The sequence below is a fragment of the Pelecanus crispus genome, chromosome 15 (genome assembly GCF_030463565.1).
Source record: "Pelecanus crispus isolate bPelCri1 chromosome 15, bPelCri1.pri, whole genome shotgun sequence".
NCBI classification, from domain to species: domain Eukaryota; kingdom Metazoa; phylum Chordata; class Aves; order Pelecaniformes; family Pelecanidae; genus Pelecanus; species Pelecanus crispus.
The window spans coordinates 3,388,532-3,456,587 of NC_134657.1; the positions used below are offsets into that span (position 1 = coordinate 3,388,532).

Sequence of the window (68,056 nt, forward strand, 5' to 3'; positions counted from 1 at the left end):
TGGGACCTTCCCGGGCTGGTGTAGGGGTCTGGGATGTGCAGCCCTCGCCTCCGCAACCCGGGGCGAAGGGATGGCTGGAGGCGCGGAGCAGTCGGTGGGAGCGGGACATTTCGGGGAGGAGGGCAGGGAGGGAACTGCCTGGCCCCAGCTGGGGGGAATTGGGAAGGGGGCTCAGTTTGAGTTCATTAGGGCAGTGCTGGGGGCTGAAAGGGCAGGGCCGGGCCCAGGGCGAGCCAGGCAGGAGCCGGAGAGGATCTGGGCTCCGCTTGGGGCCCACAGCTGCCTGAGATGCCGACAGCGCCGGAGCCGGAGCAGTGCATCCATTGCGGGGGTGCCGGACGGCTTGGCGGGGAGCCACGGCCGCCCAGTGCCTGCGCTGCTGGGGTAAGCGAGGCTCCGTTTCTAGGTGCTGCTCGGCGGCAGAATCCTCTTGGAGATCTGCCCTGCTACGACCTCCTGCGATGGAAGGAGGAGAAAACTGGGAAGAAAAGATGGGAATTGTGGGGTTTATTTAAAAGGAAAAAAAGCAGGGTATATGGAAACTGATTTATGAAGAGGACACGGTGGAAATGCAGCAAAGAGGAACAGAGGAATGCCGAAACAAAATGGATCCTAGGTACCGGCGCTCTCCACCCTCTTCTTGTCCCGAGAGCCAGTGCTCGGCCAGCCCAGGAGCGATCCCGGGGTCCTGCAGCCCTGCCCGTCACAGGTGAGAGGGGGATTTGATGGGCAGCTCATCCCCATCCCGTCCCGCTGTGGCACCGAGCTCTGCCCCGGGGCAGGCGGGATCGTGGTGCGGCCGCAGCCGCGGTGGGATGCCGGGAGCAGCCCAGGGTCGGGGCTGGTGCCGCTTTCCCGGGGGACTCGCACGGGGCGGCCACGGGTCCCTACCGGCGGGTCCCACCTTGGGTGCCCGTCCCCGGCGTGACGGGGTGCGGGTTCCCGGCCATTGCCCACGGCATCGGCGTTGGCTCCGGTGCCGGCGGTGCCCCCAGTGCCTGGGAAAGCCTGGGGTGTGTGTGGGGTGCATGGCTGTGGGGTGCGTGGCTGTAGGATGCGTGTATGATTTTCTGGGGGGCTTTTGGTTTGGCTTCTCTTGTTATTTTAGCTTGTTGTGTTTATGGTTTGGAGCTGCAGCCGTTCCTTTTGGTTTTTTTTCCCTTTGTTTTTGGCTTTCCCGGGGCAGCGGGCGCTGCAGCAGGGTGGCAGGGTCCCCGTGCCCGTGCGTGGCCGGGGGCGAGCGCCCGGGGAGGTGCGGCCGGTTCTGCCGGAGGGATTTGGGGCCACCCCGAACCCCCCGGGGCCAGGGGGTGCCAGCCCTGTGCCGGAGCCGGCCATGGGCTGGGCACCGTGAACCCGTAGCTGGGGCTCCGGGGTGGAAGGTGGGGGGCCGGGAAAAGCCGGGATGTGGCTGTGATGGCCTGGCCGTGCCCGGGGGTTGGAGAGAGCTCAGTGCCACAGTGGTCCCTGTCCCCATCCCCTGTCCCCATCCCCGGTCCCCCTTCCCCGTCCCCCCTGGGTGTGGGGTGCTGGTGCTCTGTGTCCTGTCCGGAGCCCCTGCCTGTATCGGTGATCCCTGGAGCTAGTGTCCCCTCCCCTGGCCCTGTTGTCCCTTGAGAAAGGTGCACTGCACTCTTCTCCCTTGTTTTTTCCCCAGTTTTCTCACCCTGGGAGCAGTGGGATTAGAGTGTCCCATGGGTGCCCCATCTCGAGTGGGGGTGCAGGGGGCTGGCGGGTGTTTTTTGGGCAGCGATGGCTCACACTCTTGTCCCTCGCGTTCTTTCCACGGCATGGAGCGGTCCGTCCCCGGGGTCTCCGTGGCGGAGGCGAGCCCAGGTGTCCATCGGCGGAGCAGGGATGCAGCAGCACAGGCACGGGGGTGGTGGGGGTCAGGGAGGGATGAGGGATGCTTTTTTTGGGGTTACCCCTGGGCCCTGCCGCTCACCCTGCTTCTCCACATCTTGCGGCGCAGGCTGTGCCCGAGGAGAGCCCTGGATGTGGCCTGACACCATCAGCCGTGGACGTGGCTGTGCTGGACCATGCCCTCCGTCCCATCGGCATCGGGGTGCTGCCTGGCGTCAGGTGGGTGGTGCGGGGGCTTGTCCCTGCTTCCCGGGGTCTCCCCGAGCTCTCGCTCCCCAGGGAGGGTCCCCAGGCCCCGGGGTGGGGGTCCCCAGTCCCTCGTCTGCTCTCGTCGCCTGCCAGCGCCCGCCGTGCCCGGGACAGCCTGGGCCCGGTGCGTGTGGGGGTGCGAGTGGGGCGTGCCTGAGCTTTGGGGTCTTTTTTCCTTTTTTTAGTGCTTTTTGGTTTAGTTTGTTGTGTTTATGGTTTGGTGCTGCAGCCGTTTAGTTTTGGTTTTTTGTGCTGCGGCTGAGTGGGGCTCTCCCGGGCCCGGTGGGCGCTGGCGGGGGGCTGCTCCCTGGTTGGGGGGGGGGGGGGGTCCCCATGGCCAGGGTGCAGCGGCCGTGGCAGGGCTGGTTATTTAAAAACAAACCAACCAAAAAAACCCTAACCCCAACCCAAACCCAGCCCACAAACCACAGAGGTTTCCCCGACAGCGCGTGCATGCTTCAGCACTGCCCGTAGGGCACAATCTCACCCTTCCGCATCACAATCTCATCGCCGCTCAGCGGACGGGCGAGAGTCCCAGACTTGCACCCAACGGTGTCGACGCCTACGCCCTGCGGATGGTCTCCGCCTTCCGGGCATTGCTTGTTCCAGCAAGGCCTCAGAAGGTCAACCGAGAGCCCATTAAGCTCTATCTATCTTGCCAGCTACGCCTGCACACCTGTACCTTCGCACCACCATCGCAATTAACTGCTTCCTTCAGCACGCATCTACAGTCTTGGGACAGCTCACAGCAAGTTGCAACCTATCAATGCCTGAACGCCTCCAGCCGCCCCGCCGGCCCCTCGAGAGGAGGCTCTTCCCAACCAAAAGACCTTCTCGCTGGCATCACGCAAGCCAAGGAAGCTACATGAGACTCCACGTTCTCTAGCCTTCGCCTTGCCACCCTACGCTCTACTCCGGGAAGGTTTTAGGGCTGTGACAGCTCCCCAAGGTACGTGCTGAAGCCGCAGGGTTGAACCTACGGACCCGAGACACACACGACCCCTTACGCGTCCTGCTGGCCCCCCCCTTCAGCATGCCTCTATCATTTGCACGGACACCCTCGCGCCTTGAGCCTGTACTTTCTACAATGCGGTGACCTTCTGTCGGGAGACTTCACCTTCTGCTTACGGCACCGGTTTCACCTTCCCTGTTGGCACCCGCCTCCGGCCCCTCGCACCCCTCTCGGGGGGTTGCCGCGGACAGGCAGGGCACGGAGCTACTCCGCGTCTAATAACACCAGCTTTCAGATACTTCATGACAACATTCCACAGGTACCCTGCCTTGAACAGAAAGCACCCTACAGATCTCTAGCTACCGTAGGTTACCGGTTTCTTTACAAGTCTCCCTACAGACTGCTCAGCCTGCGCCGCCCCCGGCACTCACCTGCGCTCGGTACCCACCTGCCAGCTCCCGGCGGCCGGCCGACTCCTCGCAGAAGGGACAAGAAAAGACACCGAGACCACGTTGCCGGCCGGGCCGGGCTGCTTTATTCAACACCACTGCCCATCCTGCAACGGCTCCCACCCGAGACCCCCGCACACGTCGCCGCTCGTGCCCGCACTGCTGCTGCGACCCCCTGCATCCCTCCCTTGTGCCTGTGTACCAGGAGCCTCCCAACACCCCCAGCATCGCCCACAGTCGGTACAGGCATCCCCGCCGTTACAGGTTTTTCCAATGCATTACAGGCACACGGGCAGAAACAGCAGCAACACCGCGGCGCTTTGCATGCCCCCCGCAGCGTGCCCCCGCCACGCCCCGCTCACCCCCTCATGTTTTCCGGGTGCTCGCACAGCTGTCGCAGGGATTCGCACACCCCAAAGCAGTCTACAGCATATTTTGGCCCCCCCGCCCCCCCCCCCCAGCGCCATGGGGGTCTCGCTGCAAACTGCTGCGGGGCAGGCACAGGGTCACAGGGGCTGTCTCACATGGGGACCGCGGCCCACCGACACCCCCTTGCTGTGAGTACATCTTTTTTTTTTTTGGGGCGACGCACATCCCATGGGGCGGCAGTGCCAGCCCTGGTCCCGCTCCATCCCAACCATCGCCGGCTATGCGGGACATGGCCCGCTGCGTACCACCGCCCAGCGCCGAGGCTCGCCGCATGTCCAGGCAATGCTTGAGGCGATGGCCGGGGCTCCCGCTCCCACCAACCCACCCTTGAGGAGGGGATGCAGCGTACGGGTGGATCTACACACGTACAACGTGCCAGCACGGGGCGATACACCAGGCTGCGACACCGGCCCCTTCCTCCTGGCCCCTTGGCCATCCCCACAGTACCTGCTGAAAGACCCCCCACAGAAGACGGGTTTCACCCCACGTTGCTCCGGTTCCCGCACACAGGCTGTTCCTTCCCATCCCTGGCAGCGCGGTCCCCACCGCCCCGCCGGCGGCCGTCCCACATGAGCACCCCGACCACCCGGCCCCGGTCCCGCTTCGCACGCAGGCGCCGCACCCCGAGCATCCCTCTCCACGCAGCCTCCAGGCAGGCATTTATTAACCCCCCAGCTCACGCGTGTGCTCCCCTTCCCATAGACCTTGGCACAACATGGCCAGGCCCTCCAAAAAACGTCCACCTGCGTCGCACGTCTCCCACGCTGGGCACTGTCCATCGTGTCCCCCGCCAAGCTCAAGGTGCTGCTCTCCATCCTCACCGCTGTCTGTCCTCACCGCCCTCCATTGTCACCGCTGTCTGTCCTCACCGCCGTCCATCGTCACTGCTGTCTGTCATCACCGCCGTCCATTGTCACCGCTGTCCATCCTCACCGCCATCCGTCATCACCGCTGTCCATCCTCACCGCCGTCCATTGTCACCGCTGTCCATCCTCACCGCCATCCGTCATCACCGCTGTCCATCCTCACCGCCGTCCATTGTCACCGCTGTCCATCCTCACCGCCATCCGTCATCACCGCTGTCCATCCTCACCGCCGTCCATTGTCACCGCTGTCCATCCTCACCGCCATCCGTCATCACCGCTGTCCATCCTCACCGCCGTCCATTGTCACCGCTGTCCATCCTCACCGCCATCCGTCATCACCACTGTCCATCCTCACCACCGTCCATTGTCACCGCTGTCTGTCCTCACCACCGTCCGTCATCACCGCTGTCTATCCTCACTGCCGTCCATCCTCACCACCGTCCATCGTCGTTCCTCATTGTCGCTCCTCATCGCCATCCCGCTGCAAGGCTCCACGCTGGGCTCCGGCAGGCACAATGAGACGACGGCGGCAGTGCAGCATGGCCATTACCTCCTCGAGGCTCCGGCACGTTGGCGGCTCTGCTCGGGAGCTCGCGGCGCAGCACCCATCCCCGCCTCCCGGGCAGCCTCGTCACACCCGCTCCCATGGACGCAGCCCCCTCTTTCCCCAGCAAACCCCACGGGAGCCCCACCTCCTCCCGGGGACCCCAGAGCCAGGACACGCGCACCGCCCCGCCGGCCCCGCGCCCCATTTCTCCAGCCGCCGCAGAAGGAGACCCACGCTATGATGCTCGGCTTCTGGGCCATGTCGCAGGGCCTGGAGCCGGCAATGCCGTGCTGCTCCGAGGGGCCCCGGCTCCTCCCGGGCTCACTTGAGGCGTCCTGTGTCCCTCCCCAAAGCCCCCCCAGGACCAACCCAGTACCCTCACACCCCCATTATGAAGCAGCGATCCTCAGGTAGCCCGGGGCCAGCAAGGTCTCCTGAGACTTCCCAGGGCCAGCAAATCCCCTACAGCATCCTGGTCTCTACCAATTCCCCAAGAGCCCCCCCCCCAAAGACCAACTGGGATCCTTCCGGCCCCCCCCCGGGCCACCCAGCCAGACCCCAGCTGAGCCCCGAGCCCCTCAGCACCATGGGCAGGGGGCTCCCACTCCCCACCCCCCCCCCCCAACAACCCAGGCCAGCTTGCGGGATGGCTGCCCCCCCCCCCCCCGCCTCCCCCGGGACCCCGGCCAGCCCAGCTGCATGGCTCGGGGGACCCTCACGAGCACATGGGCCAAACCCCAGCATGGTCCCGGGTGCCCACCCCCCGGCTCCACCACGCACCCCCCCAGAAATAACCAGCAGGACAGGCGAGGCCAGCACAGCACTTTTGCCTTTATCACGCTCCAGACCTGTTGCACCGCGCGCCGCGTCCTCAGTTCGTGCTCATTTTCTGCCAACGACAAGAAATGGGGGGGCTCGCGGTGAGACCCTCGGCTGGTCGGCCCCTCCGTGGAGGGGGGCAGCGCGGCACCCACCTCGTTGATCCAGTCGATGTAGGCAGAGACCCGCGTGAAGACCGTCGGCTTCTTGGCCATGTTGCAGCTCAGCCCGGAGCCGAAGCTGACGATGCCGTCCACCTCCCAGAGCCCGGAGCGCTGGCAGTTCAGGGGGCCGCCCGAATCCCCCTGCCCGGGCAGACGGACGCTCCGTAGCCACTCCTGGGCACCCCAATTCCGCGCCCCTGGCTGCCCACCGCTGTGGCTCCATCCCCTCACCTCCTGGGCACCCCCGCCAACCCGAGCCACCCGCTCCCCGCCTCCGGCCGGGGGGGCACCCACCGCCCCACGGCGCCAGCACTCACGTTGCAGCCGGAGACGACGCCGTCGCCGCCGGCGCACACCATGGTGGTGCGCACGGTGCTGCCCCACCAGTCCCTCTGGGAGCAGATCTCGTAGTCCACCACAGGCAGCAGTGCCTGCTGCAGGACGTCGGCCAGCGGCCCGTTCGCTGCAACGACAGCCGCACCTCGCACCCGTGCCCCGCACCCCAGATTCCTCCCCGGGGACCCCCCCGCTTACTCCTGATGCGTCCCCAGCCGGTGACGTAGCAGGGGTAGTTGTTCGCCAGAATCTGGCCGGCGGGCGGCAAGCAGGCGGGCTGGATGGTCTCGCTCTCCTGCACCTCCTGCGCCAGCTTGATCAGGGCGATGTCGTTGCTGCGGGGAGAGCAGAGCCGTGGGGATGGGGGAACCCCGAGCCGTGATGCCCCACCCCCCCGCGCCCCGTCCCCTACACAATCAAGACGGAGTTCCACTTCTCGTGCACAATAATCTTCTCCACGCCCACGGCCACCGAGCCCGGCTCGTCCTCCTCCAACAGCACCTGCTTGCCCAGCACCACGCGGTACGTCATGCTAGAGCTGCGGGGCGAGACGCGGGGGCGGGGGGGGGGGTCAGTCTCCGTAACCATCTCGGCACGCACCCCCCCCCCCCCCCCCCCGGCACCCCGGCACCCACCTGATGCAGTGGGCGGCCGTCAGCACCCAGTTGGGGGCAATGAGGGTCCCGCCGCACGTGTGGCGCCAAGCCCCGGAGCGGCTGTACTGCAGCGAGATCTGCGACGGCGGGGGCACGGCGTCAGCGCGGGGATGTCCCCGTCCCCCGCCCCGTCCCCGCGTCCCCCCCCTTTCTTACCTGCCACGGCCAGCTGTGGGGCCGGGCGTCTTCGCCGCCCACCACCCGGGCGCCCAGCAGCGGCGGCACGGCCGGCTGACCGCATCCGTAGGCTGCGCGACACCCGGCAAAGGGACCTCAGCCGGCGCCCCTGTGCCCGGGGACGCGGCGGGCGCTGGGGTCCCGTCCCCCCCTCCCGCCGCCTGCCGCCCGCACCCACCGTAGCCCAGCAGCACGGCGAGACACACAGCTCCCAGCATGGTCGCGCAGTCCCAAGGTGCCACGGCGGGGACGCTCGCCCCTCTTATAGCACCCGGCGGAGGCGGCCTTGGCCTTGCCGCTGACATGTGGCAACTGTCCCACGCCGGGCCGGGGCCATCGCCCCGGCTTATCGCCCTCGCCACATCTTATCGCCCTCGCCCGTCCCGCCTGGGAATGGCCACAGCTGCCCATTGCGCCATGGCACGGCAGGGACCCCTGCACCCAACCTGGGGGCAGGCAGAGTCCCCCTCGGGGGTCGGCTGGCAGGCAGCCCCCCAGCCCTGCTGCTCTCCATGGGGTGCCGGGCGGCCCCCGCTGCACCCCAACCCCGAGCACCAGCCGCCCCGGGACGTGGCCCCCCAGTAGCCCACCGCCGGACCAGGGTCCCCGTATTTCACACTCATTGACGTGCTCGATGCGACTAAGGCCACAGCCCCACGGGGCCACGGAGCGCGGCGGGGGGGGTGACCCCTGGGCGCACGAGCAGATGCCAGCAGGGACGGCGAAGACCTTCGGGAACGCCGCACCTGGATCAGGCCCCCACTGCTTCCCACGCTGCTGTCCCGGCACCGCCGCAGCTCATCCCCGTTTGCCACAACCCGGGGCGTTCGGCTCCAGCGGCGGGGAGCGGGTGCCCGCGGCCGGACCCCGCTCCCCAGCAGGCTCCTTCCCCCAACCCGAGCCCCCGCTGCAGACGTGACCGCGCCACGGCTCCACCTCGGCCCCCTGCACAGGCACCCGGCGCACTTACAAAAGATAATATTTATTTGGGATTCAAATAAAAAAACAAAACACACCCCACCGGTACCGCCGCTCAGGGAACACCACGGGACAGACGCGCCTCCTTACAGCCACCCGCAACCGCGGGAGCCTCGACCGACCGACGGGAACCGCTCGTGGCTACAACGCTCGCCACCCTCCCGGGCTGAACGCAACACACGAAAAGCGACAATAAAGCTTCGCGGGCCAGCAGCTGCCTTTCTGTATGTTTTTTCCCAAAATAAAAAGAGACGCAGGCAAGCAGGCGCGGCGCCGCACGGCCCCTCCGCCGGCACCTGGCTCTCGCCACGCTTGCCCGCAGCACGCCTGGCTTTCGGCCCGGGCGTCCCGGCGTGCAGCGCCGAGGCGGCCACGCGTGGCAACACCGCCAGCCGCCCGAGCTGGCGCGGCCACCACGACGCCCGCCCAGGCCAGCCCCCGTCCTGCAAGCCTCGCAGTGCACGCAGTGCACGCACCACACGCGACAGCCTGGGCACGGCTGCCCGGGGACTCGGCAGCGACAACCCCCGGCACGGCTGTGGGCAGGGGACCGGGCGCTGCCGGCTTCCTCGGGGAAGGAGCAGCTCGGCAGGGCAGGAGGGGACGACGACGACGATGATGGATGCTGGGGACACGGGCAGAGGGAGCACGAACACCTACAGACACCACAGCAAGGCGGGGAGCGGGGAGCCGGGGCCGAGCGGGTGCTGCGGCTCGGCGGGGCCGGGAGCCCGCCCGCAGCCCGGCCTTCGGGGAGTCGCGGGCGGCACGCGGCTCGGCCATCGCTCCCGGCACGGTCGGCACGTGGCACGCACAGCATTCCCGGCCCGGGCGCCGCACGCCAGTCCTGCCCGGCTCCGCGCCGGCGCCCCGTCACTGCTTGAAGGTGGACTGCAGCTCCTTGAACGCCGCCTTCCTCTGCTTCAGCTCCTCCGCCTGCTTCTTCTTCTCCTCCTGCTCCGCCTTGATCTCCTCCTCGAAGCGGCTGGCATCGTGGATGGCTTGCACCTGCGGATGGTGGCACGGCTGGCCGCGTCCCCCGAGACCCCCTGCAAGGGGCAGGGGCCGCCCACCCCAGCACCTCCACCTCCGGCCCACCCGTCATCCCCGGCGAGCCCGCACCAAAGCGCCCTCGGGCACCCCCGTCCCATGTCGGGACCTCTCGCGCCCCGGCGCTCGCCTCACCTTGGCCTCGAAGAAGCTCTTGGCGCCTTTCACCCCCTCCGTGGAGACGTCGATCTCGGAGAGCCGGGCCAGGGCGTGCAGCCCGCTGTCCTCCTGCAGCTCGCCCGCCGCCGCTTTGCGGAAAATCAGCAGGAACTGCGAGGGGAGATGCTGGCGTCGGCTCCCCCGAGTCCTCGAGGCCACCACAACTCCCTCCCCGCCTTCTGACCACCGCCCCAGCCCAGCAGCCGCCGGGGACGCCTCCGTGCCAGCGTGCGGGCCCCCCGGCCCCTCACCTCCCGAAAGCTGAGCTTGCTGTCCAAGTCTTCATCCACTTCCTTGATCATGTTCTTCAGGCCCAGGTGCGTCTGCGGCGCCCCCAGCTTCTCCATCATCAGCTTCAGCTCCATCAGGTCAATGAAGCCGTCTTTCCCCGCGTCGTACCTGCGGGACGGAGGCACGGTCCCGTCAAATCGCCACGGGGCGCACAGTGTGTGCAGCCCCCCCACCGCGTGCGCCCAACAGCCGGTGCCCACGCTGGCCGGGGAGCGAGGCGGGAGCGGCAAGGACCAGGGCACCGACCCAAGGACCAGCGCGGCTCGGGCGGCTCGCCAGACCACGGGAAGCTGCCGGGGAACCGCTAACGGCCCCCCGGGGCCTCATCCGGGATCGCTTCCGCACGGCACTTGGCAGAACCAGCCCCGGGGATGCTGCCAAGCCCGCTGCCGGCTCCCTGGGCCAGGAGCCCGAGCGCACGCTACCCCGGGCCGCTACGAAGGCGAATGGGCCACGGCACCGAGCCCGCCGGGCACTGCTCCCCCCGTCGCCCCTGCGTCTGCCTCTCGGCCACGGCAGCAGCTCGCCCGGCTCCCGGGGCTTTGGCACTGTGCTCCCGGCAGCCCCTGCCTGTTTGACCGCGGCGAACACGAGCGCAGCCGGTGCAGCCTCCTCCTCCTCCTCCTCCTCCTCCTCCTCCCTGTGCCGCCTGCCCAGAGCCCCTCAGCGCCCGCGCTCCAGCCCTGGCCGGACGCCTGGGCTTGGCCGAGAGATCCGGGCGCGTCTCCCTTCACCCAGCCTGCTTACGGACCCCGGCAGAGACATCGCTCCTCGCACCCCTGCCTGCGACCGACGCCGCCATCCCACCCAGCCTCCTGCCAACAGCCCCACCAGCACGCAGCCTGCAGCTCGCCCTCGCACCGTAGGCCGTGCCGATGGCACGCTGCCCGCTGCCCCGCAGCCTTCCGGCATGGCACGGCACAGCGGGCTCTCGCTTCCTACAGCTCCGCGGCACGGGCAGCCGCTCTCCCTGCGGCGGCCCTGCGAGGCTCGCTGCTGTCACCTCGCCTGCGGGCGCAAGAGGAAGGCCCTGCAGCACGTCCCGGGGCAATGCAGAAGCAGCCGAGCAGCTACCCGGCTGCAACCGTCACGTCCGGGCTCATTTTATTTTTTTTTTCTGCGTGGCTTCTCTTTTCTGTGCTTGCAGGCGCTGCAGCAGCCACGCAGAGCATCGCCGCGCCGCAGCTCCATGACTCATTTGCACCTTCTCGGCTGCGGTCTGCGCCGTCCGTGTGGCAAGCGGCGCGTCTTCCTGCTCTCCCACGCTGCCGGGGGCCCCGAAACAGAGCCGGCTCCGCACCAGCCCCACGCTGCTCCCCTCTGCCTGCTGCTGCCGTCACCCCCGGAGCCAGGCTGGGGGAGCAGAGCCCGCTCAGAGCATCACCGCGAGAGTTCCTCGGCAAGGGGCACGTTCACTAGCGCGGCCTCGCCGCCTCGTCGCGTGCAAGCCCTCCCGCGACCGCAGGCTGCTTCCTCGCTCTCCTCCTCTCCGAGCTTCAGGGATGCAGGCATCCCTCTGCTTCCCCAAAGCTCCCAAAGGGCAACATCTCCCCTGCGGCGAGCAAAAAACCCTCACACGCCTGGCTTTACCCCGCGCAGCCGCGTCGTCGCAGCATGAGGACGGCAGCGGGGCAGGCTTTGCCTCCACGGCATCCTTTTCCTGGGAGACCCCCGGCTCCCACGCCCCGCCGCCTCCCACGCAGCCCCGGCGCTGCTCCTTTCGCTGCAGCGAGACGCTGCAGGTGTCAGAGCAAACCCGTCTGCTTCACGCGCCTGCCTCCCTCGGCTGCGCAGCGCCCGCCAGACTCCCACCGCACGCCGCTTCCACCGGCTGCGCCGCAGCCGGAGCGCCCACGGCCCCCCAGCCCCGGCTGGCACCAGGAGCAGCCGCGCCGGCTGCGGTTCTTCCCCCGGGGACCCCGAGCACGGGACCCCCGACCCTGCGGGCTCCCTTCTGCTGCAGCCCACGAGACCGCGAGCGGCAACTGGCACGGCGACAGCCCTCCGGGAAGAAGCGGGGAACGGGGGGCTCGGGGAGCTCCTTGCGCTGCCAGGGACGCCGGGAGGGCACGCCTGTGCCCCAAACACCCCCCAGCCTCGCTGCCTCCATCCCCCCCGCTTTCTCCGGCACTCGGCCGTCCCCAAGCGAGACCATGCAGCACCCCACGCCCACCGGGGCGAGGGGTGGCCGCGGCCCACCGCAGCCGTGCCTTCGCCTGCGCCGTCTCCGCGCTGCCCGCACAAAGCGCCCGACCCGCTGCGGGCTCTGCGGGGATGCTCCAGGGCCGTCCCACTCGCCCCCGGCTACTCACGCGCATCCCGGCGTGACCGTGCTCGCAGCCACCCCGATTTCTGTCTCCCCCCCACCACCTCCCTGGAAATTTCCAGGGCTCGACGCCGGCTGCCAGCTCCCCCGCCCGCGGCCCATCTCGAGGAGTCACGCTCCGCCGCGCACGGTGGCACGCAGCGTGGCCGGCGATGCCGGGGACACGCCGCCCACCCACGCTGCCCTTGCTGCCGCAGCCCCGGGGGCCGCGCCGCTGGCGGCAGAGGAGCGGGGGCCCCGTGGCAATGCGGCACGGGGTACGCGGGGGGCCCTGGCCGTATCCTCCAGCCCCCCCCCAGCCTCAGCGCAAGGTGCCAGGGTCCCTCCCTCCCAGGAGAGGGGGGAGGGGGTTCCCTTCTGTGAGGATTTGGGGGCGTGCGGGGGTCTCTCCTGCGAGGAGCTGGGGGAAGGCGCCCCTGGCATCCCTCCCGCGAGGGGCTGGATGGGGGGGAAGTCCCGGGGATCCCTCCCACGAGGGGTGGAGGGCATTGCAGCCGTCCCTCCCGCAAAGAGCTGGGAGGGGGGGAGCCTCCTGCAAGGAGCCAGGGGGTCCCTCCTGCAAGGAATCGGGGGGGTCCCTCCTGCAAGCAGCTGGAGGTCCTGGGGGTCCCTACTCCCTACTGCAAGGAGTGGGGGGTCCTGGGGGGTCCCCTCCTGCAATCAGCTGGGGGTCCTGGGGGTCCCTTCTGCAAGGAATGGAAGGGGTGTCCCTCCTGCAAGGAGCTGGAGGTCCGGGGGGTCCCTCCTGCAAGGAATGGGGGGGGTCCCGGGGGTCCCTACTACAAGGAATGGAGGGGACCCTCCTGGAAGGAATAGAGGGGGGTCTCTCCTGCAAGCAGCTGGAGGTCCCGAGGGTCTCCCCTGCAAGGAATGGGGGGGGGGGGGGCCTGTCCCAGGGTCGCCTCCTACAAGGAATGTGGGGGTCCCTCCTGCAAGGAGCTGGAGGTCCGGGGGGGACCCTCCTGCAAGGAATGGGGGAGGGGGGGGGGGCCTCCTGCAAGCAGATGGGGGGGTCCCGAGGGTCACTCCTGCAAGGAACGGGGGGAGTCCCGGGGGTCCCTTCTGCAAGGAATGGGGGGGGTCTCTCCTGCAAGGAATGGGGTGGGGTAGTCCCGGGGGTCCCTCCTGCAAGGAATGGGGGGGTCCCGGGGGTCCCTCCCGCAAGGAATGGGGGGGTCCCGGGGGTCCCTCCCGCAAGGAAGGGGGGGGGGGGTCCCGGGGATCCCTCCTGCAAGGAATGGGGGGGGTCCCGGGGGTCCCTCCTGCAAGGAATGGGGTGGGGTAGTCCCGGGGGTCCCTCCTGCAAGGAAGGGGGGGGGGGGTCCCGGGGATCCCTCCTGCAAGGAATGGGGGGGGTCCCGGGGGTCCCTCCCGCAAGGAATGGGGGGGGGTCCCGGGGGTCCCTCCTGCAGGCCGGGGCGGGGGCGCGGGGCCATCTCTCCGGCCAGCAGCCGGGATGGCGGGGGGGCCCCGGCCGGAGCCCGCTGAAGCCCCCCGGGGGGTCCCGCTCCCCGTCCCCCCCGGCACTCACTGTCGGAAGAGCCGCTCCATGTCGCGGAGCTGTCGCCGGGAGAACTCGCGGAACTCCCCGGCGGGGCTGAAGACCCGGCGGCCCCCCCCGGGCGACCCCTCGCCCCCCACCCGCCCCGCCGGGCTGCCCGGCCCCGGCCCCGGCTCCGGCCCCCGGCCCCGCCGCCCCGCCAGCTCCTCCGCCGCCGCCGCCGCCGCCATGGTGCCCGGATGCCCGCCCCGCCCCGCCCCGCTCCGCCCCGCCGGCGGGGGCGGCCCCGGGGGGCCCGGCTGCACCCCCGGCCCTGCTGCACCCCCCGGCCCCGCTGCGCGCCCCCCGCCCCGGCTGCAACCCCGGCCCCGCTGCACGCCCCCCGGCCCCGCTGCACCCCCCGGCCCCGGCTGCACGCCCCGGCTGCACGCCCCCCGCCCCGGCTGCACGCCCCCCGCCCAGCACCGGCTGCAGCCCCCTGGCCCCGGCTGCAGCCCCCGCCCAGCATCAGCTGCCACCCCCGGCCCCGGCTGCAACCCCCCCACCCCCCGGCTGCACCCCCTGGTTCCGGCTGCACCCCCACCGCCCTGCCCCGGCTGCAGCCCCCCCGCCCCCGGCCCTGGCTGCAACCTCCCCACCCCGCTGCAACGTCCAGCACCGCCTGCACCCCCCGCTGGCCCCGGCTGCAGCCCCCCCCAGCATCAGCTGCACCCCCAGCCCTGCTGCACGCCCCCTGCCCCGGCTGCAGCCCCCGCTCAGGACTGGCTGCAGCACCCTGGCCCTGGCTGCAGCCCCCCCCAGCATCAGCTGCACCCCCGGCCCTGCTGCACCCCCCAGCCCCAGCTGCAACCCCCTCAGGCCCCGCTGCACCCCCCGGCCCCGCTGCACGCCCCCCGGCCCCGGCTGCACCCCCCCCGGCCCCGCTGCACGCCCCCCGCCCTGGCTGCACGCCCCCGGCCAGCACCGGCTGCAGCCCCCTGGCCCCGGCTGCAGCCCCCCCCCCAGCATCAGCTGCACCCCCGGCCCTGCTGCACCCCCCAGCCCCAGCTGCAACCCCCTCAGGCCCCGCTGCAACCCCCGGCTCCGGCTGCAACCCCCCCCGGCCCCAGCTGCAACCCCCCGGCCCCGGCTGCCGCCCCCCACCCCGCTGCAACGCCCAGCACCGGCTGCAGCCGCCCCCCACCCCGCTGCAACGCCCAGCACCAGCTGCACCCCCCCTGGGCGCGGCTGCAGCCCCCCTGGCAGCCCCTCACCGTCTCCCCGGCCTCCCCCTGCAGCACGTCCGGCTCTCCACGGGGGTCCCCTCCACCCGCGGGTGGGATCTCGCAGGGACGCAGCTTGGATCGCTCAGGAGCAAGGGAGGGGCAGCGGCTGCTGCAGCCCCAGGGCACCTGCAGGCACCTGCGCTGCTTCCATTACCCACGGGTGGGATCGAGCGCACAGAGACAGAGTCGTACAACCATGGAACCGCTGAGGTTGGAAAAGCCCTTTAAGATCACCCAGTCCAACCATTAACCTACACTACCAGGTCCACCACTAAGCCAGTTCAGGGGAGAGTAATAATTAATTTCATGTTTCCTGGCTTGGTGGCTGGATTATTTTTAATGAAAGTAAAAACTAGGAATCACTAAGGTTGGGAAGGATCGCTAAGATCATCAGCCCAACCATCACCCCAACACCCCCATGCCCACTAAACCATGTCCCCAAGTGCCACCTCTGCCCCTTTTTTGCACCCCTCCAGGGATGGGGACTCCCCCACCATCACGTACCCCAGCCCGAAACCACCGCATCGACCCGCAGGAGATGCCCACGGCGCAGGCGGACGGGCTCACGGCTGCCCTGCCACTCATGCAGGCGTACGAGCTCACGCCTCGGCCCCACAACAAGCCCGGGCTAGCACGCCGACGGAAGCCCACCGCGCACGGAGGGGGAAAAGCAGGCCACGCCGCGAACCAGAGCCCTGCGGCACGGCCGCTCACTGCGCAGCCCGCACCAGAAGCTATGCCTCGGCCATTGCACGCCCCGCGGCCCCGGGCAGGCTGTGCCTGACAGCACGCCCACGCACGATGCGGCGTCAGCAAGCCGTGGCCCCTCCGTGCTGCTTTTAGACCTTTACCTCCCATTAACCACCCCCCCCAAAACCTCCCGAGGCTTTGCTCGCACCCAAATTACCCTCGGCTGAACAGATCTGCAGGGGACGCGGCACAGACTGCTCCGAGCGACGCAAAGGCCGAGCGGCTGCAGGGGCGACGGGCGCGGGAGCCGCCCCGTTCGCCCCAGAGACCCCCCTCCCCAAAACGCCGCTGCTCCCCAGCAAGCAGGCTCTGCTCTCACCCTTGCTAACAGAAACAGCGCAGCAGGACTGCATTTGATGGCAGCAGCGGGCGAGCCCAGGCCATTGCCCCGTCCCAACCGACCAGGACTTCGCTCTCGTCTCCCCGGGCTCGTTCTCACGCCGCCGCCGTAACGCACCAGCGCGGCCGACGCCGCTCCTCTTCGTCCCTTCCCGTTCCGACGGGGCGGCTCCGGCCGCCGCTGCGCCCCGCCGTTCCCGGGGATGCCGTGTTTCCATACCGCATCGTGCCTCGTGCTCCAACTCCCCCGTGGCACCACGGGGACCGGAGGGCGCGGGACTTGCGAGGGACAATTCCAGCCATGCAGGCTTCGCGTGCTCGAGGCTGCTTCCGCAGGGACAGGACAGGCCCCACGCAATTAACTTCACACGTAAACTGCATACGCTGGCCTGTATCCACACGTATATATTTATGCACACACACGTATACGCTGGGCTGTGCGCACACCACCTTTTCTATTGCCATCAACCCCACCACGCGCTATGGGACACGTACTGCAGAAAAATAAGCTCCTACATGCCGTACGGTCACACCAGCGCGCCCACGAGCGACGGGGTCCCGGCGGCGGCTCCTCCAAACGCACCTCGTACCACCTCCGCCGTCGCAGAGCCCGCGGCGCGACGGCCCGTTCCTATTGCGGACCTTCGCCTACCGAAGGCCTGCGCGGTGCCTTCTACGCGCTTCCCGTCTTGACGGCTTCAGCCGTGTGCTCTTTGGCCTTCAGCTTTCCCGGGCAGGGAGGGGTCTTGGCTCCAGGCTGCGGAACAGAGAGACATCGAGCAGCGCGTTCGCCCGTGAGAGCTTGGCGTGCTCTTCACCCCGCCCGTGGGACGCGCGTCGCCTCCCCTTCTCCCTCGCCCAGCGTGGCCCAAACGCAGTGATACAGCCGCCTACGCACGCATCGCCCTCCAACTTCGGCAGCAGGGATGCCGCCGGGCAGCCGAGCCCGGCTGAGCAGCGGGCCCCCAGGATGTCCAGCCTCTTGGGGCGGTCAGACCGACCGCAAAATCCCAGGTCCCGGACAGATGGAGCTGACTGTCGCATAAAGTGCGCGAGTCGAGCATCGCACAGAGCTCCTGGCTGATCGTCTGGTGTCTGCCCCTCTGCCGCCGCAGAAGGACACAGCCCCCCGTGGTACCGGATGACCCGAAAACCACGCCAGACCCACCATGTGTTCCCAGCCGATCGCAAAAACTACGTAAGCGCGTTACGCGGTGCTCTCGGCTTCTGCCGAGACGCCACGCCGGGCTCCTTTGCCGCTCTGGCTGCAGCAAGCGCACCACAGAGGTGCCCCGTGCGAGAGAGGCATCCCCTGAGCCAACAACGCCCTTGCGGGTGTCAGCCCGCTGATGCCCCGGGGCTCCCTCGCCGCAAGCCCTGCTCCTCATTTACCAAACGCCTCCCGAGCGGGCACCTTGGCGAGAGCAAAAATGATGCGTCTGCACCTGCGAGGGGAGGCATTTCCTGCGGCAGCGGACAGCTCGCTCACTTGCCCTGCCTCGCCTCCACTACGCGCAACCAAGCGACCCGAGGGCTTCATGCCTTCCCAACTCTGCCTCCCGGAGAGCGGGCACAGCCTGGCAGCGGCACTTTCGCCTTGTCCTCCGCGAGGCTCCGGCTAACACCACAATTCACCTTCCCTCTACTTGCACAACTCGCTTCGGGCATCTTACCAACAGCTGAGCGTGCCGGCTGTGCCGCGCATCCCTCGTGCAGACACAGCTTGCAGCGCCTCGCTGACCTCGGAGGTGCCTGCTGACCACCCTCACCTGCCTTTGAACGCTCGGGCACGGGGACGTTTGGCTCCTGGGGCTCCCGGTGTCCTCGTGGGCCTTGCTCACCAGCTCCCACGTTCTCACCTGCTCCCACGTTCTCACCTTGAGCAGCTTGGCCGCTCGCCGCAGCCTCTTCTCCTGGCTCAGCTGGAGCTGCGTCCTCTCCAGAGCCTCTTTCAGCAGAGCCTTCTCTTCTGCCTCCCTGTAGGCTTCATCTTCTAGTTCGGACACCTCCACCTGGCACTTTCGCAGGGATGCTTGGGTCAGCCTGGGCGAAACAGGAGGGAAGGGGGGGTCCGTCTGTCTGTCAGCCGCATCGACCCCTCGACCCCCAGCTGGGCTCTGCCTGGGAGAGACGGCTTTCGAGCAACACCCCATCACGCTTGCATCCCTCCTAGGGCCCCCCACACCACGGGGTGATGCTAAGGGACGTCAGAGCTGCTACCACCTTGCAAGGACCCGGCCACGTCTTAGCAAACGCCTTCCTGGCTCCAGTTCCTTACGCCGTGGGAAAACCCTGTGCTCCTGTCTTTGCTGAGACCGAGATGCCGCCTCTTCGAGGCTTCCCCCACCTCACACCCACCCCATGCGTGGCGATGGCTGCGATCCCTTCTGTTCAGCGTCCGAGCCCGGGGAGGGACTCTGGGCGGCTGCGTCGGCACCGCTGGCTCGGAGATTGCCATCGCACCTCTTGCTCGCTTTGCCTGCAGCGGCATACTTACGCCAGCCCAAAATTATCTTTCTACACCGCTTTTTCCGGTGCTGCGGGCAAAAGGACTTCTGCATTTGCACAGCGAGCAGCAGCGGGCCTTGCACAAGCGCGACCGCGGGTTCCTCCCCGCTCCCTAACGCTTCGCCTTGCGCAGCAGCATCGCCTTCGGTCTGGGCAGCCCTTCCCATCGGCGCCTGCCTCCGTCCTGCCGACGCCGTCCCTCCACCCCAGCCCATGCCACTGCCGGTCGGGCTCCGGCCGCCCCAGGCTAGGGATCCTGCCAAGGTTTCCCCGACTCTGACACCGCCTAACTGCGTAGGGCCCTGCGAGGCACCGTTGCAGAGAACCGGGAGGACGTTTCGCCGGTTCTCCTAACGCTTCATTTTTCTGCTGCGGCCACACCGCGCCCAGCCCCAGGCAGAGGCACAGCCCGGCAAGGGGCTGCACCGCTCCTTTCCCCGAGATCCCCATCGCTTCGCATCCCAGGACTCGGTCTCACTCGGACCCGGGGCCAGCGACAGCCGCCTCGCCTTTCGGTACCTGAGCTGCTCCACGCTGGCCTCGTAATCTTGCCGCAATTCTTCCTTTCTTTCCAGGCGACTCTTGAGGTTCCTGATCTTCTCGTAGAGCAGCTCCAGGTCCCGCTGTCTCCGCAGTCCCGCTTTCTCCCTCTCCTCCGGAGGAAGGTGCTTCAGCGACTGCATTCCTGACAGCTCCTTCACCTTCATCAGGCTTCCCAGAGCACCAAGCACGTCAAGGTACTGCAGGAAGCACAAGGAACGCCTTATTTACTAGGCCTGCCGGTTCCTCTGCCACGTCACATCACGCCCCTCAGCCGCCTGCTTTCAGCTCTGCTCTACCGAGGGGATGGAAACATCCAAGGACGCTGCCGCGCGCCTTCCCCTTTGCTTCGTTTCCACGCCTGCTTTCCCTGGGCGAGTTTTTCCGAGTGCTCAGGAAAAGACGGCCGGCTGCGGTTCACACATGCCTGCGGGTGCACGCTTGGAGGCACTCGGAGAGGCGACGCACCGCACCGGAGCACATCCCGGCTCCAGGCCAGCCCCTTTTGCACCCGGCGTTCCATTCCCAGCCCCACGACTCTTCGGGCCGCTCGGATTTTGCCCTACTCAAGACAACCCATTTTCCCCCGCCGAGCGTTTTTCTGCCCTTCTCGGAGGGAAGCGACCCACTTTCACAACCCGCCCGCCACGCTACCCACGGACACCTCCCTCCGGCAGCCGCCTCCATCGCTGCGCGGCCTCTTGCGCATCGCTTAGCAGGCAGCGACGCTGGAGGAGGTGTCTGTCCTCGCCAGCCCCACCTCTCCTTGAGGATCAGCCCTGGCTGCCCAAGGGAATGCCCCCAAAGACCTTAGGCGGGAAGGGGAGAAGGATGCGCCGTTGCATGTTCTAGGGTCCCCAGACGTCCCGGCAGACGCCCGGCGCGCCCCGTGTCCCGCAATATGCAGTTCATCCTCGACCGCGTTCCTGCGGAGCCCCGACGCCCGCTGCTTACTTCCGTGGTGCGCCTGAAAAACGATCTACCCTCTACGAGCGCTGGGTACCCTTGGACCAGGTCTATCGCTCACGTACCATCCTCTCGCCGAGGTCCATCGCATCAGCCACCTCCGAGCTCGCTGCCTCGTCGGTAGCCCCGGGCGAGCCCCCATTGGGAACACGGCCAGGAACCTGCGCAGACAGGGAAAGAGCGACGGAGCCCACGGATCGCCTGGCTTTGGCTCGAGCTGCCTCCAGCCTCCCTTCCGCTGCGCGGGAAAGCTGCCCCGGCACCACCGCGTCCCAAAGCCTCCCGCATCCCCGAGCAGCGCTGCGCCGAGGGTGCTGGGCAACACGCAGGTCCTGGCAGGGGCTGCGATGCCCTCAGCGAGCAATGCCTTCCGCTGGGCTGCGTCTTACGTGCTGCCAGGTTTGGCACCTCTCTCTCCCCCCTGGCATTTCAGGTGGTGTATGCGAAAGCCTAATTCTCCCTGTTGCAGGGAATACTTTCCCAACGAAGCCACGAGCACCGGGAGCCACAAACTGCCCTCTTACCGTGCCAGCCTCCGCTCTGGCTCCCGACACGGGCGCAGGTTCCTTCTCGAGACCTCTTTTCTGGACTATTTGCTCCGGTAGGTCTTTTGTCAGGACCACCAGCGGCTCCAAACCCACGTTCACGACAGCTGGAGGCACACAAACACGCAGCGAGTCATTCCACTCTCCGTAGGACGTGCTGTGGCTTCATACCACAAACACGTTGAGGCTCACCGCGTTTCCCCTTACGGAGACCACGCACGGAGAGATGCGCAGGCTATGGAGTACAGCCTGCACCGGCCTTCCCTGCAGACATCGCTATCCCAAAGTTTGGGCATTGCTTTCTCTACCTCAGTAGGATGCAAACGTCCTTTTCCGATGGCCGTTCAGCGATTGCACCCCAAACTACTACTCTACTTGTAGCTTCTAACAGAGATGGTGCTGCTTTTCTATCCTGCCCTCGATACAGGGATAGAAACGTGGTGGAAAGGGACCAAAAAAGAATGAGTTAGGGCGAGCCACAGATTCTCCCAGCGTACAGTACTCGCAAAGCTTTGCAAGACCGCAACACCCGCGGCTCGGTTCCTCGAGGTGACAGCTGCTCTCTCCTGCCTCGAGCACGCCTGCTTGCTTCTGCACGGCAGCGACCGCCGCAAAGCCCTTCGCCAGCTGCCTCTCTTCGCTGGCTCCTGCAAATGCCACTTCCTCACACGCCTATGCTTACCACCGCTTGACGCCTGCCGATGACACCAAGGGCCTTTCAACAGCCTTCTTCAGAGGTGTTTTCCCAGCAGCCGCACGGGTTAACGCGCGCGAGCTGATTTGGCAAGGGAAAAGCCTGAGCCCGTCGTGAATGAAGAGCCCGAGCCCCCGGCACAGCCCATCACGCCTTCCCCAGCGTTACGTGCTCCACCGGCACAGACCCCGGGGCCAGCCAAAGGCAAACGGACGCATCTCCCCTTTCTTGCGACGGCCACGCTTACCTGAGGGCTGCCTCTTCTCCAGCATCTTTAGCCTCTCCCGGAGCTCGGCCAAGCCTTCTTTTTGGCGCTGGATCGTTTCCTCGTGCCTGAGGCCTCGGCATTTCGCCCCGAGCTCAGCCAAGTCCAGCGCCGGCTCCTGGAAGAAGGAGCCCGGCTGGTTCTCGCCCAGACTGCACCCGGCTCAACCCGAGCTCAGCTTAAACCTGGCTTACATGCAGCCTTGCTGAAAGACGCCGGTCACTTGGCACGTGCCAAGAGCACAGCCCATGGAGCATCTCCCCCTACACCCTCTCCTCTGCTCTTCTGGGGTAGAAGAGCACCGCCGGAGACCCCTTTCACACCCCGCTGCGCCAGCCACGCTCCGGTGAGGACATAAGCCCTGCAAATGCTCCGGAGAGCTGGGAGAGGGACGGTGCATGGCTCTGAACGGCCACGACAGCGTTTTGCTCTTGCACTTTGCGCTTACCGTTTCCTACGCACAAATATCGATACGCTTTGTGGCCTGCGTTTACACACGATCTCACGCGAGACCTCACACGATCTCTTTTAAACTACACCCGTGCCCACAGGCACGTGCCTTTCCCTATGCCCGCCCCATCCAGCGTGCTGCATTACGATGAACAGCCAAGAATCTGGCACGGGGCAGGCCCATCGTCGCACCCTGCACGCGGCTAACGTTGGCTGCATGCTGCCCGCTCGGGTCTGGCCGCCCTCGCCCCGCGGCACTGCTCGGCGAGAGGCGGTTTGCTCCCGAACCGCGGCTTTGGCCGGGCTGCGCCTCCGGCGCTCTGCGCTTCCCCTCCCCGTCGCTACATGCAGAACAGGACACGGGCGATACACCTCCCGCTCGTCATCCGGCTCTGCGTCACCGCTCGGCCGCCCCCCATCCAGCCTTCCCCGCTGGCACGCTGTCTGCCGCTGTTGCGGTACGGGCTGTACGATTTCTACAGTCCCTCCATCTGCTGCTGCTGCTGCAGCCACCTGTGAGTTCTTCCCATTTCTAGCACCGGGGAAATCACTGAGGAATTCAGCACCGGAGGACAAGGAGCTTTTAGTCCTGTGCAACGAGCTACGCCTACCTCCTGCACATTCAACCCTACAATGGCTTCTGTGTCACCGACATAGCCAGCACCTATGGCTGAGCAAGGCTGGGAAAAGGAGGGAAGGCTTGCAGATCTTTCGGTGCGCTGCTGTCCCCTCTAATTGGCAATTATCGCAGCCGTTAGCACACACGACGCTTCACGGTTCCAACGCGCTGCACAAACGTCAGCTCATTAGCCAGCAGCAACGCCTGCGCGGGAGCACTGCCAGCGCGGCTACCCCGCCTCGCCGGCGGCACAGGCAGCCCTTGGCGAGGGAAAGGGCGGCCGGCGCTCCGGCCTGCAGCCAGCTTTGAGCAGAGCCGAGGCTTGGCCGGCCATTGCCCCGTCTTGCCACCATGCCGAGAAACACGGCGCGCACGCTCGATACTCTTGGCAAACCCAGACCTCGGCAGCATCCGTGCGGATTTACCCTCTCGGAGGCTTCACCCGCCTGCGCTGGCGTCCCAGGAGCATCCTCCGGCTTTTCCGCCTCTTCTGGGGAAGCACCCTTCAGCGCCTGGCAGCGGGCTTGGGCTTGCCTGTGCCGAGAGACAAGACCGTCGTGGGACACCGTGGCGGACGAAGGTCGCCCGAACAGCTTGCGGAGAGCAGCATGCCGGGCACCCGCCGATGACTACCACGGCGTGGGTGGGCGCGTTCACTTAGCTACAAGTGACTTAGTTATGCGTCCAGCGGCATGAGCTCCACCAAGCCCCCGTTTCAGTTCATGTGGTGCTTCCGCTGAGACAACATCGCGAAGCTCGATTCTGACACTCTCAAACTTGCCTTATGCTCCCGGGGAGATACCCAAATGCCATCAGCTGCCGGGAATCTACCGACCAGCTTTTGCAAAGCCTCCGGACACAGCGGCGTGTACCTTAACTCTTCAGCTGCTGCTTTCAGGGCTCGATCCTTCTTCTCCACGAGGCTGGACGCCTGGGATAGCTTCTCTCTGAGCAGGTTCAGCTCCCGCTCTTGGCATTTCAGCCGGCTCAGGTTCTGCTCCACTTCCACCTTCTGCTCCTCGCTCAGCTCCCCTAGGCACACGACAGCTTCCTGGGTTTCTGGCTGTCTCATCACCCGGCCTGGGGTGATCCGCAGTTCTCAGTAAAACGACATTCACGGATGCATCCCGTTTTCCCAGCGCAGCCGCGCGGGAGCCGTCAGCAACAACGGAGCTTGTCCCCGCACACCCTTGCCCTGCCCTCGACAGCAGCCCTCGGATCCTGGGATGCACCAACAGACCTTGCTTTACTAAATCTCAGTGCAAGGCCAGTCTCTCTATGCAGGCATATGCCAGAGTGGCCACCTGCTACGGCAACTTCAGCAACAAGACTGGAGCCAACTTCACTTTGGAGCAGAACAGGGCTGCCAGCACGTCCTCACCCGGGGACCTCTACCTTCTTACCTCCCTCAGAGGCACTGTCCCTACTTTTGCGTTGCACCGTCAGAGGTAGCGAGAGCAAGCCATGCGCATCCCTTCATTTCCAGCCTCAGGCTCGTTTCTGCCCGCTCTGCTGGCTGCTCCCACAAAGCCTCCCCAAAGCACGGCCCTGCCCACCGAGGAATCCCAGGCAAGGCTCTCCCAGGCTACCTTAGGCTCAAAGAATCCCACCAGTGGGATCTTGAGAAAGACAGCCTCACCCTTGCCCACCCGAGCTCCATCTGGTTACCCTTGCTCACTATCGCGGCTATCGCTCAGCCAAGGACAGGGAGGAATTCACCTTCCCAAAGGGAACGGACCACCCGCTTTGCCCCGAGGAGCAGGGCAACAGCATTGCTTCAGGACGGTGATATCTATTTCCCATTATCTGCGTGTGCCCACCAGTACCTCCCCTTGTTACTGCTCGGAGGAGGGTTGGGAAGATGGAAACCACGCAGGACGCTTCACCCACCTCTCATGTCCGACATCCTGGCTCTGGTTTCCGCGAGCTCTTTCGTTAGTCCAGCGATGATGGCCTCCTTGGACAGGAGCATGCTCTGCGCCACTGCCAGCTCCTCCCTGAATTGCCTGAGACAGATAATTGCAAATCTCATAGTGCATCCGAAAGACTCATTTCATGGAGCCTGCGCACGCCTTCCTGAGCTGCATCCCACGATTAATACATACACCTTACTTTCTCAACTGCCTTTCAGTCCCCTAGGTTCATGCCTGCGGCACCGGGACTTGCCAGCTCGCTGCTCTTACCTGGAGCCGTCCAAACGGGACGGCAGATCGCTCACGTGCTCCTTGGCATCGCTTTGATGCTGTATGCACCTAAGACCATCTCAGCCGAGCAAAAGGACTCCTTTCACCATCACAGGCAAAAAAACATCTCGGGACAAGTCACAGCCAGCCCCCTGGTCTTCCTGAAGCTCTCCTAGCGATAGCTGCTCTTCTCCAAGCCCCTCTGAACAAGACCACCATCAGCAAGCGGCGCTTACCTCAGACAACCGTGCGACTCTGCGGCAGGAGAAGCCTCCAGCCAAGCTCCCGATGTCAACTTGTTGCCGTCGCCCCAAAACCCTACAGGACACATTAACAAAGGCCATTTACTTCTTTGTAACGCGTTCAGCCTGCTCGCTTCCGCTACATATATCCTTTCCTTCACGACAGCTTTGAAGACTGAGGACCCCCTTCTTTGGAAACCCGTGTCTTTTAGTGCCCAGTTCCAACAGCACCTAGACAATTCCTTACATCCTTCCTTGCTCGGGATCACTTATGCCTGGCTGCAGCCCACAGCGCTCCAGTCTTGTCGCTTTAGAGGGCAAAGAGCCCTCCTCTGGTGGGAAAGCCCCATCCGTGACCGGGGCGCACTGCCAACCATCCCCAAAGGCACTGAACGATCTACGGCAACTCCCTGTGAAAGGGCTTCTTCAGGGACTCACGGAGCTCGTCCCGCATGCAGGCAAACCTCAAACCGGCATCTCGCACAATGCTTGCCGTGGCAGTAAATGCCCTACTCCCGCTCTATAGACGTTTCCCGTTCACTGAGAAGGTTCCCAGTGGGCACTCATCCCACCCAACCCTTAGCTACCTTCCATTTTTCCCACGAGCGCTGCATTTTCCTCCTCCAGTGTCTTCTGCTGCTGCTTGGCCTCCAGCAAGCTGTCCTCTAAAGCCACAATTGTCAGAGAATGCTGCTTGCTTTGCTCTTTGTATTCCACTATTTCCTCCTGCAGCTTCTGCCTCTGTAACTCATTCTCCTCCTGAACGGCCTTGAGCTGCTCGTCTCGCGCGAGTACCCGCTGCCGTAACGCCGCCTAGGAAACAAGATGCGCGCTCCCGGTTGCAAGCGTTGCACGTGTTTTCCTTTGGGATCCCCATCAGCACTGTCTCTCCTGGCTAGCGGTCCGAAGGACAGAGGGAAGGGAAGGATTTCAGGGAGTGGGGAGGCTGCAGTGCCCTGCGCCCTCATCAGCAGGAACCGGGGAAGCCTTCTTCACCAAAACCGCACCTACGCCACCGTCCTCTGCCTGCACGCAAGGGCTGTGGGAATTACCTCTCGCGCTGCGGCTTCCTCCAGCTTGTGCTCAGCTTCTCTCACTTTGCTGTCTGTAGCTTCCTGCTCCTGTGACTTCCTTGCTATTGCCTACACGAGGAAATTAGCAGTAATTAGGTTAACAAGCTTGCAAGAATCCACCTTGCTCTCCACAGATATGCATCTACGTGTGTCCACAGTCCGCTGACGGCCCCTGACCAACAGATGACCCCGCGACACGGCACCTTCAGAATTTTTTTTTTTTATTCCAAGCGTGAGCAGGTCTGCTTTGCCTCCTGTGCGTGCCACTGACCTCAGTCATGCTTCTCAGGTGGCTCTCCAGGTCTCGGATCTTCTTCTTTTCTTCCTCGATGGATTGCTCATGCTTGTCTTTCTCCTCGGCAAGAGCACTCTCCAGAATCTGAAAATCGACAGCCCACAGTTTTAGTACAGATAAAAAATCGTACCGTTAGGCAAAAGACCTCGACTCCAACGAGGAAAGCAACCAGGAGGGTCCCCGCTCTGGAGCAGGGGCACATTATGGGAGACCACCTTGACAGGGTATGAGGCGACTTGACAAGAGAGGGGACGAGAGCGCCTGGGGAAAGGTACAGCAGAGAGACCAAGGAGGAGCCGCTTAGCTGCTCCTCACCTGCCTCCTCAGGAAACTCGGTGCCGGGAAACAACCGCTCCCAAAAGCGACAGATGCCAAAGCCTGCTAGAAACTGTCTTATGAGACCACCACGATGCACTGTCCCCATCACAACGTGCAGACACAGCAAAACACCGATTCACACCTTTACTAACTCTATGTCCTGCACCAGCGCCATTGGCTCGATGACCTGGGCTTCCCCGGGACGGAGGGTGACCCAGCGAGAACTTGCCAGGCAGCACCCCCCCGCTCCACAAGGAATGTACTTTTCCAGCCAAAACAGACCTAAAAGGAGTTCCGCACCTAAAAGGGGAAGGGAGGGAGCGAAAGGCTTGCAAGGCAGCCTACCCGCGCTTGCGGTCCATTTACTACAGGCAACGCAACATCTTCCTAAGCTCACACATGGAGGTGATGCTCCTCGCTTTCTGCATTCTCCCAGGGATGCACAGGCAGCAGCGCATCCTGCCATTACCCAGATGCTTGCCAGTTCCACCGTGGATGCTTTGGGGAGTTACAATCACCCTCGTCAACATAGGAGGATATCTGATGTCCAGGCTCGTGGGACTGCACCTAGACGGTTCGGGGCTCGAGACTTCTTCTCCTCACGCGGCAACGCTATCACAGACGCCTATTTTTCCTGCATAACAGTCTTTTTCCCAAAAAACAACCATGCCGCCGTACCTCTTTGTTCTCCTTGTCCTTTTCCAATATTATTTGCTTGATCTTGATCTGTAGGTCTTGCTCATGTTTTGCTTCCAGCTCCTTCCCGTGCTCCTGCAGCAAAGCTGCCTGCGACTCCTGGACCCTCCCTAACTCGGCCTACGGGGAAACAGCAGATACAGAGGCGTTAAAGGAAGCGTGTCGACAGCAGAGCGAGACATAAGCATCCTGCGTACATTCGCTAACAAACATTTCAAAAAAGAGATATACCCTCCATCCTTGCCACGGGAGGGATACAGACACCCACACGCTGACAGCGGGCTCCGTCCTCTCCGCTCCCCTGCGTTTACGGCAGACCCAGGGAACTCTGCTACCGGACATTCCCAATTCGGGTCCCACACCTGCTCCCTTAGGACTACCATCGTGTTTACCGATAGAGAAAGATCCCCAACTGACTCGGTTTACGTACGCATGCATTTCTGTACCTGTAACACCCGATTCCTCTGCGCAGTTTCCTGACTGTTTTCCAACAGTCTCCCGAGAGCATCCAACAGCCCTGCAAAAGCCAACGGAGTCTCGCTGTACGGGTTGCTCACGCAGCCCACGTACACCGCCCGGAGCATCCTCGGAGGCCCGGGGACACCACTCGCCTCCTGGCAAAACTCGCTTCGGCCACCGCTGCCCTTCAGCCCTGGCCCTCGCCCCCCTCGCCCGATGGTGGGGGTCCACATTCCTCCATAGGCAGCAGGGAGAAGGGACCGCACCACCTTGCCACACAGTCCCCCAGCCCTGCGCTCGTTGGGATACCCAGCAAACACACTCAACACGGGCTTCCCTCCCAGGCTGGGGCAGCGGACGCGCTGGTTTCGGCTATCGGGGAAGGAGGGACCCGTGGGCAACAGCTCTGCCTTGCATCCGGAGACCCTCACTAGCCTGGAGACCCTCACTAGCCTCTGGCTTCGGGATTCAGGCTCAGAGATCTTCTTGGAAAGGCTCCTAGGGGCCAGCTGAAGGTTGCCCCTCCACGCTTTCTGGAACCACGGCACATTCCCACCCCTCAGAGTTAGCTGCTATTGCAGAGACGTTGCTGGAAGGGAGCTTGACTGCGCACACAGCCCAGCTGCCTGTTCCCACCAGGAGACTACGCTTTCCTTGTCACACACCGTCACCCGCTTCGCTGCGTCACCCGTCTTCTTGCAGCCTGACACTTCTGCAAGAGCCAAGGACGCCTCGTTGCTGCACGGTGCTCCTGGTGCCATCGTTAACACTCTCCTAACCACAGCGGCCTCGCAGCTCCTCCTGCACCCTCGCTGATGCTGCTCTGCCGCCCAGCACATGGCACATCCTGCACCCCCCTGCAGCCACGAGAGCGACGCTCCCCCTCCCACACTGCTGTCAGAGCCGCGACTCCTCTGCAGCGACGCTCCGCAGCATCTGATGCTTTGACACGGACCTACGCTTCTACAGCTGCTGAGGTTCTCCACCTGCTCGCCGCCTACACTTGGCGTCGGCAAACTCCGCGCAGCAATTGTTGTGCCGGTCCGCAACAGAGGTGGCACAGGAAAGGGAAGACAAAGTAATTTACAACCTTGAGACAACGGGTTGAGATATTAGCCTGCACCACGGCCACAATCGCGGCCAGGGAGCCTTTCCTATATGCCGCCAAGGAGCCTTTCCTACACGCCGCCAAGGAGCCTTTCCTATATGCCGCCAAGGAGCCTTTCCTATATGCCGCCAAGGAGCCTTTCCTATACGCTGCCAAGGAGCCTTTCCTATATGCCGCCAAGGAGCCTTTCCTATACGCTGCCAAGGAGCCTTTCCTATATGCCGCCAAGGAGCCTTTCCTATACGCTGCCAAGGCAAAACCCACTTTGACTGAATAACCACCATGTCAGCAGCTTGGGCCCTCCACATGCAGACGTCGTGTCCCCCAGCAAACCCCGCCGAGTCCTACGGCTGCAGGCTACTGTAGTCCACTGGCTACACGGGGCGGCCGGTGCTGCAGAGGCAGGGAATAAGAGCATGCACGCTCTTAGTTTCTTAGTTGCCCAAACTGCCCGAGATTTGCACCAACGTCGGGGCCTGGCATCGCCAAGCGGTGGCTCACGCCGGGCTTTCCCCTCTACGGCTGGCTAGCTAGGACATCCCCCCCGGAGCAGGTTTGTTCCCAGGGATACCCAGCGGGACACGGACCTTTGCCGGAGGCGCGTACGTCCATCCCTGCGCTGGCCAGGAGCCGCTCCAGGCCCTCCAGCCAGGACAGAGGGACGCGTGCCGTTTCCACCACCGCCGCGCCGATGGCCGAGACGGAGGGGTCCCGGCACACCGCCTCCAGCCTCCCCAGCTCCCCTCGCAGGCTGTCGCTGCTGCAGGAGCTCCTCAGGCAAGCCTGCAAAAAATACAGCGGGTGAACAAGCCAGCCTCCACAGCTAGCGGGCTTCTGGGACACGGCAAATAACGCAACACTTCTGAAAAAGTCCTGGGGACAGCCACGTTGTGGTGGTGCATCCCCCCGCCACCTTTTCTCTCTTTGACTGCTTCATGACCTCAGGAATTCCTGCCAGACCACGGCCTTATGTAGTGAGCTGGTCAGTCAGGCATCCCTTAATTGTACCCAGAAACTCCTACGTGGTTGAAGCGGAGAGCGGCCCCGTCCTTATCAGAAACTCCTACACGATTGACGCGGGGAGCGAGAACCATCAGTTACCCCTGACAGCCTTGAAACAGAGCGGTATCATCGTTACTGGAATTCCAGTAATTACCGACCCAGATCGTGGCTTGGATGGAAATGTAGTGATGATTAAAGCCCATCCTCTCATGATCCTATAAACAGCAGTCCTAAGCGAGGCCCTTGGAGCTCTCCTGGACTGCAGCGGCTGCAGCAGCACCTCCCTCTGAGCGGGACGCTTCTCGGAGCCAGCAAACTCTTCAGGTTTGCTAAAATCGGAGGTTCATTGCCAAAGACCAGCGGTGGAGCCTGGGCTGAAACCCTGCACTCCTCGAGGCTCAACCCTCGCCCGTTGAGAAATGCCAAGACATTCAACATGAGCATTTCACTGAACTCGAGGGGATTTTTTAACACATATACCCTTTTTTTTTATATATATGTGTGTGTGTATATGTATATAAATATATATATATATTTTCATGTCTATGTGTATGCATGTGTATATCTATTTAAGTAGTCTGTAGACGTATGATTTCTTTACAAAGTGAGTCTTATACCGTTGCTAGACATACACATACATATTATGCTTATTCACATAAACCATTGACCAAGTCTGAGACTAAGATCGGACCCCGCCGCACCCAGACGCCTCTCCAACAAAGAGTTTGGAAAGCAAGGGGGTCTGTTCTGAACCTCGTGACTCAACGGGAGGGTCCCCCTTATCCCCTGCATCCATGATCCCTCTGTGAATCATTCCAACTCAGCGTATTTAAGTTTCCTTGCACTTCTTCCCTGTAGCAACAGAATGAACCTTGCCATCATTGATTCTGTAACTAAGTCGCTGTCGCGATCAATTCTGTCTAATCGCTTTGTTAATCGCTGATGATTTAGTGCTATTAAAATATCACAACCAAATCCTGTGGTTCTCCGCAAGTGATTTCTACACTGCTACTAAGTCAAACTGCGTCAAGTCACTCATTCACGACAAATCACCTTAGTCGGCAGGATTCACAAACCCGTGTTCGGGACGCACGTGCACGCTTTGGTCTGACGCTTCACTTCACGGGTCAACGCCTTCGGTGGGAACGGCTGCCGGCAGGCCCAGGGGAGGACACGCTTCTGCGACACCTCCTATTTCTTTCCCATCAACGCTTCTGGGGGCTGCTCTCACCTCTCGCTGATCTGCAGAGCCGCGCGCTGCCCAGCGCCGACGCGCAGGCGTCTCCCCTCTCCCCTGTCCTCAGGCCAAAAAGACGCCCTGCACCACTTGTCGGTCTTCAGTAGCTAAGGGACTGACCTGGAGCTCCCGCAGGGATTTCTTGAACACCTCGACATTTGCAGCCACCTCCTTTTCCTTCGCGAGCCTGGAGCTTAATTCCTCCCGCAGACGCTTCTCTCTCTCGTGACTTTGTTGGCTCTCGTCAGAGATCTGCCTGACCTTCTCTATCACCTGGCAAAAGCGTGCGAAGGAAGAGGCGATCAAGGCCTTATATTAACACCCTTTTTCAGCTGAGAGACCACAGATTGCCTCAGTGAGCAAAGATCGAGACTTGCTGCAAGTTGGTAGCCACATCAGACTCGGGGACTTCTCCCCAGTGCAGCCTGCTGACTCCATCCAAGCTTTGGGGGACACAAAGGATGGTGTCTCCTTCACATTATGGAGCAGTATCATTAACCTGGGATAGCTGTGGCATGACTTAAGATCCGGAGACGCCCGGATGCTACCAGCACTGCTGAGCACGGAGCAGGCGCTGCGGCCGTTCTGCGGCAGTGGCCTCGAGCCATGCCGGGCTTTGGAGGCACCGAGCATCTCGCTGCGCTGGTATCCCTGGTATCCGAACTCACCTGCCGCTCCGTTACGGCTTTCCCTGCAACGCCTGCCGCTGGAGAACAGACTCGCATCACGTGGGTTTTGAAGGACTCCAGCTACGGCAGAGGCGGACACAAGAAACCAAAAATCACCGAGAACCGCTATCAGCTCTGCTGGTCTGCTCTACCCAACGCCGCACACGCCAATGCAAAGGGCGTCGCAAAGGGCTTCCCAGTGCCTGCCATCTCTGACACCGAGGCCCCATGCGCGCTCCTGCCCTCCCCTCAGGACATTGCTTTAGCACCATTTTCACCGTGCAGCTTCGCAAGGGTTCCCCTGACACCCCTCCTTTGACCCTGATGGCTGTCGTGGTTCAGCCCCAGCCCCAGCTCAGCACCACGCAGCCATCGCTCACTGCCCCTGCCCCGATGGGAGGGGGGAGAGAATCGGAGGAGCAAGAGCGAGAAACACTCCTGGGTTGAGATAAGAACAGTTTAATAATTGAAATAAAATAAAGTAAAATAATAATAATAACAATATAATAATGATAATAACAATAATAATATCCAAAGCAAGCGATGCACAATGCAATTGCTCACCACCCGCCGACCGATGCCCAGCCAGTTCCCGAGCAGCGATCGCTGCTCCCCGGCCAACCCCCCCAGTTTCTATACTGCCCATGACGCCGGATGGTATGGAATGGCCCTTGGGGCAGTTGGGATCAACTATTCTGGCTGTGCCCCCTCCCAGCTTCTTGTGCCCTGGCAGAGCATGGGAAGCTGGAAAGTCCTTGACTGGCATAAGCAGTGCTGAGCAACAACTAAACCATCAGCGTGTTATCAACATTCTTCTACTAAATCCAAAGCACAGCACTGTGCCTGCTACTAGGAAGAAAATTAACTCTATCCCAGCCGAAACCAGGACAATGGCTCACACCCTGCCAGCATCAAGGCGCTGCAGTTTATCGCAGCCGTTGCTTCGCCTGCAAGGTGCATGGCGTGGTCACCGGTACCACGCACAGGGGAGGCTGTCGGCTCCCTGCCACCGAGGACCACGTGGCTTCTGAACATCTCCTGCTGCCCTGCTACTGCTGCTGCTACTACGACCTTCTTGTGCAAAGCACGGCTTTATCCTGCTGATCTGGCACGATGTTGTTCTGGAAAGGGCTGCCTCTGCATGCAGCAGCATTACCTACGCACGGAGAAGGGTTTGCACGGGTCCCGGACAGCATAACTAAGATTATAGAGGGTAGAGGGCATCTCTGTATCCTATTAAACTCGCTGCATCTTCTACGATGCCTACACCACTCCTGTGGATAAGTCTGTTACACCGCACCCGACGACAAGTTAAGCCCCGCGCCAGGGTTTGTGGTGCTCAGGACTCTGCGTTTCCTTTCAGGCACCCAAGCACGATGTCCGTCGCCGTGGGAAAACCCGTACTTTTGCTGCCTGCAGCCCAGACGGGAGGATGCTCCCATCCCCGCCTCCTCCCTACCTGCTCCTTGGCTCGCCCCAGGTCAGCTCTCAGCAGGCGCTCCCTGCGCCCCATCTCCTGCAGCTGCAGAGCTTGCCTGGCACGGGCTTCTTGCAGCTCCTCCTCAGCCTGCGACGACATTTGCATATCAAAGCGATACCAGAACATCACGCCGTAAGCACTTTTACCCCGACTATCCACTATTCATGTCAGATGACTGCAAATATAGCTTTGAAATAGCAGGAGACAGGCAGCAAGCCTTTTGCAGAGGGCTGGGTTTGCAGCATCGGACACTTAATGCCGCTTTTTAATGGTTGGACTGGATGATCTTAAAGGTCTTTTCCAACCTAAATGATTCTATGATTTTTGCCTGGGTTCTGTCCGTGGGCCATCACCCCTCCTTGACTCCCTAACCCACCGCTCGCAGAGGGCAGTCTCTGCTGCACAAGGTACCTTCTTCCCTCGGGGTCCGTGGATCTCGGCGCGTTTGGACCCTCTGCCTGTACCGCCCGCGTGCCTGGGGCGTGCTGGCCCTCGTCCCACGCCTCTGCCCACCTGTGCCAGGCCACTGAGGTGGCCGCCGTGCCCGTCCCTCCGCCGCAAACCCCGCAGCTGGGCGGTTACCTTGGCTTTCTCGGCCAGCTGGTTTCGGACGCTCTCCTGCTCGGCGCCGTACCTCTGGAGTTCCCCCCGCAGCCCCTCCAGCTCGCGTTCCAGCTCCCCGATGCGCTGCAAGAGCCCCGGGACAGCGCAGGCTCTCACCAGTGGAGCTGGGCATTGCCTCTCAGGAGGATTTCAACCGATCAGCAATACATTTTCCCATCTATTCCATTTCGTTTACCCTGGAATTTTCCTCTATGCTATATTTACTGCGGTTAGACTGGCTTCCCCGCGGAATGTCACTCTTCTTATCGACACCATTCTCCTGCATTGTTACCATTTCTACAGGAGTTTACGTTTCTCCGGTTCGCTAGGCACATTAGGTGCCTTCTATTAACAGGAGCTGGATTCAAAACTACTCCCTTAAAATGCCCGACGAGTTATTCTCTCAATGATGCATTCCCGCAGTCGCGGCTCTCCCGTGTGCCCCATCACCCCAAATGACTCGCCACTCACATTTCGGCACGCAATTACTTCTCGCTCTCCAAGTCCATGCTTCGTTTCCTCTTTAATTCTGGAGCACTAGAACAAATGGCAACCACGGAAAAAAAAAAATCATCAGGGCAGGCAGACACCATCAGTTCTGCAGCAGACGTCGACACGTACTTCAGCGTTAGAGCCCAGCTAAGTGCTCAGAAACGTAATGGGTGGCGGAGTGCCCACGATGGGGCCATCGAGGCACTGAGAGCATGAGAGGATCCGTGCCTGGAAATACCCGGATTAAAGCATTGCCTGGCTGAGAGAAGGACACACATCCGCAGGGAGTACGCGACAGAGAGAAATTCCTCTGGCCTCAGAAACAGTAAACCAGGGATGGGGGCAAAGGATCAAAGGAGACAAATGCTGCTCAACAACATCCACGGTAACCTGACCAGCATGGAAACAGATATTGCCAGGCTAATCGGCGCTCTATCAGACTGCGCCTTTCCGCTCTGCATTTCAGGGTATCGGCGTTTCAGAGACCGGCCCCGTTCTGCCTGCCCCAAGCAGCCAGGTCGCTCTCCCACGAGCCTGCGTGCACCAGCTCCCGCCTCCCTGCGGGTCTTCCCGCATCCACGGAGCGGGGAAAAAGCGCAGCGGGATGCTCTGGGATGTGCCCTCTGCCTCGACACGAGCGCTGCGGGCCACCGAGCGCCATCGGGCAACCCAGCAGGACGCTTCCCCGGCACGCCTGGTCCCCGTCCCACACACGGCAGCTCGAGTGCTCGTACGTATCCCCTCTCCACCGGTTCAAGGGCTGATCCGCATCACTCAACTCCGGAGCGCTGCTCGGGGAGGATGCTCGGCCAGGTACAGGCTGGCAGGTGCGGCAGCCCCTGCCTGCACCCCAGGAGCCCCCCCGTCTCTTTTCCATCACTTAAAACGCACGGTGAATCACTCAAATCTCCCGGCACGGTGCCTAGTCAGCCAGCCAACACGCAGCGCCTGCTCCACGCTTATTATGCAGACGATGCGGCTCTGCCGATTGAGGAGGGAGCTGCAAATACAGAGAAACAACCCGCTGCCCAGGCCGCTTTCTTTAGGGGAAAAACCAGGCTGGGCTGCGGGGAGCCACACAAAGACGGGGTTTCCATGGCTCCTCGGGAGGATCTTGGCACGAGCGCTTTGCGCGTACAAACAGCTACTGTGCTCTCGGAAATCCAGGGCACGCGGTACCCGAAGGCAGAACAAGGAGGGGGATTCAGCCGGGGAAGGCGGCACCGCTCCATGGGCATCGCACGGCACCCAGACCAAACCGCAGCCCCGTCGCTGCTGCGTCCCAGCGGTACAGCTCTGCAGCGTCTATCTGCATGCAGCCAGGACCCTCGGGTTACAGCCGCCCCGATAAACAGCCACATCAATATAGCTGCTATGGTCCCTGACAGAGAGCAGCGTGACCCTTCTCATCCTGGTTTCCCACGCTAAGCCGTATGCGAGACCGTAAATTACTGAGCCCCTCCTTAGGGGATGCTAACCTTGGCAGAAACGACTGCTAGCTGATTGTCCTTTTCTCTGTTTTCCTTCTTCAGTTTTTCCACATCTTGCTTGAGTTGCTGGATTTTCTGCTCCTTCCCGGCCATCTCTCTTTGCAGGCTGGTCGCCAGACCTGAGAAAACCAGCTCTGGTGAGAGGCTACCCAAGTGTGTCCCTGCAAAAGCCCTCTAGCTGCGGGGCGGCCGTCCTCCCTCTTTGACAGCTGTCCGACTCGGAGAGCGGATCCAGCTTTGGCATGCCGTGCCGGCCATTGCTCCGCGACGACATCGCTAACAAGTTCCTCGGGGCCTCGCAGCACATGCTCTCTGGAGGCCGAGCAGCTCTTACGGATCCGTTTTTGCTGCCGCACCGCATCCCGCCCGCAGCTCTGATGCCTCCTCCCCGCCAAGCACCGATACTGCTCCCTTATCTCGGGCAACGAGGTCAAGCAGAACACTTTGGCTACTCTGAATGCATTACGAAAGCCAACGGCTTGCGCGCACGCTGCATTCCTCGTGTCCGATAAAGGCGGACGTAAAGGCCATTGGAGAAGGCTTGCGCTCCGAGGCGGCCTTTGCAGCGGTGCAGCCCGGCGGCAGCTCGGGTGGGCAGGTCTCCCCACGGGCCGCACCGCAGCCCACTGACCAGCACCGCTTTCGAGCGGCTCCGAGCCTGCCCTGCCGTCGGTGCTCGAAGCTTTTTTTCCTAACAAAGTTCTCAGTCCCAGCACTCCCTGCCTTCGCTCCAGGGGCGCTCGCCATGTCAGCCACCGCCTGCAACTCCTGCAGAGCTTCAGCACGCAGAATCAGAGGTAGGACGACTACTACGAGCCGCTACAATTCATTTGTTGCCCGGACAGTTTTGCCAACGCTCAACTCGGCATCAAGAGCCAGTCCCAAACTGCTTCGTGCCCCTACCCGGAGCTCCAGGGATACACTACCTGCAGCCAGAGCGTGGTCCCTCTGCAACTTCTCGCCTTCTTTTCGCAGCCTTCCAATCTCCAGGTCTCTTTCGTAGAGGGAATGGCTAAAAACCTGGCTCGAGCCTTTCTGCAGGTTGCTGATCTGCAAAACACAGATTCATAGAATCATTGAATCGTTGAGGTTGGAAAAGCCCTTTAAGATCATCCAGTCCAACCATTAACCTCACACGACCAAGCCCACCACTAAACCAATCAAGGGCAGAGTAATAATCTCATGTTTCCTGGCTTGGTGGCTGGATTTTTTTTTAATGAAAGTAAAAACTAGGAAGCATTATGGTTCACCCACATTCCTCGCCGGAGCGCTTATTCACTCTATTACAGCCCCCTTCGGAGAGGGAAGCCTGGCGCTTCCAGGTCACGCTCTGATGGGGTTACTCTTTAGCATCTTTGAGTAACTCTCGGCAGTCCTTGCTTCAGATTGGATCTTCTTAAATTCATTTTTGACCATTCGAGCTCAAATCCTGATATAAAAGGCATGGAGAAGCACTGCCTCCTGCTGCCTGCCACGCCGGGAATCCACAGCTGGGGCCGGGTGGTGCTGCTAACGCGGGAGCAGGCAGAAATGCCTGCAGATTTACCTCCTTCTCGGGGCACATTTTTATTACCACAAACACAGATCCAGAGCCACTAATAACTCATGTTCGTGTTTGGCTGCAAAGACAGTTTTTACAGTCCCTACTGGAAATCGGGAGCGGGGAATAGCCTGTGCTCTCCACTTTGGCACATCGTGGCCGCACAGACAGCACAAATACGCTTCCCACCGCTCAAATGCCCGGTTTCATGAAGCAATTACTGGAGGGTATAGATGAGCAAATCCACAGGTGGAAGAGGCTTTTGTCAGAGAAAGGAAAAGCGCCGGGAAGACGGGCACCGCTCATCGTCTCATCTCGGCGCAGTAACAGCTGCGATGCTGACAGCACCCCAAAATTCTATCGCCTTTTCTCCAGCAGCCACCAGCCTCTCCCAAGCACCTCTTCACGCCAGAGAGTCAGGAGGAGCACAAAGCATGTCGCAGCCTCCTCCAGACCCAGTGCGATGCGGGAGGGCAGGATGCCGCCGGGACGGGCTGGCGAAGACGCCCGGCTGCTGACCCGTGTGCCTCGCATCGCACCGCCGCCTTGGATGGACCCTTTCCCCATGCTGGAGGTACTCAGGAGGACTCCGTCACTCTCTCTCCAGGACATTTTCTGAGCTCTCATAAAATGCAGGTGCATGCTATTAACGTGCCCCTGGACACGACAACCACAAGCCCTCTCTCCTCTACCCAGCCGCCGATTTTCACCAGGACGCCCAGGGGCTGCGCTGCCTTTGGGACGGGTATTCCCCCTGCGAACACAACCACCCAGTCCCTTCCCGGGGCGACGGGGAAGCGAGGGGTCCGGCTGCCTGGCCTGAGGTGGTCGCGCGTGCCTTTCCCCCGCCAAAGGCTGCTTAGGCTGCCGTGTCCCTCCCCGCTGCAGCACTACAGAACCTACCACACACACGGGATTTTATTTACCAGCTGCTGTAAGGGAAACTTGCACAGAAAGCCAGCAAACGCGCAAACCAAAACTACTGGAAGGGAAAAAAAAAACCAAAACCCAACCCTCCCTCGTTCCCCTTGGTTTCAGATACACAACCTGGTTCTCCTAAAAACTGGGTGTTAAACTACCAGTAGATCATAGCAGCGAGCTATTCTCCCCGCTCGGTGCCGATCGAAGCATTCCGTACCTGTTCCCTCAAGGCTTTGATCTCCTCCGTTTTGGCTCCCAGCTCTCGGTCGAAGGTGAGCAGCTTCTGGGTCAGCTCCACCTCGTTCCTCGCCGCTGCCTGAGCCAGGGTCTTTGCCATCGCTGCAATCTCATCTGGCACACCTCTTATCGCTGCAACCTCATCTGGCACACCTCTTATCGCTGCAACCTCATCCGGCACACCTCTTATCGCTGCATCTTTCTGCTTCGGTTCCGTTTCCAAACCAGAAAGGCGACCCATTTCCTTCTCCGGTCGCAGCAGCTTTTCACCCTGCGGGCAGATTACGGGTGCCGTCTGTCACTCTCCGGCTACGGAGACGCCGGGCTGCCCGCTCCAGGGGTTACCGATTCACGGCCATCGACCGCATGGACCCCTGGCCTCCCACGTCCCGCCGTGCCCACCTCCCCCGCCCACCCAGCAGCCCCCACCCACGCGAGCAGTCCCCTTTGGCGACAGCCCCCGCACCCTGCTGGCGCTCGCGGTCGGACGCGCAACCCTTCGGCGGGGTTCGCCTGCTCTGCCAAGGAGCAGGGCAGGGACGGCGTCCCACACACCTTCCCCAGCATCACCTTCTCCCACGGGAGGAGATCCACCTCGTGAGCCCCCAGGGAAGGGGCTCCCCCGGCACCGCTCGCGCCGTCGCCCGAGACGCTGGTCGAGACTGCAAGAAAGCAAACACCGCAGCAGCAAACGTCGGCACGAGAAGTGGTGGCAGGCAGCAGTAATGCTTCTGGCAGCGTCCCTCTCGCTCGCCTCTAAACTATGCTAAGGCAGCGGCGACTTTACGGGCCGTGAGCTCGGTTCACAACCCGAAGAGACACCAACTATTTAGCACTAAAAAGACACCGGTGCGAACAGTCTGCACACCAGAGAGGAACAATACGCCGCTGGGAACCAAAAAAGCCTCAAGGGCAGCAGAGACTCAGCAGAAAAAGGCTCCTCGGATTTTTCAGCATGGCCCGGCCCCGCAGAAAGAAGCGATGCTTTTACAGCTTCCCACGTGTGAACAGCTATGCTCACTGCGATGAGCGCGTACGGATCCTTGTGGCTCCGCTTCCCAAAAATCAGGTGAGTACGTGCTACCTTGGAGCACCTGCTTCCTTCCCTTTACCTTCCCTGCAATTTCCACTCCTGCCCGCGCACGCGTCCTGCGACGCTGCTGGGACTGCACGCTACCACCTCCGCTCCGGAGCACCGCCGTACTTTGGCACGTCACTATTGACTTTGTATTGCTTACAACCACTCAAACCACCCAGCCCCAAACCAGAAACGCAACCGGATTGTGTCCCAGGCCCTAACAAGCTACACGCGTGGCAAAAGTCTCATACTCCCGCTGCACTCTTCCCCCAAAGCCTTGCCTCTGCTCCACCGCTATTGCGCGCTTCATTTTCAGACGCGTATCAGCTATGAAGTTAGTTTAAAGTTCCAGCCAGTAACTACACTTCAAAGGAGGAAAAAAACAAGCACTTCAAACAGGAGACGGGAATAGGTGCATGAGTCACCGGCGCAGATAAAGTTAGTCCTCGCCTTTCCCGATCGCACACCAGGAAAAAGGAAGAGGAAACGTTGCGCTCAGCTGCAAGGGCCAGGGCATTCCCCTTGGTACGTCACAGCCCTTTCCTTAACTGCCCCGCGCGCCGCTGAGGACCACACACGGTCTCCGATTAGCTCAAAACTGCCTCCGCTCGGATCCCCTCCACTCAACGCTAAGTTGCCCAGGGAGGACCCCAGGCTACGAACCGCCACGCTTGGCACCGGCGAGTACCTGGCCTCGCCGCGGAGGTCCTACTGAAAGCGTCCGGCGGGACGGCGGCGGCCACGCTCCTAGCCCAGGCGGTCATGGGTCGCTTCCGCAGCGGCGGATGGGGCACGTGGCCGGCTGCGCCGGGAGCCCAGCCGCCGGGAGAGCCGGGGGAACGCTGCCGCTGCAGCAAGGGCAGCTGGGGAGGAGCGGCGAGGGCTGAAGCGTCGGGCTCTGCGACCAGCTGGAGCTGCCCGGTCCACGCTGTGCGACGTTTCACGGGGGGATAGGACATCTGCGGTGGAAAAGGACCACGATATCAAGATTTTGGAAAGGCTTTTAGCCCCCGATGGGTGTGCATTTTGCCGTACAAAACCCAGGCACAGATCTGAGCGGCAGCTGAATTTTAGTCCGGTCCTATTTCCATTGCCCAAGTATCAGATTTAGACCGTGATTCCCACATACTTTGCTGAAATCCAAAGATATTAACGGGGATTTCGGTGCTTTTTTGAGCTCCTCCCTCTCAAGATCAGGCTACCCTAATTCCGTGTGTCATTTGGAAATCCAGAAGCCCTCGTCTCACACCTCTCCTGGCTCTCGCGCACGCGGTCCCAGCCTGTCATCGCTCCCATTCACCACGCCAAACCAAAGCCTCTCGGGGCACTGCCGGTTTGCCGTCGCATTTATCAGACCTTATGCTGGGCCGGTCGGACACGTACTTAGGATGCTATCTGCTACTCTCCTTACGAGCAGAGCTTTCCGGTAAGGTAGAGACAAGCCACTGTTAAGGTCCCGTATGCCGGCTTACGCGTAGCCCTCGATTACCAGGGCGGAACTAAACCCAACTAAACATCTGCCAGCGTGGCCTTGGACCTGGCCTGGATGCAGAGCTCCAGCACCCAGCCGATATCCTGGCATCTTGCTGGAAGAGTGCCAAAGACCCCCGCGCGCCTTCCCCACTTCGCCGGCACCTTGCCTTCTCCCAGCGCACATCTAAGCCACCCGTCGCTTTTGCTAGCGATGCTACCCTGGGCACTTGCTCACGGCTGGATTCCACCATCGCATTACGCTGTCCCTTTCCGGGCGCTTGTCCTCTACTCAGAGGCACCGCAGGGATGTCACCCCTAGCTGGGTGTCGCTCCTCTTTCCGACGTGTTCCTCTAATACTGCTGAAAACGAGTAGCAGTAGACACCATGAACGCTTCACGGGGTGCAACGCGGTGGTGATTTACTCTCGGCAGTCAGCAGGGTCAGCATTCAAAGCTATTCCACCAAAGGAGGACCGCAGAGCCCGGAGCAATGAAGGGGCACCCCCAGGGCTCCCTCTGTGTCACGGTGCAAAACTGCATCCCACCCATATACTTTGGGCAATTACAACGCTGACGGTTCCAGTGACAACGAGTTTACCTAACCAGCACCGGCACCCCAGCTGCTCCAGCTTCATCGTGCATCTGGGCGGCTTTTTTAAAATTTCTCTAGGCCCAAGGTGTCTGGACAACTTTGGATTCGGCAGGTCACCTTGCTACACACCAGCAAGCTTGCCGAGACCTCCAAAACTGGTGCACAAACTGGTTTGACTCCAATTATGTTTTATTCATACATGGGCACTGCTAGGAGACCGGGCTCTGCGACTCCCGCTACCAGGCACGCTACACACAGTTTTTTGGGACTCTGTGTCAGTATCTATTTTCCTGGATTGCTAAAGAACCAAAATAATACAAATAATTCTGGAACTTGTCAATCCTTCACTGTATAACCAGCCAAGGACCTCAATCACCTCCACAGACATCCCTAAACAGCTCTTTTCCTGGCGACAGGAGACCACCACTATGTTCGACCACATTCTTTCCAAGTTTACAATCCCTTTGGATTTCTCTTGCCCTCCAAAGTCAGCCGCCATGCCCTGGCTGTGCCGCGCAGCACACCACGGTATCTCCAGCTACGCACGCAGCCGCTGAGCAAAGCGCTGGTCAAGGCTGCGCCTTTTCGCTTGCTCTAGGTTTCATCCAAGAGCCGGCTTCTCTGCTAGTAGGAACTTTGGGAAGTTGAGGAATTTTGAGAAAACTTAAAATGCGAATCAAGGAAAAGGACATTTGCCAGACCTACCTTTGCTCACGTCCACCAACAGCAAGTTCGGAAACCTGTCCCGTGCTTTTCCTTTTCCCTACTGAACTTCCCGAGGTTCTTCAGCAGAGGGAGCTCAAGATTCTCATCCCGCACCCCGCGACTTTCCCGAGGATCGCCCAGATGCGCTTGGGAGCTTGCTCCTGCTCCCGGAGCCTTCCCCGGGCAGCTGCACCCACCCTTCCCCGGGGAGGAGCGCCCACCCTTCCCCGGGCAGCTGCGCCCACCCTTCTCCGGGCAGCTGCACCCCACCATTCCCTGGGCAGCAGTGCCCACCCTTCCCCGGGGAGGAGCGCCCACCCTTCCCCGGGCAGCTGCGCCCACCCTTCCCCGGGCAGCTGTGCCCCACCATTCCCTGGGCAGCTGCACCCACCCTTCCCCAGGCAGCTGCACCCACCCTTCCCCGGGCAGCTGTGCCCACCCTTCCCCGGGCAGCTGTGCCCACCCTTCCCCAGGCAGCTGTGCCCACCCTTCCCCAGGCAGCTGCAGCCCACCCTTCCCCAGGCAGCTGTGCCCACCCTTCCCCAGGCAGCTGTGCCCCACGCTCACCTGGGCAGCTGTGCCCACCCTTCCCCAGGCAGCTGCACCCCACCATTCCCCGGGCAGCTGTGCCCACCCTTCCCTGGGCAGCTGCGCCCCACCATTCCCCGGGCAGCTGTGCCCACCCTTCCCTGGGCAGCTGCGCCCCACCATTCCCTGGGGAGCTGCACCCCACGCTCACCTGGGCAGCTGTGCCCACCCTTCCCCAGGCAGCTGCACCCCACCATTCCCCGGGCAGCTGTGCCCACCCTTCCCCAGGCAGCTGCACCCCACCCTTCCCCGGGCAGCTGCAGCCCACCCTTCCCCAGGCAGCTGTGCCCACCCTTCCCCAGGCAGCTGCACCCCACCATTCCCCGGGCAGCTGTGCCCACCCTTCCCCAGGCAGCTGCACCCCACCATTCCCCGGGCAGCTGTGCCCACCCTTCCCTGGGCAGCTGCACCCCACCATTCCCCGGGCAGCTGTGCCCACCCTTCCCTGGGCAGCTGCACCCCACGCTCACCTGGGCAGCTGCACCCCACGCTCACCTGGGCAGCCCCATCCACCACCAGCTCGAAGGATGCTCCCCCTGCGCCGAATCGCAGAATATCCCCCGGGCTCACTCCGACGGCCGCGTTCTGGACCTGGCAGCCATTGACGAAGGTGCCGTGAAGGGAGTTGAAGTCCTGAAGGATGAAGCTGTTGGCCGAGGCGGCGAATTCGAGGGCTGCGTGATGATCTGCTACACCTGCAGACTGGCAGCGGGCAATCAACAGGCAAGCAGGGAAACCTGCCAGAAAGCGGCTCAGGTTTTGTTACTGATTTGCCAAGCCTCCCTCTCTCCTTGCTGTGCAGCTCTGCGTAAGCAGGCTAAGCAGCCCCTCTGCTTCTCACGGAGGACCCCAGGGCATCCTACTCCCTACATCCACGCCGCCATCCCATTTACGCCAGTCGGCTTCCTCGCCCCTACCTGCAGGACGATGTCGGACCCTTCGTGCCTGCCTATCGTCGTGGTGCGCGGCTTCAGCTGATAACAGCCCTCCGAACTCTTCAGAAAAGCTCGCATCGTCTGGCCCCTTCACCTGCAATGCTTGCATTAAAAAAAAAAAAACCAAAAAAACAGCTACTCATTTAGCAATCGCCCATCCAACACACACAACAGAGCCCTAAACGTCTTGACCAACTCGTGCGCTAAAAATTGTACAAAATCACCCCAAAGGCAGCTCTGCCCCAGCCGGCAGCGCGGCCGCAGCCTCGCAGTAGCCTTGGAAACCCTGGCCGCGCCGCAGCCCGCTGCCACCCTCCTGGGTGCGTTTTTCTCTTTGTTTTGCTTTTTTTTTTTTTTTTTTTCTTTTCCCCTTCTCCTTTTTCCAAGCAACTGGCCCAGCAACACAACACAGCTCTGCGTCGGCGCCGGCCGCAGCTCTCCTTGCCAGCGGGTGACACACACAGGAACGTTTCCCCACGTATCAAAAAAACCTCACGGGGGGCCATGCAAGCTGCCAGTGAACATTTTTTTCCCCTTTATTACTTTTTTTTTTTTTTTTTTATTCCTGTGCATGCATGCACAAACGGGTCTTGCAACCGCAGGCAAGTGGATAAACGTTGCCGCCTGGTGACGGGGACGCTGTGACCCATCGGCACGCCTCTCCGCCATCACGCCTTCGTGCCGGGCTGCCACACACCCTTCTCCAGCAGAAAAAGGAAAAATAACGCACCCACCACCAGCACCCCGCCCCCCCAGCAGCCTCTCCTTCCCCCATCCAAGGATGCCGACCTCCCAGCACCCCGAATGACAGCCCCTAATTAGCAGGGGTTCCCACCACTGCACTCTGCTAATTCCCGTGCCTTTCCTGCATCGCTTTCCGAATGCCAGTAGCGCGTCTTTCGAGCGCGATTGCGGCGCAGTGGACTGGCGGCAGGCGGGTGGGTTGGTGAGCCGGGTGCAGCTCGAGCACCCGCGTGCCCCCCATGGGGTTTGGGAAGGAGGGACGTGCCCTATGTTGCCCCAAGCCACAGCATTTTCTCTCAACCACAGCATTGCGCCACACACGACACGACCATAATCCTTCTGAAAAGCAGCCCAGGCTTGCCGGAAACAAGCCTAAACCTCACATTTTTGTTAACAACAAACCCCGAGATCGTTTTTTTGGCCCAGTCCCGCTCCCACAGGTGAGAAAGTCCCACGTCATCCGGCCGAAACGCGCAGGAAGCGGAGCACAAATTCACCCTTCGGCCAAACGTGCAGGCACCCAGACGGCAGGAGCGGGCATCGTGCTGCCAGAGCGGCTATTGCCCCACCGGGCTGCAGGTCAACAGCAAATCAGTTCGGGTGCAGGCACGCGAAACCGCGGCACTTCTTCCCAAAAATAAATTGCCCGTCTGCAAATAAAACGCTAACAAAGCTTTCCTGCTATTCCCAGGGCTGCTCCCTTGCTTGGCAGGACCCAAATGCCAACCCCGGACAACGGGGCACGGTCAGCCGCACCGCGGCCACTCGGCACCCCGGCTCACCGGACGCTGCCGGCGCTGCAAACCAACCCATGCAGGAAAACAGCTAGCAAGTCCTGCAAGTTTTTATCACGCCTAATTTTGAGGCGGAAACAGCAGATTTTGCAGTGGAAGGCTCCTCTGGGAACCCGAGAGCAGCACTGCAGCACGCACCCCGGTGCTGGCCCCCGCCGCCGGCGTGTTCAACACAGCGGCCGAGGTTTTCCAGCCCCACGCCAGCGCTGCGGCGATGCTTTTTAAAATTAGCAACCACCAGGCTTCCTCGGTCGCATTAATAGCAGGTCTGCGCACCTTCTGAGGTGCCACTGAATGCGAATTGCCTTCCAGAGACGCTGGGATATACTCGCAATCTTACTGGGATGTACGCGCAAACTGCTTGGGGAAACACAGCCACATTTCTCACCTACCAGCGTCTTACCTGGGAAAAACATCTCCACCGTACTCGCCTTCAGGAATAACTCCTCTCTTACAATAAATTACAGCGCCAGCTCAGCTTCACTCAGGGACGAGCCATCCCAGGGCGGTGATGTCCACAGGTTCGGGAGCACTCGTGCTCCTCAGCAGCCCACCTCTCCCTCTGCTTTCCACATTCTTCTGACACTAGAAGGCAAGTATGCAAGTAGCCAGAGATGGGCTCGTTGGCCATTCGGGTGCTTTTCGAATATTTACTGCATTAGTCCCAGCCCGTTTCACTCCAGTCACTGCACTTTATGTCATTTTCTCAGCTCTTTTCCTACATGAGACATTGGGAAAGACTTTGCTTTCGCCTGTCTGGTTCATTACGTGGGACTTCCCGGTAAAGAAGCTCCATGAAACTTTGACTCCCAAGTGCTCAGACAAGAGGCTTCCCTTTATTAATCCAATATTTACCCAGATTTTCTAAGACAACTGTTAGCGTTGGGTTTCTTCACCAGGGAGAGGACTTCACGCCTTGCCTCCCGCTGCGGGCAGGCTCTTAGGGGCACACGCGCCTTCGAGACAACTTCCAAGGAGCTGCACCGCCTTTCCAACCCCTCAACAACAAGAACCACATGCGACCACCACCCCCCGCCCCAAATCCCTCAATCTGGGGTATATTATTCTACTTTTTTCTTTTTCCTGCTCTTCAATAAGGGAGTCCCTTACTTATTGATGTTGTTTTGCCCATCCAAGATCACGCCTTGGGGCACAGCAAAGGGAAATTCCTGAGATACAACAACAGAAATTCCGAGGCGCAACATGAAAGAATAACTGCCAAGATAAACTGTTACGTGGATTTGGACCAGCGTCTCTTCTTTGTCTTCGTTTTGGTCACTTGCACTCCTCTTGCACCTTATATCAACCATGTTGCCAAGTCAACCTCTGCTGAACGGCCCTTACCCACATCGCTAGCGGCATCATCCCAACAAAACCGCATCCGTATCGGCAGCCCAGAGGCAGAGGGCAGATGGGCCACGCCGACATCTGCTACAAATCCATGGGAGATTCCGCTCCCTACCCACCCCATCAAAATCCAGGCCATTCGAGGGAGCCCATGGCTGAACACGCTGACGACCGCTGTCGATGGCTTTGCTGGAAGCCTGGGCGGCAGCGCGCGGCCGGGATGCCCGTGGAGCGGCATCTGCCCTAAACCAGCCGCCTGCTTTTATACGGCTCCAGCTTGCAAATCTTGGGAAGGGCCAAGCGCGCACGAGTGCACACACACACGAGCACAACGTACAAAATATTTATTTAGAAGAGGTCTCCTCGCACAGCACGCTCCGCAGTCATTTCACCCTGCGCACCTCCCGGCAGCGGTGCACTCAGCTCCTAAACCCTTGGATTTATCCGCTCGCCTCACACAGACTGTTCCTTCGTGTCGGAGCACAAAACGCATCAGAGAAAGCAACCAAGGCAAGACATCCAGCCTCTCCCCGAGGAGCACAGGGCCTGTTTCATCCCGCTTCCCACCAGCGAGCACGGACCTCAGCAGGAGCTGGGTTCTGGGCCACCACCCCAGGCCCAGAAGGGAGCGGGGGAAAGCCGCAGTGCTACTCTGGCAACGCCGTTTCCCTTACTCAGAAAGAAAAGACACACAAAAAAAAAAAAAAATAGAAAGGAACATTTCCCTTTTCCACTTGGAAAATCCTTGTTCAGTATCAGTTTGGTGGCTTGGAAAAGTCTTGCTGGGGGCAAGGGGGAGAGGAGGTGGAAGTTAACATTGGGTCGTCCTCATATAAAACACCACAAATTCAACTTTCAGCACTTCCAGCCTTCATCGACTTCAGAGCAGCAGGCCTGTTGGCATTCAGGTTTCTTTCCCCACTGTCTTTTGCAAAACCCCGTCCCGGGGAAAGCTTGCCCCGTCCCCGTGCCGCAGCGCTACGCACCCATCGTGTCCTCTGCATCGTGGCTTCCAGGGAGCCCTGACCGCTGCTGCACCCACAGACCGAGCCCCAATTAGTGTGGCTGGGTTTTTTTTTTTTAAAAAAAAAAATCAAAATAAAAAAACCCCACAGCATCACAGATTCTGCTTTTTTAAGTCATTTGCTGCCTCTCTGGCGCTTTCTCCTGGATCTCCTCGTACTTGGGCGGCGGGGTCAGCGGCTCTATCGTGATAGGGGCGGTGCTGTTCCCCTCCGCGAGGTTTAACCTGATGTCCTTCAGGTGCAGCTTCTCCGACTTGATCCTCCGGACCTTCAGCGGCTTCAGGCGCTTGCTCAGGCGTGAGCTGTGCCGGCTGGGCTGCCGCTCCGTGCCGGGCTCCGCGCCGGCGGCTCCCGACGCCTGGGTGCTTTCGTCGAGCCCCGTCAGCGATTCATAGGAGGGCAGGGAGACGCTGAGCCTGTTGCTCCTGTCCGAGTCTCTGGGCTCCGAGTAGCCTACGTTCATCACCTCCTCGTAGCTGGGGACGTAGTACTGGGAAGACACATCTTCGTCGTCTTCTTGACTAGAAGGGGGAAAAAATGAAGGCTATCAGCAGCACATCATTTCTGCCTCACTGCGGGTAGGGGATGGAGAGGAGAGAATAAAACCACCACCGCCCCCAAACCTTAGCAAATTATTTGCCCTTCTACATTATATCCCGGTTGCTTTCTGTTTGACAGAACAGACAACACCCCCGCTATATTCAGACACATTTTTCTTTCCCTGTGACATACGCCCAGCTTCGATCACCACTTTCTTTGCCCACAAAATCTCTTTGCCTATTGCACAGCAGTGATTTCTTCCCCCTCCGGCAGAACACTGATTTCTCTCCTCCTCTCTCGACAATATACATTTGAAAGGGACTTCACCCCTCTGTCGTTGCCAGTCGGATCTCTTTTGGGTTGGCTATCTGCCTTGAGTTTTCCTGCAAAGAGATTCCGCTCTGCCATACGTTACCACCTATACCGCAGGTACCTGCACGCACGTACTTGCTGTTTCTTTCGCGTTATGAAGTTACCTTTACAATCTCACGGGGAAACCAAGTTTTCTGGGTGGATCTGCGCACAGAGTAATTCCCTGCAGTCACCGACGGCAGCTCTCCTCCGCAGCATTCCCGAGGCAGCAGCCAGCAGCGCCATCGTCTCCTCCTGCCACCCCACGTTGTCCCGGTGCCCCCCCGCCTCTCTCTGCACAGGCACAGCCCGCACCGATTCCCCGGGCTGCCGGGGGCTTCTCCTGCTCCCCGTGTTTGCTCAGACCGTGCCTGCTGCGGCAGCAGCCTTTGCTCTGCTCGGTGGAGTTCCCCGAGCAAACACGAGAGCCCTGCAGACTTTCACCGGGTCTAAACTCCATTTCCAGCCGCTGCCTAGGCTGCCGCAGCTGAAAGGCTGCTTGGCACCTCCGGCTGCACCCGGCGAGACAGCACGCCCTACATCTCCTGCTCCTCTCCCTCCACAGCCCCTCGCCCGGCTTGCAGCAGCGATCCCGCTCTCCTGCACTGACCATTACCCACCGCTCCCGGCGTTACCTCTCAGCACGCCGCCCGTGTGCTGCCAAAGCCAGGAGCAGCACGCCTCGGCAACGCCGTGGCTCCATCTAGACCCCAGCTCACGCGCAAACAACGCTTCCTTTCACCTGCAGCACTGTAAATACAGCTGGAGTCGTTCCTTCCTGATCTCTAAAGGGCATCCGAAGCCCAAACCCCGAGAGGCGCTTGCCTTTGTTTTAGCACACGCTGCTATCAGCCTTGCTCGCCTTGCTCCTGACCTCCTTGAGGAGCAACGACAGCTCTCGGTTTCATTCCTACGCTCGGTCCCGCTCCCTTGCTCCCCAAAAAAGGCTCACCTGTCCTCCTGGTGCGAGGGCTCTGCGGATGCTTGCTGCGGCACGCGAGCGATATCTTCGCTTTGCCTCTTCTTGTCGCGGATATTGAGGCAGATGGAGAGCAGCAGCAGCAGCACGCCCGCCCCCACCAACACGTACGCCACCGAGAAGGTCTTGCTCTTCAGAACGTCCCCGCTGTCGTGGCCGGGCTTGCTGCTGTTCCCGGCATGGGTGGCGGGTTTGTTGGCGGGGCTGAAGCTGGGGACGAGGTTCCAGACGGCCATGATGATGCCGAGGACGAGCATCCCCAGCCCGATGGCCGTCAGGGCGTAGTGCGAGCCGTTGGCCCGAGACTGGGCCATCGCTCCTGCTGCTGGTAGCGCGGCCGGGCTGCCCCCGCCTTACGGCACGGCTCGGCTCGGGGCGGGTGCAGGCCTGCTAGCATGCGTGCGGTCCCCTCCCACGGCAGGCAGCAAGCTCTGGGAAGAGACGGAAAGCCACGGTTAGCGCCCGGCGGGAGGCAAAGGCGACGCAGCTACCGTTTCGGTGGCCACGATAACATGGTTTTATTCCGCTAATGCTGGAAATCTCTTTCCGCCGCGCTTGCGGAGAGCACGTCAGGACACAACACGGCAGCAGGATCCTTGCCGGCCATTCTCATCGCAACCCTTCGCTGCTTTCTCGGCGGTAAAATCCACCAACCTTAGGAAAGAACCAAATTACTTACATTCGCTAAGGACTTAGATCAACCATCCCCGGGAGCAGGGTACCTGACCTCTTCGCAGAGCCAAAGAAAACGCCACCAAAAAGACGTTCACTGCTTATAGAAACGCTCCCTGCTTTATGGAGCCACGCTGCCTGAGACGCAGCCGCTGCCAACCTGAAACTGCTCGGGAACAGATCTTCAGCTGTACAACTTCTCTTTTCCCTTTGTTTGGGATGGAGCGGTGCTGGCTGCCTGCCCTGCAACGCCTCCCTGCCCGGAGAAGAGAAAGCAAAACTGCTGCTCTCCCAGCCAGGCCAACGCTGCGGCTTCCCCCAGCCGATGCCGGCAAGGGCTGCTCCGTCAGCGAGCCCTCGGCACGGCCCCCGCCTTGCTTCTGGCCAGCCCTCGCCCACCCCGCAGTAACCCACGCCGGCGGCGAGTGCGCTGGCTGCATCCCGCTGACCGCAGCGGGCTCGGGGCCGTCCGAGCGCTGCCGTTCCCGACCAGCCGGACCACGGCTGGGAACTCCTCCGCTGCCTCCATTGGACGTCCGCGGCTTCCGAGTTGCCGGGACCAGGAGGTGCTCCCTTGCCAAAAATAAACACACGGAACCGCATCTCCCGGCCGCTCGCCTCCCTGACCTCGGCTGGCACAGATGGCAGCTGCGAGCGCAGCCCCTTCCCGCAAACCACGGGCGAGTAACTCGGGTCCCGGCAGCAAAGCTCCCCCATCCCCACCCCAGCGAGCCTTGCAGCAGCCCCCCTCGCGGCTTCCCAGTTTCACGCGTGCGCCAAACCCCACGTGCAGCCAGGCGAGCGTGCCGGGGCAGCCTCCTTTCCTCCCCAGCCCTGGCTTCTCAAGGCTTCTTTGCGCTAGAAGTCGCCCTCGGACGCGCCGCTGCTGCGCGCTGTCTCCGTACGCGCCCTCACCCTTCAGCACGGCCGCTCGCTTCGATGGCCCCGAGCTCGATGTTCGCTTGTTTACCTTGAGCGCAAGCCCAGTTCACAGAGTCAAAGGCCAGAATAAGCCAGCATTCCCAGAACGCAGACCAGCTCCAGCTGCTTGCAGGAGAAGACGCTCACGCAAGCCTGGAGAGGGGAAAGCTGCGGAGAGACCTCCCCATCGCAGCCCCCTCGCTGCCTGTCTGCACCCCAGCACCGCTTCGGAGGCTCACCGAGGGACGTCCCCGCCCCGTTAGACGCAGCCCCAACCCGCATCGGGGCTGCTGGCAGATCCGGGCAGGACAAAGCCCTCGCTCCTGCAGCCTGTCCGGGTTACTGGGCAAACACGAGCCGCCAAGCCGTGCCCGATGGGAGCTGCCGGCAGGCAGGCAGGGGCAAGCCCACCGTGCCCAGCCCTGCTGCCACGCAGCACCGTCTGCCCCCGGCTTTAATTCATAGAATCACAGAATAGAATCATCGAATCGTTCAGGTTGGAAAAGCCCTTTAAGATCACCCAGTCCAACCATTAACCTGACACTACCAAGTCCACCACTAAACCAGTTCAGGGGAGAGCAGCAATTTCATGTTTCCTGGCTTGGTAGCTGGATTATTTTTTAATAAAAGTAAAACTAGGAATCACTAAGGTCGGAAAGGCCCTCTAAGATCATCAGCCCAACCATCAGCCCAACACCCCCATGCCCACTAAACCATGTCCCCAAGTGCCACCTCTGCCCGTTTTTTGAACGCAATAGAAAAAAAAATCGGGTCCTAGTGAGCAGCTGCTGAGGACGCGGCACACGCTACATCCGAAATGTCCTCACCAACATCCCGAGAGCAATCACGGCTCGGCAGCCCATCCTACCCGAGCGCTTCTGAGCCTGCGACTGCCGGTCCCAGGAATGGCCTCTGCCCTCCTACACAAAGTCTTTGCTCTCCGTGCCCTGCCCGCCCGTCCCTGCCAGCGGGGCACGCTGCGGGCAGCGATGCCTTCGTAGAGCCCTGTCTACATCCCACGCTTCCCAAACAGCCCCCTCCGCTCCGGAGAGCACCTGCAACGCAAACTCACCGCACGCTCGCCGCACTGCGCAGGCTCATAACGTCACGCACGGGGCACACTGCATCACGCGTCCCCTTCCTTCGTCCACCCTCTGCCGCATCAGCCCCCGCTCCCGGCCATGCCCAAGCCCGTGGCGATGCCCACCGAGGCTCTGATTTATCAGCACCCCTGCTTCTCACTTCAGGTCTTCCAGACTTGGCTGTATGGGTGGCTGCTGGGTTTTCCCTTACGCGTTTATCCAAATGAGCTCCCGTCTCCGTGCTGTTTGGCAAGGCATTTCACAGCCAGCCAGCAGCCAGACGAGATTTCACTTGCAAACCGCTGCGATGGGTTTGGGACAGGGAAATCGCGCTGCACACGCACGGTGGGCGCAGAAAACGCACGGGGCTGGTAACGTTTACCCGTGGCGTCTAAACCTCCACGCCAATTCCCGACCTCTCGGGCTTCCCTCGGGCACCTCACCCCTGGAAGCAGACGGGATTTAGGCTTCTGCATCATCTCTGGCCCTGAAAGCTTTACGCAGATCCCTCGCTGTGCTGCCCTGCAGCCCAGGCAAATCAGATTAAAGCAGGAGGCTTGACACGCAAGCCTGTCTCTCCATTGAATTAGCGCGTCTTTTGGCTTTCCAGAGCACGCTCCTACCGCTGCTTTAGCAATAACCCCGGTGCCCCGACGTCAGCGGCCGGAGAAGGGAGCTGCTGCTACCTCTGCCTCGGGTCCAGCATCCCCGGCGCTGCCTGGAGCGGCAGGGGCAGCCCCGCCGAGATGGACGCCGGTCAGCACGGTCAAAGGGTGCCGCAACTTGAGGGTTCAGGGAAGTCCCAAACCAACCACTGACTCGCCCCCCCCCCCCCAAAATCCCGCTGTGGCCAGTACTGCATCTCCAAGGCGGCATCTACTGCGGCCGCCCCGCACAGACCGGGCGCAGCAGCGCACGTACCGTGCCGCCCTGCCACATCCAGCAACGGAGAAATTCCCTGCTCCGCGGCTGCACCCTTTAATAGTCCTCAAGGGATTTTTTTCCTCCGCAATTTCCCCCGATTTGTTTACCAAAACCGCTCCAGAGCCCTCTCCAAAGCCCCGAGCACCCGACCCTTACTCACCATCCTTACGCCGCGTCGGGCGAGCCCGCTCTCTTCTTGCCCCCCAGCTGCTGGCACCACGGAGCCGGGGCTCCCGTTGCCAACCTCACCCCTCCACCGGGCGGGCGAGCGGTGGCCAAGCGCTCCAGCCCCCCTCCAGCCCCCGCCTGCCCACGGCCTCTTCCCTCCACCCGCGGCATGGGGGCTTCCCGGCACCAGACCCACCTTTGTCCCCATCCCACGCACACCCGCGGCCCTGCGCTGCGCTGGCAATGATTTACGCCAGGATCTCCGAATCATTAAACTCCAGCGCCGCGGCTGCAAAGCCGGGGGCACCCGCGCCGCCTCCGTGCTCGGCCGGGCTTCCCGCGCTTCTCGGCGGCTCCCCGAGCCACGGGGCGCTTTGCGACTTCTCTCGGGGCGCTTCCGATTGCTAATTCGGCACGGGAGGACGCGGGATGAGCTCTTCCTCGAGCACCGCGCCCCAAGGGCGGCTTTTGGCGCGGGGCGCGCAGGCGGGGCGGCAGCAGATAGCATCTTCTCTGCGGGAGACAGCGGCCCTCCGCAGCGACGGTCCCGCCGCGGGGCCGCAGACCCCCTGACGGAGTCAGCCCCGGGTTCCGCTCCAAATCCCGGTGCTCCCGCTGAAACACCAACCCCGGCGGGGTGACTCACGAGGAAGCACGACACCCATGGCTGCCCACGGCGGCACCCACGCTCCTCTGCCCTCCGCAACCTTTGGATTTTTCCCGTCCCATGACATCACCTTCCCGCTCGGGCTCCGGCAGCAACACCTCTGTCATGGGATCACGAGAGATGAGTCTGCAGCTCGGGGAACAGGTCAAACCCCGACGCAGTCGCAGGGCACGGGGCGGGCTGGCTCGCACTGAGCTCCAGGGCTTCCTCGCTCCCGAGGAGGAGTCGGAGCGCGACGCAGGGCTTGCAGCACCGAGCCACACGTCCCCTTGCAGCCTGCCTCCAAAAACCAGCGTGCAACTCCAGCACCGGTCCTAAAACATGAGACTAAATTTTCTGGAAAATTTTTGGGGAAAAGAAATCTACTCTCCAAACATCCAAAGAGCGTAGAGCCCACTGCACTTTAGCTTACATCGGACGCCCGGAGCCGCACCTCGCCCTCTCCCCAAGCTGCTCCCAGCGCCGTCGGCGGCTCAGCACCCACCCCTCCCCAAGCCACAGCCCCGCGGTCCTCCAGCCCCTTTCGACAGCAGTCCTCAACACCGGAGATCAGCGCGGGCGTTTCCAGAGAGCCGTGCGCCTTGCAGAGACGGGGCTGGAAGTCCCGGGGGGTTTGGCGCCAGCCCCCGCTCGGGCGAGACGCTCAGGGATGGGGGGGCACATCCAGGGCACAGCCAGCCCCACACAAGCTCCTCCGCAGCAGCGGGAGCCCTTCATCTTCCCGCTTACGCCCAGACGGTCTTCTCATTAACCTCCTCCCCTGCTAATTAGCGACCGCGGCACATCCTCACAAGCTCGTGCTCCGCAACCGTTCCTGCGGCGGCAGTGACTTTGCGCGGAGCCCTCGCTACGCTGCGCTGGGGTTCAACCCACTGGCAACGGCAAAACTCCAGGCAGTCAGAGAACCAGCCGGTTTTCCTCGGACAGTATTTTCTCCTTTTTTTGGCCCTTCTTGCTGCCCGCATTCTACCTGCCCCAGCAGCCCGGACATTTCTGGCCAGAGACAGCTCAGGGGATGCGGGGAACTCCCCTGCCCCAGCGGGGAAAGCGGCGAGAGGAAAACCCAGCGACACCCAGCTGAGCTGGGAAAAGCAGCATCGCTGCCGATTTGCCCCATTCCTGTCCGTTCGGACAAACGCCCAGCCCGTTTGAGAGCAGCTCACCAAGGAGCACGGAGGGACAGCACCGTGCGGACTATCTGGGCTTTTCCACATTTTGCTGCTTATGCTTCCTGCCAAGAGCGCGCAGGAACGCACCCACGTTTGTTGCTCTTCGCGTCCCCTACGGATGTTTTAAAAGCTATTTCACCACATTTTTTATTTTTAACAACTCCTCCTCAATTGCACTCTTGCACAGCTCCAGGCAAGCAGCAGCACTTTCTTAAAACTCTGCACAGGGTGCTCCCGCCGTCCCGGTCCGGCGCCCGCCCACCCCGGAGGGGAACCCCGGGTCCCCGGCCCCGGCGCTGCGGCTTCCTGCAAAACAAGGGTGTCACGGGGAAAGCGAAGGCTGCCCGGCCCACTCCCGGGCTCAGGATGCTGCAATCCGCCCAGCTGGCCGCCACGGCCACCACAGCCCCGCTGACGGCTGCAGAATAACAGCGACGGGGCTCGCAAAACGCCCCATTTGCACAGGACGGCGCCCGGCCCTTCTCCAGCTGAAGGCATCGGCCCCCGCGTCCTTCGTAACTCTGGACGCAAGCGGGCGATCCAGTCGCCACCGGCGTAAGAACCGGCACACATCACGCAAGCCACGGTACCCGTATCCCCCGAGCCTTCGTCGTCACCACGCGACAGCCAGCCGTTCGCTCGAATTTTGCCATCGAGGTACGGGAAAGTGCCTCCCAGACTCTTTTTCTCCCCGTAATTTCATTAGGGCCATCAGAGCAGCGCTTGCTGCAAACCAGTAATGGATGCGGACCCAGAGTCCTTTTCCATTTGTATTTAAGGACGCTGCCATTTATTCCCGGGGATAACGCTGCCGCAGCCACCGGGACCGTGCCGCAGAGGGGCGAGCCCTACGCCGCGTCCCGGCCCGCTGCATGAGCAGTGTCCCGTGGCTTTTCCCGAGCCTGGCTCGCGCACGTAGCTGCTGCCATCCAAACGCCTCCCGGCCGGGCTCGCCTGGACCGGGAACGGGAGCTCCGGGGCCTTCGCCTCTCCTTGGGCTAGGAAGGCAGCCGCATCGCCAGCCCGCCCGGCGTGCCCAGGCCTGGGAAAGCACGCCTGGAAAATCCCAGCGCTTTGACTTTGTCTCCTTCCTGCTTTCCTTTTGACTCCACTTTGCACCTTTGTGTTTGTCTTTTGGTTGGGGTTTGTTTTCTTTTTTTTTTTTTTTTTTTTTTTTTTTTTCCTTTTTCAACTTTCCAAATGTGCTGTTTCCTGCCAGAGATAAAGCAGGCCATTCCTCCCAGCAGCCTTCCCATGGATTTTGGTCTCTGACCTCGCCCCGTCTCCGTGCTAGATAACACGATAACACACTCTCCTCTGGAGTATTTCAGTGCTTGCAGACATTATCCATCTGCCCTTCTGACGTCTTCCAAAGCCGAATCCGGCATTCCCGCTGCCTCGGAGCGCTTCCCAGCCTTCCTGGAGTGCTTTAAGTAGCTCGTGTCACGCCACGGGAGCCTCCGGAGCCTTTTCTCCCCTCCCCGGAGCTCCCCTCGCTGCAGGCCACTAACCCGGGGTGCCACGCCGCCATCGGCCTCACCGCTGCCGCCTTCCTCATCCTCAGCCCGGGTTTTTCAGCAGCGCCCTTCGTCTCGCTGCGCCCCGACGCGGCATCGCCTCTCCCGGCGCTTCTCCACCAGCCTTCTCCCGCGAGCAAGGCCCGCAAACAAATCCCGCTGCGGACGGCGGAGAGGAGCCGGCGGGGCAGGGCGGGAGACGGGCAATGCCGGGGGAGGGATGGAGCCGGCCGGGCACGCAGCAGCAGCGTTTAGCCGGTCAGGCACAGGTGTTGCGATAGGGAGGGAGGTTTGCCGGGGGATTTCGGCAGAGCCTCGACACCGGTTTCCGCCTAAGAAATACACCGGGAACGAGAAACGCGTTCAGGAGACCGACGCGTACCTGGGCTGCCGGAGGGATCCCTGCTCCGGGGCGCCGACCGGGAGTGCCGGCACACAGCCCTGCCCTGGCCTCCCCGCGTCCCTGCGGGAGCCTGGCTGTGGGCAGCGCCTTACGGCAGCGCCGGGTGACGCCGGGCGTCACCGACACTCAGCTTTCTTCAGGGCACCCACGGCCAAACCTTCCTCCTTCCCCAGGCACTTCCCTTCCTGAGGGTTTTCCCACCCGTGTAATTACCTGCAGATAAAATCAAAGGCAACTCGCATACTTCCGAGTCATTTTGGTTGAGGGCTGGGTTCAACATCCCCGCACCCACGCACTCTTCACTGCAAGGTGGGAGGTTTCCCTTTCTGGCCGTCACACCGAGACATCCAGTGCCGCGGACGGCCGCAGGATGCTCACCTACGCCACGGAGTGATGCAACGCTGCTGCATCCCACCGAGCGGCGGCCGAGGTCGCGCCGGAGGAGCTTTAGGGAGCCCAAAAGCCCACCAGCTCCTAGAGCGCGTTAGCTGAACGCCGGGACCGCCCCTCCCGGGGCAGCTTCATCTCGGCCAGGCTCCGCCACGCAAAGCCAAGGGCAGCCCGTCTCGCACGGGGCGCGCTCGCAGGACGGCCCGTTTCTGCTCCCGTGGCCGTGCTCCCCGGCAAACCCAGCCACGCCGGCCTCGGAGACGCTCGCCCTCGCCACGCCGCCTCCAAAAAGCAAACACCGGCGTCTCTGCAGACGAGTGCCGTGGGACACACCGCCGGCGGCAGGCGCGGCTCCCCAGGCCCGGGGAGCTTCAGCAGGGCGCAGGCGACCCTCGACGCACGCTTCTCCCTCGCGCACGACCTCCGCAGCAGCGAGGCCCCTCAATCTACTCTCGCACCGGCACCGGCTGCGCTCTGATTCCCGAGACAGCCCGTTTTTTTTGGTCAATACGGGGAAGACACGCTGGGATCGCACCTGACACACGCAAACACAAAGAGCTGGCTTGGAAGGAAAAAAACCCGCGCAGGCAAAGCTGCCAGCAGAAGTCAATAAACCCAGCCCCAGCAGTCACGGGTCCCAGCGCCCAAAAGCCTGGCGAGGTGCTGTGCCAGAGGCCGCGCTCAGCGCAGGTGGAGCGGGGCTGGCAGGCTGCCTCCCCTCCCCACCGCCGGCACCGGGCTACCGAAACTCGCAGCACCCGAGAAACACCCACCTGATGGGGCTTCCTAGCCCACCACGCCTCCCAAACCCAAGAACGTGGCGGTTCTTCCCATGCCCATCGAGCCGATGCAGGAATTAATCATCGCAGCAGGCAGAGACGGGAGCTTCCTAAAACGATCGTGACCGTCACGGCCCGTATCCCAAACCCGCGGCGCAGGAGGGTGTGCCGACCCGGCACACACCTAGGGTGACTAACCCCATGCGTGCTGGGGGCCATGGCTTCACCAGCTGCGAAACAGCCGCTGCAGCGCTGACTCGCTTTGCCACTGGGATTTCTCTCTAAAGCAACACTTGGGAGACGTTCGCAGGTTTGCTGGAGCCCTGTAAAGCTCCAAGCCGGTCGCTCTTTTGCAGTAATGACACGATAAGGAGAACTGAAACCCCACCGCCTGCCGTTCAGTTCGTAAATCACTCGGCGCGGACCTGCCCTGCACAGGTTTCCTTCTCTTTGTCTTTGTTTGCTTTCCAAACAGGCGCACGCACACGCCGTCCCCTGCCCCTTCCCGGGGACTGACGCCTTTGAGCAATGGGGCTCTTGGTACATGACTGCCCCGCCACGCTGCCAGCCGTAGGAACCGGCGCAGAGGCACCGGTGGGTTTGGCGTGGGGCTCCTCTCGCGCCCTCCCCATCTCTCGCCACCCAGCCGATCCTTCCCCAAAAGACAGCTACTCTTCTCCCCGCTCACAGCAAGGCCGCCCCGACACCCGCAGGGCCCGACGAGTGCCCCCAGCCCATGTGTCACAAACAGGTGACGGCAGGGACGGACCCCCATGACCCCGCCGCTCCCCAAACCCCTACGCCCCAACCCTCCAGAGCCTGTCGCCCACACCCCGCTTTGGGGATGCTTCCCCCGCAGCCCCCCCACGGCCAATTTCACCTTTCCGAGCTCGGGCTGAGCTCCGGCCAGTGGCCCGGGACCCCTCGCTCCTCTCGGAGACCCCACGGCCCCCCACGCCAGGCAGGTCCCAGCCCCGGCGAGCTGCCCCAGGGCTGGGGGCCCAGCCGAGAGCGAGCACTGCAGGACTGAACCGAACTGGGTCCTCTTCCCCAAACTGGGTCCCGTGCCCCAAACTGGGTCCTCTTCCCCGAACTGGGTCCCGTGCCCTGAACTGGGTCCTCTTCCCCCAAACTGGGTCCTCTTCCCCCGACCTGGGTCCCGAGCCCCGACCTGGGTCCCCTTCCCCCAAACTGGGTCCTCTTCCCCCAAACTGGGTCCCCTTCCCCCGAACTGGGTCCTCTTCCCCCGAACTGGGTCCCAGTCCAGCCTGGTCCTGTCCCGGTCCTAAGCCTGACCCGGTCCCGTTCCCTGCCCCGGTCCCGGCGGAACCGAGCCCAGCCCCGGCTCCCAGCCCCGGCTCCCCGCCCCTCCCGGTGCCCGGGCACGGTGGGACCGAGCCCAGCCCCGGCTCCCAGCCCCGGCTCCCAGCCCCTCCCGGTGCCCGGGCACGGTGGGACCGAGCCCAGCCCCGGCTCCCAGCCCCGGCTCCCAGCCCCTCCCGGTGCCCGGGCACGGTGGGACCGAGCCCAGCCCCGGCTCCCAGCCCCGGCTCCCAGCCCCTCCCGGTGCCCGGGCACGGTGGGACCGAGCCCAGCCCCGGCTCCCAGCCCCGGCTCCCCGCTGCCCTGCCCGGGCTCGGCGGGTCCCGTCCGTCCCCGGGGCAGGGGGTCCCCCCGGGGCAGGGGGTCTCCCCGGGGCAGGGGTCCCCCCGGCCCGGCCCCACGTACCTCCCGGCAGCGGCGGCGGCTCCCTCCCGGGCCGCCCCTCCCCGCCCTGCCCTGCCCTCCCGGGCGGTGCTTGCGGGGCCCGGCCCCGGGGCAGCGCTCCGCGGCTGCTGCCCGCCCGCAGCGGGAACCGGCAGGCTGGGGGGGCCAGGAGCGGGGGGGAACCTCAGACCAGCGCAGACCCCCGGGCCGAGCAGGCTCCGGGGGGCAGGCTCTGGGGTGCAGGCAGGCTCCGGGGGGCAGAGGCAGGCAGGCTCTGGGGGTGCAGGCAGGCTCCGGGGGTGCAGGCAGGCAGGCTCTGGGGGGTGCAGGCAGGCAGGCTCTGGGGGGTGCAGGCAGGCTCCGGGGTGCAGGCAAGCAGGCTCTGGGATGCAGGCAAGCAGGCTCTGGGGGTGCAGGCAGGCTCCAGGGTGCAGGCAAGCAGGCTCTGGGATGCAGGCAAGCAGGCTCTGGGGGTGCAGGCAAGCAGGCTCTGGGGGGTGCAGACAGGCTCCGGGGTGCAGGCAAGCAGGCTCTGGGATGCAGGCAAGCAGGCTCTGGGGGTGCAGGCAGGCAGGCTCTGGGGGGTGCAGGCAAGCAGGCTCTGGGGGGTGCAGACAGGCTCCGGGGTGCAGGCAAGCAGGCTCTGGGATGCAGGCAAGCAGGCTCTGGGGGTGCAGGCAGGCAGGCAGGCTCTGGGATGCAGGCAGGCTCCGGGGTGCAGGCAAGCAGGCTCTGGGGGTGCAGGCAGGCTCCGGGGTGCAGGCAAGCAGGCTCTGGGGGTGCAGGCAGGCTCCGGGGTGCAGGCAGGCTCTGGGATGCAGGCAGGCTCCAGGGTGCAGGCAGGCTCCAGGGTGCAGGCAAGCAGGCTCTGGGGTGCAGAGGCAGGCAGGCTCTGGGGGTGCAGGCAGGCAGGGGGTGCAGGCAGGCTCTGGGGTGCAGAGGCAAGCAGGCTCTGGGGGTGCAGGCAGGCTCTGGGGTGCAGAGGCAAGCAGGCTCCAGGGCGCAGGCAGGCTCCGGGGTGCACGCAGGCTCTCTCCCCCCAGCTTCACAAGCTCTTCCAGCCGCGCATCTCCCCGGCTGTGGGCAATTACCCGGCTCTTACACCGCCACGCAGACCCGACCCGAGAGGAGGCAGAGGGGGATTTGCTGTCCCTTCACATTGCCTTAGCCTGGCCGTCACTGCCACGCTCTCCTCCGTCCCCTCTCCGCAGCTGCGGTTTCTTTCGGTCTGGTCTAAAAGTTCTCAGAAAGCTGAGGAGGGGGGAACTGCCCAGGCTGATTTTGGTTCCCCTTCTCCAGAAAGTCTGCACTTCCAGCAACAATGCGCTTAGTCAGAAGAGGGCTGCGCTACGGTGGCAACCGAGCGACATTTGTTCCCTTTCCCATGCTGGTTGTGCACCCAGGCGTGAAGGGGACGGCCTCCAGCCTGCCCACTTCCCGGGGCCCCTGCACCCCAGAGGCTGCTCCTGCAGCCGTTACTTCCTGCAATTCCTACAACCCTTCGTGCAATATATAAACATTCTATGTTTTTCCAGGTGCGTGTCGCAGCTGGGGCTGCAGATTGTGTCACCCACTCCAAGCAAGGTCCGCACAGTGCTCCAAGCATCACAGCCCCCATTTCTAGTTTAAAAACCCGCTTGCGAGGGATTTGTGTTTATGAAACCTGCAATTACCGACGAGCAGAGCCTTTCCTCAAATGACCTGTTCCGAGCACTGATTGCAGAAGCCCCGTTTTGAGGAACCACAACCGCTCGGCCTCATCGCTCCGTTCCACAGGGCAAACGCCAACATGCCCACAAAGCCAGGCTTGTGTTCCCAATGCGCCTGCAAAACGCTTTTTATCAGGTTGCTGCCCTCTAGAAATGCTCCCACCTCACCCCCCCCCGCTCACCGGGAAGAGCTGTTCTGGGTCCGGCCCTCACCCCAGCTGCTGGCCGCGTGCCTCGGCCTCGTAGCCAGATGGCCCCATGGCTTCCAGGCTGAGCCGCAGGGACCGACCCGCCGGCTCCCGCCCCCTTTTTGGTAAGGCATCACCAACGAACGATTCACAGCACGGTTACGCATGGGGTCGTGGGCTGCGCTGGGGTGCGGAAGCGGGGAACCTCCGCACGTATCTATGACGTGCCTAAACAATCTTTCCATGCAACGCTTACAAAATTGGGAGCACGCTCCCCAAGCAGTGGCACAGTGGGTGCAGCTGGAGGCTGGGCACCGGCACAGGCTGTAGCTGCGTTTTTGGCAAACCCCGCCGTAATTAATGCCGCGTCCAGCGTCACCTCTCCCCGGCTGCCATCCCAGCAGCAACGGCGACTCGCATTTTTGCAGGCCCTTCTCACACCCAGCCCTAATACTAAACACCACCAAGGACTCAAATTCTGTTGGAGATGACACTCAGGGTGGGTTTTTCCCCACCACGAGAGAAAAAGCAGCATCGCTACGCTTGCTGCACCAGCCACTGCGGTTTTTCCTCTCCCTTAAGCCCTGCAAGCCCTTACAAAGGCAAAAGCCATCACGAACCCAACACACCTTTGCCACATGCCCTCACGTGAGTCAGCTCGGGGGCACCGGTGCTTGGGATGCGGGGTGGAGACGCCCCTTTCCCTGCATCTCTCCCTACCGGCGCAATCCCGCACGGAGCCGATGGCATTTTCCACTGCCTCACCTGCCCCATCGCCTCCTCCCGGTGCACGGCAGCGCTGCCTTTCCCCACTCACGATCCCTTCCTTTTCGAATCAAAGGCCAATTTCAAGAGCCATACTATTTAAAAAAAAAAAAAAAAGTATTAAATATATCTACATACGTTTTTTTTTCCCCTTGCGTGGATTATTTTGCATTTTCAGGCGTGGCCACACGCTCAGGCAAATTCCCCCCGCTCCTTCCCCTCCCCGCAGCACCTTTCCATATCAAACACAAACCCGTCGTCTCGAGCAGCTCCATCGGTCGGTAGCTATAGCAGGAATTTGTCTTCTCTGCGGGTTAGCTACGAGAAAGCAGGGGAGGGAGGGAAAACGCACTTTACACAGCGACTGTCACCGATCCTGCACGGCGAGAGCCCCGCCGGAGGAAGGTCACCCGCCCTGGAGCCGGCGAGCACAGAGGGGACATTCATAGAGCGGCGCCTCGCGTTCCTGCTCCGCAGAGCTGAACGTTGGCCAGAAACGGCCTTTTCCGCAGCAGCGGGGCCAGGCGAGCCGGAGGCGGCCGCACGTTTCCGCGCCGGCACGCCCCAGCCATCGCAGCTCTCCCCTTCGCTCAGTTGTTCCCTTCGGAGCAGATTTCTTTCGCCTCTCCCCTGGCGCTGCCGGCCCCGGTGGGTTTGCCCATCCTTGAATTTAGGGGGCTCGCTCGCACCCCTCAGAGGGCAGAGCCTGGCCGGCTGCTGACGCATCTGCCTCCTCTGCCGAGCACGTTGCTGCGGGCTAATGCCTTTGCATGCTTTTCGCAGGCTCACTTGCCTTTCTAGCTATAGGAACCATCCTGGCATGGGTGTTTATCTGAGGGCAGCTTGAATCCTCCCCTTGCTAACGCTCACTGCCCGGACCAGGGCGGGCTGGTACCTCACCAGGGTGTTTCTCCAGCCAAATAGAATCATAGAATGCTTTGGGATGGAAGGGACCTTGAGAGATCATCGAGCCAAACCCCCTGTGGGATAAAGACTTTTCTTGCACAGGAACACCAAGGAGGAAACGGGAGCCCCACTGGGAGCCATCAGCAGGCAACAAAAGGGCCTTTCAGAGAGGCTCTCGATGCCCCGCTGCTCGCTGGAGGTGCCAGGCGCTCACGTTACCCTGCGTCAGTAGCACAAACCGGTCACCAGCAAGTTTTCCCCTGCTTTTTTCTGCTCAAAAGAATCACAGAATCACAGATTCATCAAATCGTTTAGGTTGGAAAAGACCTTCAAGATCATCCAGTCCAACCATTAACCTACACTACCAAATCTACCACTAACACAATTCAGGGTAGAGTAGTAATTTCATGTTCCCTGGCTTGGTGGCTGGATCATTTATAACAAAAGTAAAAACTGGGAATCACTAAGGTTGGAAAGGCCCTCTAAGATCATCCGTCCAACCATCAACCCAACACCCCCATGCCCACTAAACCATGTCCCCAAGTGCCACCTCTACCCATTTTTTGAACACTGAAGAAGGTGCTCAACACGTACGTTAAAATCACCACTGCAAAGCCCAGCCACGTCCTGGGATTCCCCCAAACCTTTCCAAGAAAACCACTGCTCCGGGTGCCACGCTGCTCCCGGATACCTGCAGCCAGATGGCGTGGCCTGAAAGAGGAAAAGCTCGGCCGCTGGAGTCATGTCAGCAGAGCCACCAGATTGCAAACGTATATTAATGCAGAGAAGTTTTTTTTTTAACAGTTAATTAACACCAGAAATATAATCTGGTGATTATATATAGCCTGGCCCCAAAATTCCCGGCCCCATGCTCCGGCCTAGGCTAGCTTTCCCGGCATTTCCCACAGGGACACGGAACATGGCAGAGCCCCAGCTTTGCCCCCAGGATGAAAGTCCATCCCACCCCGCTCCATGATGGGCTCCCTGCCCAGCTGAAGGCTTCACCCTCAGATCCCAGTTCCTAGCCCCCACGCACTGGTCTATACTGGTATCTCTCTTCCCCGTGCCTTGGTACCTATACCCCAATTTAGAGAGCGCCCACTGGGGCTGCAGGCTGGGAACCTGCTGTGCAAGTGGGAAAAAAAAGAGGAAAAGCAGCAGCCCAGGAGGCATTTCTGCACGCTCCTGCTTGGCACAACCCTGTGCCTGCTCCTGCGACCCGCCGGCATCTCCCCGGCGCTGCCCTTCACGCCGGGACCGCGCTTCCCAGGCGATGGAGGCAGCGGGCGTCCCTGGGGGCTGCCGGGACGCGGCGTAGAGGACGGCGGTTCCGGTACAACCAGTCTAACCGCCGCGCCAGGTCTCCGTCTGCCGTTTCGAGCACGCACGCACGCACCTGCAACCTGGAAACCAGCATAAGTAAAGCTGCTGTATTGATAAGAAGAATAATTAGGAGCCCGCAGCTTCCTCCTGGCGCCGGCCTGGGGGCTGCTGCGTCTCATCCGTGATGTCCTGGCTTAGCCCTGCCTCGCTAAAGCGCAGCTTGGCCGGGCACGAGGAAGCCCGGCTCGCCGCCAGCGCAACGCGTGGGAGCGGGGCGAGGAGCTTCTTCATTTTCCTCCGGGCTTCTGCGTCCTGGGTTGCGCCATCGGGAAGCGAGTGGCTTGCTCGCGACAAGAGAGGGCTTGGGGAAATGAGATCCAGGGCTGGAGGGTAACAGGGCTGGAAGAGGAGAGCTGCGGCGGCGCGGCGCGGCTGGATGTTTAGAAGAGCCGAGCTAAGGTTTAACGCAGCTTTGCAGAACTAGGAGCAGATGGCGAGCGACAGCTTGCGCCCGAGAATGGGAAAACACTGGGAAATCACTCACCAGGGATGATCACTCACCAGGTTCTTCGCTGGGTAAAAAACTGGCTGGGTGGCCGAGCCCAGGGAGCAGTTGTAAATGGAGTTAAGTCCAGTTGGCAGCCGGTCACGAGCGGTGTTCCCCAGGGCTCTGTTTTGGGGCCAGTCTTGTTTAATATCTTTATCGATGATCTGGAGGAGGGGATCGAGTGCACCCTCAGTAAGTTTGCAGGTGACACCAGGTTGGGCGGGAGTGTCGATCTGCTGGAGGGCGGGATGGCCCTGCAGAGGGACCTGGACAGGCTGGACCGATGGGCCGAGGCCAACTGGATGAGGTTCAACAAGGCCAAGTGCCGGGTCCTGCACTTGGGGCACAACAACCCCATGCAGCGCTGCAGGCTTGGGGAAGAGTGGCTGGGAAGCTGCCTGGCCAAAAAGGACCTGGGGGTGTTGGTCGACAGCGGCTGAACGTGAGCCAGCAGTGTGCCCAGGTGGCCAAGAAGGCCAACAGCATCCTGGCTTGTGTCAGGAATAGTGTGGCCAGCAGGAGCAGGGAGGTGATTGTGCCCCTGCGCTCGGCACTGGTGAGGCCGCACCTGGAATGCTGTGCCCAGTTTTGGGCCCCTCAGCACAAGAAGGACATTGGGGTGCTGGAGCGTGTCCAGAGAAGGGCAGCGGAGCTGGGGCAGGGTCTGGAGCACAGGGCTGGTGGGGAGCGGCTGAGGGAGCTGGGGGTGTTCAGCCTGGAGAAGAGGAGGCTGAGGGGAGACCTGATCGCTCTCTACAACTCCCTGACAGGAGGGGGCAGGGAGGGGGTGCTGGGCTCTTCTCCCAAGTAACTACCCATAGGACGAGAGGAAATGTGCTCAAGCTGCGCCAGGGCAGGTTTAGGTTGGATATTAGGAAAAATTTCTTTACAGAAAGGGTGGTCAAGCATTGGAACAGGCTGCCCAGAGAGGTGGGGGAGTCCCCATCCCTGGAAGTGTTCAAAGAACGGGCAGAGGTGGCACTTGGGGACATGGTTTAGTCTAGTCTACCCTTGATTGGTTTAGTGTGGACTTGGTAGTGTAGGTTAATGGTTGGACTGGATGATCTTAAAGGTCTTTTCCAACCTAAACGATTCTATGATTCTATAAAACTCCAAGGATACCTTATTTACCTGGATACGGGGCCTGACTGCAGCTCCAGCGTCCCAGTCGGATGGAGCGGAGCAACTCGGCTCGTGGCGGCATCAGGCTGGGGCAGCGGGAAGCCGAGGATCGGGGCTGACGCGGGGGACAGCGGCAGGGACAGCGCACGCTGGGCAGAGCGGGGCGTCCCCACGGCCGCCTGCGGCGAGGGACGCTTTCAGGCGCTGCCGCGTCCCCCCGGGCTGCGCAGGCAAGGACTCGGGCGTTTCTAACATTGGCTTCGCACGCAGAAAGCGGCAAGAGTAGAAGACGCCTTCGAGGGAAACACTGAGAATGGGTGAATAAACAGGGACGTTTCCAAATTTTCAGCAATCCCGAGCAATAAGCCAGCAGCCTCAGCAGCAGCCCGCAACACCAGCGGCTGGGGAGGTGCCACCATTCGTGGCCCCCATCACCCACAGTCTGTGACCGACCGCATCTCAAAACCCGCCAGCCATCCTGACGGACTCTTCAGCTATTTAGTGCATGCAGGTTTAGCTCTTTAATGCAAAAAAAATACAGCCCAGGGAGGTGAGATCACCTGCCTGAAGCGATGGGGCGAGCCCACGCCAAGGCAGGAAACCTCCCCAGGACTCGCCCCGGCTTCGCTGCTGCAACCTCTCAAACCCGCTCCTGATCCACGGGGGATTAGCGCCTGGCTGCGGCGCGACGGCTGGACACGGCTTCGGTTGCAACGTCGCCCAAAACCAAAGCCTTGTTTGCTTACGCGCCGGCCAAGGAGCACAGCAGTCTCCGAGCACACCGCCTCGTGCCCCGACACAGAGCAGCGATATTTTCCTTTCTTGGGCTAAAGTCCTTGCTGGGGAAATGCGCTTGCGACTCCGTCTGCACAGCAGTGTTATCGGTGCAAAGTGCACAAACACTTCGAGTCAGACCTAAAATAAACACACCCTGGGCCGGGCCTAAAAAAACTCCTTCGCGTTGCATTTGTTGGGCGGCTTTTCTGCACCTCTGAGGTACAGAGGAGTTTTATTTTCAGCCAAGAGTGCTGCGGCGGGGGGTGGGGTTCGCTGACTTTGGCCATCCAAAGTCAACTGGCAGCATGTCCTGGTTTCGGCTGGGATAGAGTTAATTTTCTTCCTAGTAGCAGGCACAGTGCTGTGCTTTGG

At 62.1% G+C, this 68,056-nt stretch overlaps 4 protein-coding genes across 4 annotated transcripts; all 4 read right to left on the reverse strand.

Annotated features, from left to right (window-relative positions):
- Positions 1-6,226: 6,226 nt before the first annotated feature.
- CTRC (chymotrypsin C) lies at positions 6,227-7,725 on the reverse strand. Its single transcript, XM_075721486.1, has 8 exons — positions 7,686-7,725; positions 7,487-7,578; positions 7,310-7,407; positions 7,087-7,212; positions 6,873-7,009; positions 6,656-6,801; positions 6,330-6,479; positions 6,227-6,244 (listed from the first exon to the last, which is right to left on the reverse strand). The coding sequence occupies exons 1-8, from the start codon at positions 7,723-7,725 to the stop codon at positions 6,227-6,229; spliced, it is 807 nt and encodes a 268-aa protein (XP_075577601.1).
- Positions 7,726-9,358: 1,633 nt separating this feature from the next.
- EFHD2 (EF-hand domain family member D2) lies at positions 9,359-14,042 on the reverse strand. Its single transcript, XM_075721487.1, has 4 exons — positions 13,843-14,042; positions 9,946-10,093; positions 9,671-9,805; positions 9,359-9,493 (listed from the first exon to the last, which is right to left on the reverse strand). The coding sequence occupies exons 1-4, from the start codon at positions 14,040-14,042 to the stop codon at positions 9,359-9,361; spliced, it is 618 nt and encodes a 205-aa protein (XP_075577602.1).
- A 2,797-nt stretch (positions 14,043-16,839) lies between these two features.
- FHAD1 (forkhead associated phosphopeptide binding domain 1) lies at positions 16,840-44,246 on the reverse strand. Its single transcript, XM_075721725.1, is given in 31 exon segments — positions 16,840-16,923; positions 18,044-18,209; positions 19,194-19,414; positions 20,246-20,341; positions 20,705-20,832; positions 21,667-21,802; positions 22,507-22,609; positions 22,611-22,666; positions 23,179-23,287; positions 23,626-23,785; positions 24,644-24,759; positions 25,173-25,254; positions 25,766-25,991; positions 26,231-26,320; positions 26,523-26,630; positions 27,543-27,680; positions 28,007-28,077; positions 29,715-29,910; positions 31,487-31,639; positions 32,035-32,115; positions 33,494-33,601; positions 34,097-34,201; positions 34,589-34,654; positions 36,088-36,218; positions 37,026-37,149; positions 38,778-38,920; positions 38,981-39,068; positions 39,368-39,459; positions 40,564-40,834; positions 43,729-43,935; positions 44,151-44,246. Coding segments are annotated over 31 exon segments (3,951 nt in total).
- A 3,941-nt stretch (positions 44,247-48,187) lies between these two features.
- TMEM51 (transmembrane protein 51) lies at positions 48,188-50,262 on the reverse strand. Its single transcript, XM_075721681.1, has 2 exons — positions 49,922-50,262; positions 48,188-48,599 (listed from the first exon to the last, which is right to left on the reverse strand). Exons 1-2 carry the CDS (start codon positions 50,260-50,262, stop codon positions 48,188-48,190), a joined length of 753 nt encoding a protein of 250 aa, XP_075577796.1.
- Between the last annotated feature and the right edge of the window lie 17,794 nt (positions 50,263-68,056).

Bases quoted from the DNA above. Each gene is read 5' to 3' on its own strand.
- TMEM51 (XM_075721681.1), bottom strand. From the start codon at position 50,262: ATGGCCCAGTCTCGGGCCAACGGCTCGCACTACGCCCTGACGGCCATC. The intron at 48,600-49,921 runs GTGAGCCTTTTT...TCCCCCTTCTAG, and splicing joins CCCTCGCACCAGGAGGACAG to TCAAGAAGACGACGAAGATG.
- EFHD2 (XM_075721487.1), bottom strand. From the start codon at position 14,042: ATGGCGGCGGCGGCGGCGGCGGAGGAGCTGGCGGGGCGGCGGGGCCGG. The intron at 10,094-13,842 runs GTGAGTGCCGGG...TCCGTCCCGCAG, and splicing joins ATGGAGCGGCTCTTCCGACA to GTACGACGCGGGGAAAGACG. The intron at 9,494-9,670 runs GTGAGGCGAGCG...CACCATCCGCAG, and splicing joins AGAGCTTCTTCGAGGCCAAG to GTGCAAGCCATCCACGATGC.
- CTRC (XM_075721486.1), bottom strand. From the start codon at position 7,725: ATGCTGGGAGCTGTGTGTCTCGCCGTGCTGCTGGGCTACG. The intron at 7,408-7,486 runs GTAAGAAAGGGG...CCGCCGTCGCAG, and splicing joins CCCACAGCTGGCCGTGGCAG to ATCTCGCTGCAGTACAGCCG. The intron at 7,010-7,086 runs GTAGGGGACGGG...CTCTCCCCGCAG, and splicing joins TGGAACTCCGTCTTGATTGT to CAACGACATCGCCCTGATCA.